Source organism: Setaria italica, chromosome VIII (genome assembly GCF_000263155.2).
Source record: "Setaria italica strain Yugu1 chromosome VIII, Setaria_italica_v2.0, whole genome shotgun sequence".
Taxonomy (NCBI): Eukaryota; Viridiplantae; Streptophyta; class Magnoliopsida; order Poales; family Poaceae; genus Setaria; species Setaria italica.
Window position 1 is genome coordinate 2584511 of NC_028457.1, and position 72089 is coordinate 2656599.

Genomic DNA, 72089 nt, shown 5'->3' on the forward strand with positions numbered 1-72089 from the left:
TTCGTTTCCGCTTTGACCCCTGCAGTTGACATGCGGGTCCCACCTAGGATAAAAAACGGGGCACAAAAAATCGCGGAACCACAATAATTTCCCTAGCTACGCATGCAATCGCTCCTGTTCATCTCAATCACGTCCCGTCGAGACCCTTCCCTTCTAGTTCCCTTCCGCTCTCAACTCCACTCGCACAACTCTCCACTCGCAGGTGGGAAGTGACATCAATTCGCTGAATCCTGTGCTAACGATGTCTGGGGGCAAGCTCCGCGACCACAACTCCAGCAGGGCAAGCTCGCGACGAGTTTGGGCGCTTCACACGGTCTCCACCAGCCTCGGGGCCGTCGTTGACCTGCCGCCACTCATCCACCCCGACGCCTTTACCAACACGACGCTCATCGACCACCGAAGGCCCATCACACCGACGATCTTCCAGTTTGGGCCCATCAAAAACCCGCTTCGTGATAAACGCTGACAGCACGCCGCCCCCATGGTTCCAGATGTGCCGCTGGGCTTTGAAGGAGTACCCATCCCTGATGTGTTCTACAAAGTGGTGAGTGCCTCCCTCTGGTACACAACATTGGGGCTTTCTGCAGCTTCGGTTCAAATGAGAAATGATTAACGATGATGTTATCTGTGCAAAATAGCTCTTTCAATCTGCAATTCTGGTTCTGCCGCTGCGTTCTTATTTGCATGTAATCCCTTTTTTTTCTCCAACCAATCCTTTTAACCTATATGAATGATTAAACTTCGATTCATCGGAATCGCAGATTCATAAATCTTAGAGGTATAGAGGTATCATCACATTGTCCAGGAGCCACTTCATCTAAATCATTTTCTGGAACAATGGAGAACAACTACAGTGAATTAAATCCTGCCAGAAAACACTTGATGTCCACTAGTAGAGAATTGGCTTTCCATACGCCCCCTTTTGTCCCGGTTTAAAGTTAGCCCGGGACAAAAGGTTCACCAACCGGGACTAAAAATCGGTCACTGGAGGGGGGCTCACCAACCGGGACCTTTTATCTCGGTTGCAAAGGCTAGTGGAAAAAAAAGACTCTGAGAGGCCTTTTATCCCGGTTTGAAACACCAACCGGGATAAAAGACCCCCCTTTTATCCCGGTTGGTAACACCAACCGGGATAAAAGGGTCCCCCAACGAGGTGACTGGAAGGTGGCTGGAAGGGGATTAAATCCTCGAACCCTTTTATCCCGGTTGGAAACACCAACCGGGATAAAAGACCGGGATAAAAGGGTCCCCACGAGTTAATACAAAAGGATAGCATCCCCTACATAGTCATATGTGGTGTGTAGGTGGGATGGCAAGGAAGCTACGCGCGAGGCTGGAGGTTGTGGGTTCGAATCCCACGAACCGCGCACGCGCATATCCCACGAACTTGCGGCGTGCGCGTGTGGGGGGGCCTCCTGGGAGCTCGGGAATTGTTTTTTTTTTTGCAGCGCCTGGGTGACCCCTTTTATCCCGGTTGGTATTACCAACCGGGATAAAAGGGGGTCTTTTGTCCCGGTTGAGTGACCCGGGATAAAAGACCCCCCCTTTTGTCCCGGTTGGTTTATCCCGGATGCATTTTCGGGATATTTGCACCCTACCAACCGGGACTAAAGCCCAATTCTCTACTAGTGGTTGTATAGAGGTATAAAAATGCACCTTCCACACCATGCAAGGGATCATCTAGTTTCCATATCCATGATCGATCATCCTCATCACCATGTGTATGCATATTATCAGGATGGACAGTCATTTCTAATGTTGATTGGATGCTCTCACCTGCAGTTAAAACAAGACAACATAACGTGTGTAGAGGACAACCATGTCCTTTAGGACCCTACTACTCGTGAAAGCGACATACCAGTTAACGAATCACAGCGACATACCAGTCAACGAATCACGACATAAGCCTGGGATCAACCTCGATGCTTCATCATCTATTTGTTTCACGCATGCAGCTGTATGAGCCCATAGCAGCACAAACAATCGACGCAACAACAAATAGAACAAATCAATTGCGCACAAAACGTACCAGGAGTACCAAAAACAATCTTGGCACGCAGATCCATCTTGAGGCGACACTTTTCCTTACGGCTTGCCAATATCAACAGTGATGACCGTACATATTTCCTCTCCTGTTTTAGCTTATCCTTCTCCTTCTCACGATCTTTGCACGACATGACGCGGGAAGTGACTGATTATAAACACGAAACATGTTTACCTTAAAAACACTATAAAACATAATTGCCTGCCAGGAAACATGGCCACGTTTCCTGCCAGGAATCAAGGTCACTATTTTGATGAAAATGATTCATTGAACCCACGTTCTACGGTTGCACTTATATTGTGTGCATATGTATCATTCCGATGAAGCCTTGCACTTATATTGTGTGCATATGTATCATTCCGATGAAGCCAATCGTCTTCCACGTCTTCATCACCATGGTTACCTTCAAGTATACCTGAAATAAAATAAAAAGAAGCACACCCAGATGTTGTAATACACAATCCAACTACAGAAAGACAAATGATCTTAAAAAGAAGTTCAACCCTTTACACAACCTGGATCAGAAGTTGGGTTTGAAAATTTGGAAGGAGAAGTGACTAAGGAGTTATTGAAGGGAACAGCAGGACAACCTGCAAATATGAAATTTCAAGATGTAATGAAGTTTGTTTAAAATGAAGATTGCAATACATAACAAGTCTTGAAAATACGGGACCTGGTTCAATAGTTGGCATGAAACTTGTATTGGGGGTTGGATTTGCCAAACCGGAAACAGCACTGATCGAGGGACTCTAGAACACAACAAATGGTTGATTGATCAACGTTTCAGTGAACCTGGAAGGAGCCGCGTAATGAGTTGGCACACAATCTGAAAAGGGGGTTTGGTTTGCCAATCCTGAAACAGACGTGATTGATGGGCTTTGGAAGGAATCATTTGGTTGATTCATCAAAGATTGAGCACCTCTGTAAGGACTTCCGTTTGCTAATTCAAAAACATCTGCACAACCTGCAATTATTAAAATTCCAAAATCCAAACAAGTATGTAAGAACTGCATATGCGAACCTTGATGTGGAAGATTTTGATGAGCAGTTTCAGCTGCTGATACTTTCGCTGCTTTTTCCTCCGTGCATAATTTTCCCTCCGCTTTCGATTGAATTCAGCTCTCACATCAGCTGTCAACAAAATACAGAACCCTGATCAGGACTTGGCACACAACCTTGATCAGACATTGCATAAAAAGTATTGAAAATACAAAACCTGAAACATCTGAATTTTTACGTGCGTAATTCTGCCTCCGCTTTGCATTGTTCTCAGCTCTCCATTTAACTTCCGCCTCAGATATAGCATCACTGCCTGCATCTTAAATGAAACAAACAAGCACCACGACAGAAACAAACAAGCTCAACCACATAAACATAATGACAAAAGTGAATGAAGCTTCATCTTATTACCATTATTGTTCGAATCGTCAAATCGCCTCTTACTGCCGCGAGATACACATCGAGATTTGCTGTTAGTAACATTATGCAATGGAATTCGATCGCTCATTGAACAAGTCTTCCAAGAAGAAGTGGGTTAGAGCATGTTTCAGAAGAATGCAAAGCAGAGGCCTGGTAATATAAACCTGACGTCCGGACGACCTGACCACTTGACGTGCCAACGTGCAGCCAACGTAGACCTGACCACCTCTTGGCTTCTTGGACGCCAGGATATATACTGTCAACGATGCTAAAAAAAGGAAACGCGCTTTGAGGAAACAATTCCAAAAATAAACGGCAAATTCAAAAATACGTGATTAAGGGGATATCGAAAGAAACAATTGATTGATCGCTGGCAGCAAATTCAAATAATCGTGATCGAGCGGATCAGCAGAATTATTAGTTTCCAAAGAAACCAACAAGCGTTTACTGGAGGGCACGCATGATTTGCGGGCGGGATTGAGGTGGGTATGCGCGAGTGGGTAAAAAAATGGCGCGGTGACAAAAAAAAAGGGTGCAGGCGGGATTTATAACGGGCGGATGAACGAAATGGTCCCCCACCCCTCTCGTTCGTCCTCCTTTCCACGGCTGAATGGTGGGGCATAAGCGAGGGGGAGGTCTGCACAGTGGGACCTCCGTGAGGGGTACGTGGGTATTAGTTTTGGTGGGAAGCGACATCAATTTGTTCAACTCTTTATAGAATAGACTAGAAACGCTACGATGACTGACCTGATAAATGTTTTCAACATCTAATATGGAAGATACAGCAACGCAACTGAAGTTAACACCAACAGAACCAGCACATAAGGAACCAACATGACTTCGACGTTGGTTCTAAAGCTACAACTAAGAACTAGAGAACAATAGGTGTGAAGTGATGCATCATTGTCTAAAGCTTTTAAGGAATAGCAGATCTAGAATGAAGTGATGCATCATTATCATTCCATGAATTTTGATGGGGTTAACTCGTGTCCCTAATTATCAAGTTAAAAACATGTGCTTGTGAGATGGGATGGTGATAGAGCAACCTATTTCATCACTCAAACCAAACAAAAATGTTGTTGAGAAGGTGATGCATTAATCCATCCTCAAACCAGGGCACCAATAGTACAGGCACCAGATCAGCTTATATGTCGGCCTGTTCTCGACATCAGTGTGGTTAACTTTGTTTAGTGTTTACTGTTACATAGCTGGCAAAGTAAAACGGTAAAAACGACATATATTACACAGTATTTGAATAATGCTGCAAACTGTTGATCAACGGAGAAGTGATAGCACCATCCTATCCTTCGCGGTGGCTGCCAGGCAGACGGGCCATCCTTCTGAAAGGACATGAAAGCACCAAAGCAAAACTTGATTTCAAAACGAACTCAACAAATGGGGATTCTAAATAAGATAAGAGTATCTGAATATCTTAACCTGCACATAAAGACATCACATTTTTTTAATGACGGACTAAATACAAACTATCATGCTTAATCGTTTAGGGAACAATTTGGTAAACTCAAGTGGGTCACTCAACGCATAGGCACAAGTCCACTTGAATTTATATAACTACTAACCTAAAACCTGGGAAATTCCCAAAACAAGCATCACATTCAGGAAATGAAGCACCCGATTCAGGTTTCAAGGAGACTAATTGTCACTTTTTCTGCAATAAATTACCAAACACATGGAAAAAGAGCTTGTAGAATAAAGACTATATCCCTAATTGCTCGACTCTTCAGCTTATAAACATCAAAGTTAATTTAGTCTTTATTTTCACTAAAACCATCGACCCCAAGAGAAGCTGAGCTGCAACAATTTACTACTGTGATGATAAAATATTAACTGTACACCCTAAATTTTCCCCTAAAGAAAACAACATTAGTGAAATCCACCCTTGAAACATAACATTAAGTTTACCCCCAGCTATCCATAAAACCAAGCGAAATCCACAGAGATCAGATGTCGCCAGATAAATCATTAGCACTTTTAGATGAAGTTACTAATAGGTAAAGTCACATCAGAACATTTCAAACTCAACTAGTAACATTTTTTATAGAAGTCAGGTGTAACAAATTACCTTTGAACTCTATGCATCGACCCATTCATACTTGCTAATTATCACTAAGTTCTCAGTACCTTCAGATCCATAGTTAATTATATAAATTATAAAGAAAAAAACTGCCTAATCTTAGCACTAAAAAACTCAGCATCTCCAAATCTCATATTAAGTATACAACCATCAAAATATTAAAAATGTACACCCCATGTTTTTAAGAAGGGGAACAACACTCAAGGAGAAATGCTATAAAAAACACTCAAAGGAGAACTTGTCCAAGAGAATAACCTTTTTTTCTGAATGTAAAGTCTAAAGCACCCCGCACTTGAGAATTTCAAGAAATTTCTTCTATAATGTGGGAGATGAAAATATGCACCGTCAACAGAAAGCATTGGACTCTATTTTGACATGTGTTAAGACTCAAAAGTAACCAACTTATAGTTCATGGGATTTAACATTGCTTCACTAATGTTCTGGTATGGATGATATAAAATACAGGTACCACATAATCCTAGAGGTAAACTAGTATGCCAATAGAATTTCCTATAACAAATAAGAATCCTTTTACCATAGACATGATATCAGCTTATTATTGCATATTATTGAAGTAATCCATGCAGTGAAATTCAATTTACTCCCCTCTTTGATCTTTTATTAAATAAAAATTCTATCACAAGACAACTACATCAGATTATTCCTACTGATGATTGCCATTTGCAAGAAAGCTAAGCCCCTGTTTTTGATGAGGGGTTAAACCAGAGATCAGAAACTATGGGAGTAAAAAGTCAACGGTGCTATATATTTAAGAACGGATGTATTATACAAGTCTTACAACCTAGAAGTAAACAGAAGTACGAATACAGAACAGTAACATACCATACAGATACTGCACGATAGAGAACCAGCTTGAAGCATGAGTTCATAGATTGTCAGATTGAACTGTCAGTTTTTAGGTTTTTACCTTACAGTTGCTTCCTTTTCTTTGATCCTCTTCTGTCAGACTTTTCAGCACGTCTTCTCTTCTTTGTCTTATCAGACCTCTCAGAATCAATTAGAGAACTGCTCCGTCTTTTCTTACAGCATCTTTTGTAACTGTCCGAGTTGTTCTCCCTTATCCTTTTCTTCCAATCTTCTGGAGCACAACAAGAAATTGAGAGTGCCATTAACCTACAACAAAGAAAATTTCAGTACTTGTTGTAAAATACAGTAAGGTTTGAAGCTCAAAGCAGATATAGATATACATACTCATCTTTAATGTCGAACTTTTTTCGAATTAGGGTATCAACCACTTTCAGAAGATAATCAAGTGTATATTTTGGCACCATCAACTCCATGTCATTGTTGTTGCAACTGAACCATTGATCATTATCAATCCAAGAATATTCTGGCCCATGTGTATTATAATTTCTAATTAATGTGAATGCTTGATGGTTGTTAGGGTGGTATACAATGTTCCTTCGCCATCCACTAACAATAACATCCCTGAACAGAGGGGTGAAATAAAGATCTCCCAGCCATCCATATTGCATACTGCGTCTATCAACTTCAGTTCTAAAGCGCTTTTGTTCTATAGGGGACCATCCATCATGTTTTCTTTTAATCAAGTATACCAAGCTAACACGATTCAGAGAAGGTACAAGTGATAAGTGTGTTGCAAGAGCAAAGAATGTATCTGCTGTAAGGTCCTCCACGATTAATGTTGAAATATGCAATGCATACTTGGAACATTCTAGAAGATTTTAGAAATCACAAGAGACTTTGACATGCATAAGGATAAGATCATGACAAAGTATGAAGATTCTAGAAGACTTTGAAGATGTCAAGAGTTTAGAGTTGCCATGCTTCATGGCAACTTATGAATACCCTAGAACAAGATATTTATATGGTAGGATAAGGATGAGAGAAAGTTCTAGAGTTAGATATTTGTAAAGAAAAGTGTGGAAGTTGCCACAAGGCAACACCACAAGAACCATGAGCACCTATAAATAGATGTGCTCCCCTCCCTCTGTCACACCCGATTTTAAGGACAAAATCGAGTGCATTAAATACATGTGCGCCAGGATCAAGTTACACACATGTATGACAATAGTGAATAGCAAAGACAGTGCTAAATCGAATAAAGAGAGTTTTAACCATTATTACATGACCGAAAGTCTCACGTAAACCACAAAGTCTAATTATTACGCAGCGGAACTCCAAAGATGACGACGACTCCACAGGCAGCTGACTGAAGAAACGTACGCCTAGAACTCCTCGAAGTCGTGTAGATACTCCTCTTCCCAATTAACTTGGTCTGAACAGCGGTTTTGCAAGGGTGAGTACACTTATGGTTGGTACTCAACAAGTCGTGGGGAATAGTGTAGTGTAAGGCTAATTCAAGGTATGGCTAAGGCATAATTAGCATTCGCTTTTAATTAAGTTGGTCAAGTTTTATTAGCAATTAACTACGTATAAGTTCATACCATCCGAAATTAAACATGAACATAAAGTAAGCAACAAATGCATGAAATGATAACAAGTTAAGTCCATCTTCCGATAATATTATCATGTGAGGGTCCAGGCCGCTCTTAACCGTGAGCACGGCTGATCGATCAGTTTAACACTCTGCAGAGGTGGCACATCTTTACCCACAAGTCGCGTAAAAGTTCATAAGAACTTTGGACCCAACCATGCGGTGTTTGCAAGGCACCATACCATACTTTCGAGGTGTGATTGCATAGGGACGCTACGAGGCCTTTACAAAGATTCATTAGTCAGTGGTAACCCGCTAAGGTTTCGGTGTCTGGCGTGCACCACCCATCCCAGGTAAAATGCAACGACTCAGTCCCCCCTCTTGCCTCATCACGAGTAAGGTCACCCCAGACTAAGGTTTCTAATTAATCAGCCAAGACCAGAGCCATTTAGTCTTGTGGTAGCACTGTTTTCCTGGGTGGTTCTCCATGTTCCGATTAACAAATAATGATCTTATCTTAATGAAAGGTATAACAGAAATAAAGCAAGATTAAGTATTGTGTGAAGTTAAACCACCATGTACCAAGTAAGCACTAAGCTTGAGCTACCCAACATAAAGTAAACCGAATGGTCAAGGCAAGGGTAAATCAATCTAGGCGAACCTTAATTGGGACCCATCAATTTAATCGTAACATGTGCATAGCATAATGTTGAGTACGAGAAAGTAAAGGTGTATAGGACAACAAGGTAGTGATCAAGGATACGACTTGCCTTCTTGGCCTTGCTCCTGCTGTTCGTACTCCTCGAAGGCTTGATCGGCAACTCCCTCGAACTGCGGGGCGTCTACACGCGTCACACGAGCACATACAAGCAAACATGGGCAAAAAGTAAGAAAACAGTACACCAAACATAGGTAAACAGAGAAAACAAGCTTGAAAAGATGATCTATGCTTTAAAACGAACACGTGGATATAAAGAATGCGAAAAAACGGAGTTAAGATGCAAAAGATATGATTAAAACAAGATCCAGGGACTTTTCTGTGAGAAAAACAAAACTTTTAGGGCCTATCCGCGAAAACCGAGGGCTTATACGTAATTATGCGTATAAACCGAGGGTCTGACGCGTAAAAACATCAAACCCGGACGGCGGGTTGATTTCTGGAAAGCTCAAAGGTTAAACCGAAAAATGCGAGGGCAGATCTGTAAATACTTTCAACGCGATCTGGACCGCGGGTTGATTTACGGAAAAGACAGGGGCTCAAGTGCAAAAGCGGCGCGGCGCGGCTCGGTTGACCGGTACACGATCTTGATTGACTCGCGTCCGGCCGTCGGATTAAGATCCGACGGTCGCGGTGATCCGCGACATCACGGCGGCGGCGGCGAGCGGCAGAGAGCGGCGGCGAGCGGCGGCAGTTCGCCGGAGCTACACGAAACGGCACTCCGGGGCACCGTTTGATGCGCGGGTTGCACCAGAAGAAAGAGGAGGGTGCGGCGAACTCATTTTGGGGGTTCTCGCCGACGGGAGCTCACCGGAGACGGCGAACGGCGGCGGGGAAGAGGCGGCGGCACTGGAGCTCGGGCGGCTAGGGTTTCGGGGTTGCGGGCGGTGGTGGAGGAGACCGGGAGGGGCAGCGGCTTATATAGGGTGCTAGAGATAGAGGCGGCGCGGATTTAAACTCCCCGAAGGAGTCGGAGCGGATGGAGTCCGGGGCGGAGAAGGCGCGCGGCGGTTGCGGAGTCCCGGCCAGATTCGGCCGGAGGAGGAAGAAGGCGGGTGGGGCCCACCCGTCAGCGGACGCGGGCGGAGGCAGGCCGGAGCGGTGTCGCGGGCCGGCGCGCTCGTGGGCCGCGAGGCGGGGGTGAGCGGCAGGCCGGGGCGGAGCAGTGGGCTGGCGCTTCGCGGGCCGCGGAGGAAGCGCGAGCGGGCGAGCTGCGGAGCAGGCCGAGCGGAGGTGGAGGCGGGGTGCTGGGCCGCGGGGAAAGAGCGACGGGCCGCGCGGGCGCAGAAGGAAAAGAGGAGAGGGAGCGGGCCGAAAGGAGAAGAAGAAAGGGAGGGAGAAGGAAGTTTCGGCCTAGGGAAAGAAGAAGAAGAAGAAAAAGAAAGAGAAAAGGAAAATGGTTTGGAATTTGAATTTAAATTTGAAAATTCAAAATTTGAATCAAACCCAAGCAATCAAAATAAATGCACCAGCATGAATGCACAAATAATTCCTATGGTGAATTAATTGAATTAAAGAAAATGAATTTAAATGCCTAGAATTTAAATAACACCCTAGTTTGAGCATATTTTAATTAGTTTGAATTATTGAAATTTTGGGTGTTACAAATCCTACCCCCCTTAAGAAGAATCTCGTCCTCAAGATTCGGAAGATCCTGCAAAGAGATGGGGAAATTCCTTCTGTAACTCGTCCTCTCTTTCCCAAGTTGCCTCGTCCTCTGTATGATGGCTCCACTGAACCTTGCACATTTTGATCGTCCGATTTCTTGTAACCCTTTCCAAAGCATCCAAAATCTTAATGGGGTATTCTGTGTAAGTGAGATCATCCTGAACATTCAATTCCTCCATTGGCAACTGTTCCTTGGGAACTCTGAGGCACTTCTTAAGCTGTGAGATATGGAACACATCGTGTACATCCGACAACTGGTTAGGCAACTCCAGTCGATAGGCTACTTGTCCTACTCGCTCAAGAATCTTGAACGGACCGATGAATCGAGGTGACAACTTCCCTTTGACCTTGAATCTGCGCATACCCCTGATGGGCGATACCTTGAGATACACATAATCACCTACCTCAAAGGTCAATTCTCTTCTCCTGGTGTCAGCATAACTCTTCTGTCGAGACTGAGCAGTCCTCAAGTTTTCTCGGATAATCTGGACCTGTCTTTCTGCCTCTTGTATAATTTCTGGCCCGAATAGCTGACTCTCTCCTGTTTCACTCCAATAAAGGGGTGTTCGGCACTTTCTACCATACAAAGCCTCAAATGGTGACATTTTGAGACTAGCTTGATAACTGTTATTGTAGGAGAATTCTGCATAAGGTAGACTCTTGTCCCAACTACCTCCATGCTTCAGTGCACATGCTCTTAACATATCCTCCAATATTTGATTTGTCCTCTCGGTCTGTCCATCTGTCTGAGGATGATAAGCAGAACTGAAATTCAACCTTGTGCCTAGAGATTCATGCAATTTCTGCCAGAAGCGTGACGTGAACTGAGTACCTCGGTCAGACACAATCTTCTTGGGCACACCATGTAAACACACAATCCTTGCTATATACAACTCTGCTAGCTTGGATCCGGTGTAAGTAGTCCTTACCGGTATGAAGTGAGCTACTTTGGTCAATCGATCAACGATGACCCATATAGAGTCATACCCATCTCGGGTGCGAGGCAAACCCACAATGAAATCTATCCCAATTTCTTCCCACTTCCATTCCGGCACCGTCAATGGCTGAAGTAACCCAGCTGGCCTCTGATGTTCAGCCTTGACCTTTTCACATATGTCGCAAATGGCTACATGTGCAGCTACATCTTTCTTCATTCCGGGCCACCAATACTTCTGCTTAAGATCTTGATACATCTTGGTACTTCCGGGGTGGATGGAATAAGCAGAATCGTGAGCTTCTTTCAAGATCGCCTCTCGAAGATTTCCCACATCAGGTACCCAAATCCTTCCTTTGACCCATAAGGTTCCCTGAGAGTCTTCCGTGAAGTCAGTGGCTCTTCCTTCCTTTACCATCTCCTTAGTTTCCTTGACCTTGGCATCCTCAAGCTGTCTTGCCCGTATCTCTTGCTCTAGTGTTGACTCCACTTCCATCGTTGCTCCCTCAGTATGCGCAACGACGCTCAAGTTGAGCCTCTCAAATTCTTTCATCAACTCGTCAGGTAGCTGGAATGCTAGGGCTAAGTTAGCATGACCCTTCCGACTCAAAGCGTCTGCAACCAGATTAGCCTTACCAGGATGATAGTGAATCTCCAGATCATAGTCATTGATAAGCTCTAACCATCGTCGCTGTCTCAGATTAAGGTCTTTCTGAGTGAAGATATACTTGAGACTCTTGTGATCAGTATAGATCTGACACTTAGTCCCCAGAATGTAGTGTCTCCAAATCTTCAAGGCATGAACCACTGCGGCTAACTCCAGATCATGAATCGGGTAATTCTGCTCATGTTTCCTCAATTGCCTAGAAGCATAGGCGATCACATGACCTTCCTGCATCAGAACACAACCTAAACCCTGTCGAGATGCATCACAATAGATGTCGAATCCTTTATGCAGATCTGGCATTACCAATACTGGAGCTGTGGTCAACCTCTTCTTCAGTTCCTCAAAACTTGCCTGACATGCCTCTGTCCATTTGAATTCCCTTCCTTTTTCTAGTAGCGTAGTGAGGGGCTTTACTATCTTGGAGAATCCTTCAATGAACCTGCGGTAATAGCCTGCAAGTCCGAGAAAACTCCTACTCTCAGTTACTGTCTGTGGCGGATTCCACTTCAAGACATCCCTAACCTTGCCTGGATCCACTGAAATTCCACCATCGGAGATGATATGACCAAGGAAAGAGACTTCCTTTATCCAGAACTCACACTTGCTGAATTTCGCATACAACTGATGTTCCCTCAATTTCTGAAGCACTAACCTCAAGTGTTCCTCATGTTCTTCCTCACTCTTGGAGTAAATCATGATATCATCAATGAACACCACAACGAACTTATCCAGGTACTCCATAAATACCTTATTCATCAGATACATGAAGTAAGCTGGAGCATTTGTCAGCCCGAACAACATTACCGTGTACTCGAAGAGACCATATCCGGAAGTAAAAGCGGTCTTGGGTATGTCGGACGGTCTGATCTTCATCTGATGATAACCCGATCGCAAATCGATCTTGGAGAATACCTTGGCTCCTCTCATCTGATCGAACAAATCCTCAATGCGAGGCAATGGGTACTTGTTCTTGACGGTCACCTCGTTCAGTGCTCTATAATCCACACACATCCTCTGAGTACCGTCCTTCTTTGGCACAAAGATAACCGGTGCTCCCCATGGTGATGAACTAGGCCGAATAAACTGTTTTGCTGATAATTCCTCTAGTTGTTGTTTCAATTCTTTTAATTGTTCAACCGACATTCTATAAGGACGTTTGGAGATAGGTGCAGTACCAGGTAAAAGATCAATAGCAAATTCAATGTCGCGGTCAGGTGGCATACCTGGTAAATCGTCGGGGAACACATCCGGGTAGTCACACACCACTTTGATATCTTCCAAGGATTTTCCAGCCAACTGATTAACTGCACAATCTGCTGCTGAGGGTATAGTAGCTACAAACTCCACTTTCTCTCCATCAGGACCTGTTAGCAGAACTGTCCTCTTGGCACACTGAATTGTTGCATCAAAAGCGGCTAACCATCTCATTCCCAGAATTACATCGATTCCACCGGACTCAAGGACGATAAGATTAGCCGGAAACTCTATACCCATTATTCTCAGTTTAACTTGTGGACAGATGTATTGAGCCTTCATTGACCCCCCAGGTGAACTCACTAGCATATGACGCCTCATGGTATGCATGGGTAAATTATGCTTTGCTACATAATGACTAGTGACAAAAGAATGCGATGCTCCAGAGTCAAATAAAACTGATGCGGGGGCAGAGTTGACAAAGAACATACCGAGCACTACATCTGGAGCCTCCTTAGCAGTCTCGGCTTCCATGTGGTTCACCTTGCCACGAACAAAGCTTTGCTGCCCCTGATTTCCTTGTGGGGTCTGGTTCCTATTCCTCGGTTGCTGCATCTGATTCTGCCGAGGAGCACTGCTGTTCTGCACGGGGGTAGCTGGCCCACCTCTCTTAGGACAAGAGCTGGCATAGTGACCAACCTCGCCACACTTGAAGCAAGTAGGACCCGCTGGAGCATTGGGCCTTGCTGGAGTGCCAATAGGGGTCATCTGGCGGTTCTGCGTAAAGCTTGGGTGTGGAGTCTGCATAGTCTGCATCCCTGGACGCTGGAACTGAGGGCTAGGGCGCTGGAATGACTGCTGAGCAGGGCGCGGGAATGACTGCTGCCCAAAATTCCCACTCGGGCCCCCTGCGCGGAACGGCGTCCCTTGCTGTGGAGCAAAGCGAGGGCGGGTGTTGCTTCCTGAAGACGACTGGGAATTGAATTTCCTCTTCATCTCCCCGAGCTCGTTCCTCTTGTGTTCCAGGCCAATTGCCTTGTCTAGCATCTTCTGGAAACTGGGGAAGGTGTGCGACATAAGCTGATATTGGAGTGGTCCAATCAACCCATCCAAGAACAGCTCCTGCTTCTGCTCATCATCAGCAACATCTTCGGGAGCATATCGGGACAACTGGACAAACTTGTCCCTATACTCTGCCACTGTCATGTTCCCCTGCTTGAGAGCAAGGAACTCCTTCTTCTTAAGCTTCATCAATCCGGAAGGAATATGATGACTTCTGAAGCTAGTCCTGAATTCATCCCAGGTGATGCCATTAGCATTGGCATGGGTGGTGGTGTAAGCATCCCACCAATCAGCAGCTGGCCCTTCCAGGCGTCCTGAAGCATACAGGACCTTCTCCCTGTCAGTACACTGGGCGATATTCAGCATCTTCTCCACTGTTTTCAGCCAATCATCAGCATCTAACGGATCCGGAGAATGTGAAAACGTCGGGGGCTTGTGGCTCATGAACTCCCTATGCCTGTCCCTTGGCGGCGGCTGCTGCTGGTTGTTGTTGTTGTTATTGTTCAGCTGAGCTTGTAAAGCTGCCACGGTGTTGGTCAGTCCGGCGAGAAGCTGAGTCTGAGCTGCTAGAAACTGCTCCCTCCCTGCAGGTGCTGGCTGGTTTGCTGCGGAGCGGTGTTGGAATTGCTGCTGTTGTCCCTGTGGCGAGGCACTGCGGGACGGTCAACTCCTGATCCGGACCTGGTGTTTACCATCTGAGCGTTAGAGACAATAGATTTAGATAGATGTGTGAAAGAATAACTGAGAAAGATAAAGCGACAAGATGTAAAAGAAAAACAGATTCTGTTAGCTCTATTTAATTAGGTGTGGCCGTCAGAAGAAGTGTCCATAAATTTTGAACAATTACCAAGTCGTAACTTATTAAATTTGTGAACCAACCCAACTGGAATCACCTCAATCGGACTTCTGGATCTCGAGTTACCAAATTAACAAGCTGACAGTGTTGGTCGACAGTTTCAGATTCTGATTGCTTTACTAATTCGTATACATCTCCCAGACGGTTACTCCAAAAATTCTGAAAAATTTACAGAAAATACTCCACGAAATTATGAAACTAACCCCACTGGTTTCATGTCATTTGGACTTCTGTAGTTCGAGATATAAATAAAACAGTACTGGCGTGTCAGTTAATATCGAGAGCAGAATTGATTGGCGCTTAGCTTGCATGATAGATAGATTTAGACAGATGGTAGATCATGATTAAGGAAGATTAAATACTGATTTAGAACAGAAATATAACCCAACTAAGCACTTTATTTATATTAAAACCAGTATCGTGTGGCAATTGCCCCACATACCGCACTCATTACAAAATCCAACTCAAACATTTAGCACAAAACCAATCATCTAAGCACACTTTAACTAACACACTCGAACGACGTCTAACGATTGCAAGAATTTAAACTAAAACACTCCTAATTTCCTAGAGGTCTTCTGCGGCGGCGCCGGGCGAGTCGTAGCGGGGACGCTTAGGCGACGGCGACGAAGCGGGATGAACAGCAAACTCCTGCGGCGGCGGTGCCCCCGTCGCGGCAGCCATATTCGCATCCCTCTCCCACCGGAGTTCCTGAACCTCCTGTTGAAGCTCCTGGATGTGGTTGTTTGCTTCATTCAATGCGGTGAGAGCTGCCGACGTGTACTTGCGGAGGAAGTCTGTAGCCATGTCAACCCCATCATTAGTAGCGATGAAGGTTCTTGCTTCCCCACTAGCTCGGTATGGAAGGAACCGATGATAAGTGTGCTGCAGTCGCGGCCGTTCCTTGTGGGAGACGACCTCAAGTGCCCTCCTGGCGGCCTCGGCAATGCCGGACTCCATGGTCCTCCTTATGGTCACATCATGGTGAATAGCCTTCACCTCCCATCCTCCTTCGTGCTCCTCACGAAGGACAACCTTCACCTCCCAAAAAGTGGGATAGCGAGGGTGGGTGAACCGGGAGCACTTGTAGAGTGGCCTCATGCCGTACCCCAAGCGGTGACAAGTCCACCTGAGTATGTCGGCCATGTGCACTCCTTGGCCATAATCTTCCTTCACCCATTTGATCCATGTCTCGGGCTCGGGATCTGCTTCGGGCTCATCATCCGTCAAGTCGACGACCGGTACGGGCGTCGGGGTTGGTGCAGGAGCGGGCGCCGGTGCTGGCGACGGTGCTGGTGACGGCGTGGTCTCCTGCTCCACGGTCACGGCGTCCTCGTCAGAGTCATCCCCCGGATGCTGGAAGATCTCTTCCTCTTCTTCCTCGTCCCAAGGCTCCATGGGGGCGTGCGATGGCGCGATGCCATGACGCGACGGACGGGTGCTCTTGCGTGCGGTCAACCGGGTGCGAGCCATCTAACATAAAGAAAGAAGAAATTTTTAGAATAAAATTTTGAACAAAGCTAGATAATAAAATAGCAATAAGGATGAGACAAATCAAGTTTAAGAATAATTAAGTAGATTTAAATTAAGAAAGGTAGGAATGGCTACTAGATTATTATAATCCTTAAATACGACCATTTTCTAACTAGGCTAACGTCCTACAGTCAACACGGCTCTGGTACCACTTTTGTCACACCCGATTTTAAGGACAAAATCGAGTGCATTAAATACATGTGTGCCAGGATCAAGTTACACACATGTATGACAATAGTGAATAGCAAAGACAGTGCTAAATCGAATAAAGAGAGTTTTAACCATTATTACATGACCGAAAGTCTCACATAAACCACAAAGTCTAATTATTACGCAGCGGAACTCCAAAGATGACGACGACTCCACAGGCAGCTGACTGAAGAAACATACGCCTAGAACTCCTCGAAGTCGTGTAGATACTCCTCTTCCCAATTAACTTCGTCTGAACAGCGGTTTTGCAAGGGTGAGTACACTTATGGTTGGTACTCAACAAGTCGTGGGGAATAGTGTAGTGTAAGGCTAATTCAAGGTATGGCTAAGGCATAATTAGCATTCGCTTTTAATTAAGTTGGTCAAGTTTTATTAGCTATTAACTATGTATAAGTTCATACCACCTGAAATTAAACATGAACATAAAGTAAGCAACAAATGCATGAAATGATAACAAGTTAAGTCCATCTTCCGATAATATTATCATGTGAGGGTCCAGGCCGCTCTTAACCGTGAGCACGGCTGATCGATCAGTTTAACACTCTGCAGAGGTGGCACATCTTTACCCACAAGTCGCGTAAAAGTTCATAAGAACTTTGGACCCAACCATGCGGTGTTTGCAAGGCACCATACCATACTTCCGAGGTGTGATTGCATAGGGACGCTACGAGGCCTTTACAAAGATTCATTAGTCAGTGGTAACCTGCTAAGGTTTCGGTGTCTGGCGTGCACCACCCATCCCAGGTAAAATGCAACGACTCAGTCCCCCCTCTTGCCTCATCACGAGTAAGGTCACCCCAGACTAAGGTTTCTAATTAATCAGCCAAGACCAGAGCCATTTAGTCTTGTGGTAGCACTGTTTTCCTAGGTGGTTCTCCATGTTCCGATTAACAAATAATGATCTTGTCTTAATGAAAGGTATAACAGAAATAAAGCAAGATTAAGTATTGTGTGAAGTTAAACCACCATGTACCAAGTAAGCACTAAGCTTGAGCTACCCAACATAAAGTAAACCAGTTGGTCAAGGCAAGGGTAAATCAATCTAGGCGAACCTTAATTGGGACCCATCAATTTAATCGTAACATGTGCATAGCATAATGTTGAGTACGAGAAAGTAAAGGTGTATAGGACAACAAGGTAGTGATCAAGGACACGACTTGCCTTCTTGGCCTTGCTCCTGCTGTTCGTACTCCTCGAAGGCTTGATCGGCAACTCCCTCGAACTGCGGGGCATCTACACGCGTCACACGAGCACATACAAGCAAACATGGGCAAAAAGTAAGAAAACAGTACACCAAACATAGGTAAATAGAGAAAACAAGCTTGAAAAGATGATCTATGCTTTAAAACGAACACGTGGATATAAAGAATGCGAAAAACGGAGTTAAGATGCAAAAGATATGATTAAAACAAGATCCAGGGACTTTTCTGTGAGAAAAACAAAACTTTTAGGGCCTATCCGCGAAAACCGAGGGTTTATACGTATATGCGTATAAACCGAGGGTCTGACGCGTAAAAACATCAAACCCGGACGGCGGGTTGATTTCTGGAAAGCTCAAAGGTTAAACCGAAAAATGCGAGGGCAGATCTGTAAATACTTTCAACGTGATCTGGACCGCGGGTTGATTTGCGGAAAAGATAGGGGCTCAAGTGCAAAAGCGGCGCGGCTCGGTTGACCGAGCGGAGGTGGAGGCGGGGTGCTGGGCCGCGGGGAAAGAGCGACGGGCTGCGCGGGCGCAGAAGGAAAAGAGGAGAGGGAGCGGGCCGAAAGGAGAAGAAGAAAGGGAGGGAGAAGGAAGTTTCGGCCCAGGGAAAGAAGAAGAAGAAGAAAAAGAAAGAGAAAAGGAAAATGGTTTGGAATTTGAATTTAAATTTGAAAATTCAAAATTTGAATCAAACCCAAGCAATCAAAATAAATGCACCAGCATGAATGCACAAATAATTCCTATGGTGAATTAATTGAATTAAAGAAAATGAATTTAAATGCCTAGAATTTAAATAACACCCTAGTTTGAGCATATTTTAATTAATTTGAATTATTGAAATTTTGGGTGTTACACCCTCTTAGTCATACCATGGCATAGAGTAGCATGTGAGTCATAAGTGAAGAGATGACAATGGTTCTATGTAGTGTAGTCGTATCATGGTAGGGTAGCCACATAAAGAGTGTAAGGGTGAGCGTTGTATCAAATTGTGAGTATGTGAATAAAAGATTTGGGTTCCCTTGTAGAGAGTTGGTCTCACATGTTGGTGTCGGTGTGAAGGTCTTCTTAGAGAGTGTGGGTATAAGGTCCATAGAAAAAGTGGTGTCACACCACTTTGGTGCCACTTCTAGGGAGTCGGTGTCAAGGTTCGGGCGCCAATTTCTCAACAGTTAAGCTCTCTAACATGTTTAGTAACTGTAGCAGATAAGGAGGGAGCTGGTTGTTCAACACAAAATGACACTCAAAAATCTAGTCAAACCTGTGCAATCCTTGTACAAATTTCTTGGGTTGAGGTACTTAGTAGGATTTTTAAAGTCTGAACCCTCCATATATGGACCAAAAACTTCAAGTTGAATGAACCAGCTCAAGACTTTCCTGATGCGAAAGCTCTAAGAAAACAACACAGCCAGCTAGCTAAAAGCACGCAACCTACATATGTGAGCTCCACTGAATGAGATCGATCAGACAACTCAACGAGTTTTAATAGTTCATTCTTATACTTTAGGAAAAAGCGAAGAAGTGTCTTGAACCTACAAATATTAGTTGCAATTATAGTCTTGTATTTTAATGTGTAAGTAAAAAATGGGCTTAAGGATGACTAACTCACCTCCTACAACCACCACGGAGCCTAGGCGTTAGGCATATGTGGGAATCTCTTTTTATTCCATATGATAATAAGGAATTTCATGGTTCTAACTCTTTTAGATGATAAACAAAATACTCATCGGAAACACTCCTCTACAACCTTTTCTCGACGACTTCCTTAAGAAACAACACATCTTTTGCTAAATCCACTTGTAATGATGGTGCTCCAAATAAATGTTTGACACAGATGCAGAGTTAAAGACAAATTGCAGTGAAGTTTTGTATGTGCTTCCAACATTTCAGATGTTTATTTAAAATAAATAAAGTTGCATGCTTAGATTTACCTGTGCTTTTTTTGCAACAGATAAAACAGACAAGTCATCTTCACAAAGATCAGAAGTATCCGCAGACCTTAGGTAGCCCATCGCCAAATTCTGTAAGGCACAGCATAGGAATGACTCATTTCAACACCATTTAAAGAGAAAAATATCAAGCTAGTAGTTAATCATGAAAATTTGCAAGTGCATTAAAAAACAGGTAATTAGATGAAAAACTTATCCAAAAAGGTTATGCAAACTTCCGCCACATCAACCATCAAAGCACAAAAAAGCATAAGTCCCAGGAACAGTCAAACAAAGAAACTCCGAAATAGACTGACTAAGTACATGGAATAAAACATGGTCAAGAAAGAAGAAATTCCACACAGCACGATGCACATGGAACGAATGGAACCGGATGCTACTCGAGTGCAATTTCCCTTATTTTTTATGCATGTTAGGATCTCTATCTTACTGCACGAGGCTTGCCACCCACCATCACCGTCATGGCCTGCCGCCCGTGTCCGTTGTAGCCGTCGCCCGGACAAGGAGAGGGACGAAACGGTGGCTCACGGGGAGGATTGAGGGCGTCGTTGTTGGGGAAGGAGGGGAGGGGCAGGAACAGGCTTCTCTCTCCCGCCGGATCCAGACTTCCCGCGCCTGGGAGAAGCGCGCTAGCTAATGCCGCCGCAGCATGTTGCCACCGCTCCTCAGCATGGCTGCACTGCCAGTCTAGAACGCCACAATGTGGAAGGATTCAAGGCAGCTTAGTGATCAGTTCATTAATCTACAGTGCACTGCATCGTTGACGAAAATATTTTAGGCATTCGGAGGCTTAGATATGCCTATGGCGGCTTACTGCTTCGACATGGTCAAATCCACGCAGCACGGCGCACATGGAAGGAATGGAACAGGATGCTACTCGAGTGCAGTTTTCTTATTTTTTTAATGCATGTTAGGATCTCTACTATCTTACTGCACGAGGCTTCTATATAATAAGGCCCCATCCTGTTCATGGACTCAGACCAACAATACACACTCTCCAGTCTCCACGTCCCTGCTAGCTTCATTCTCCCTCTCACACATCATCTACATACAGCAGCCACAAGCATGGCGCCCTACGTTGCCAACAAGAAGCCTCTTGTCACGGTGGCACTTATTCTGCTCGCTGTCCTAACCATTGCAAACTGCATCTGCTGCACGATCGCTGCACGGGATCTTCCAGGCAGCGGCTCTGTCGCAGAGGCTCCTATGATGGTGAGGTTTGAGAAATGGATGACGGAGCATGGCCGCACCTACAAGGATGCGGTCGAGAAAGCACGAAGGTTCGAGGCATTCACGGCGAATGCCGTTTTTGTTGACAGTTCCAATGCCGCAGGTGGCAAAAAGTATCACCTTGCTATCAATGGGTTTGCCGACATGACTCATGATGAGTTCTTGGCGAGGTACACCGGGTACAAGGCCACGCCCAGCTACGGGCATGAAGATGATGCCCGGTTTCCAGTACGGGAACGTTACACTGTCAGAGCCCCAGCAGGCGGAGGTTGACTGGAGGCAAAAAGGTGCAGTCATAGGTGTCAACAACCAAGAGGATTGCGGTGAGCGATCGTAATGAATTTCTATTTTGATCACACGTGGAACATCACACTGCATTACTCACAAATGATTTAATTTGCAGGTTGTTGCTGGGCGTTCTCCGCGGTGGCGGCCATCGAGGGCATCCACCAGATCAAGACCGGCGACCTGGTTTCGCTGTCGAAGCAGCAATTACTGGACTGCTCCACCAACGGGAACTACGGCTGCAACGGCGGCAATATGGACAATGTCTTCGAGTACACCATCAGCAACTGCGGCATCACCACCGAGGACGCCTACCCGTACACTGCCATCGAGGACATGTGCCAGTGGGTACAGCCGGCTGTCACGATCAGCGGCTACCAGGACGTGCCCCGCTACAACGAGGACGCACTCGCACTGGCTGTTGCCAACCAGCCCGTGTCCGTGGGCGTTGACGCAAACAACTTCCAGTTCTACGACGGTGGCGTGATGACCGTGGACAGCTGTCGCACGGACTTGAACCATGCAGTAACGACAGTGGGGTACGGCACAGCGGAGGATGGCAGCCTGTACTGGCTGATCAAGAACAGTTGGGGGGAGACCTGGGGAGAGGGAGGGTACCTGAGGCTTGAGAGTTTCCATCCAAGCCTCCTATCCAGTGGCGTGAAGTCTCAAAACAAAGAGCGCAATAATCTATATCCACGAAGGCATGCATAAATAAGACTATGGAATAATGCATGCACATATATAAATTGGTTTTAAGCAAAGTTTAAATTCAATAATTTATTTGTAATTTTCAAAAATTTCATTCTGTAGTCGATATACACGTGTAACATAGCTGTAGTTTGTATTTTCATGAATCGAAGTTCCTTATTTTCATGAATCAAAGTTTCATAATGCTATATTTTTACTTTATTTTGGGGAGGCAGCGAGGAGCATTAGTTATGACTTTATGAGGGCCGCCGCGAAGATACGTCCTGCGCTTTATCCTTTTCCGCCGCCATCCAACAAACCCTAGCCACCGTCCCGCCGCGCCGATCTGGACAGGGGAGACAAGGATGTCTGGCCACCGTAGCTCCACAATGATCTCGAATTCGGAGAAAGATGTACCCGGCCGACATCGTGGTTACAAACGATCGACCGGCAGTACATTCCGCGGGTTCGCCGGCCTCCCATCCCAGCTGAGTGATCCTGAACCGAGCCGGCGGCCGGAGGGACAACTTCACCGGCGACCGCACCACGTTGGCGACCTCCCACACTTCCACAGGCGACGAGGTCTCCGTCTCCTTGGATGTCGCCGAACCGCCGGGCACCTCCGTCACCCTCGACTGGCCGCAAGGGCAGCCCACGGAGTCGATCCTTGCCTACCCGACGGTCATCTCAGCGGATCGCAATGTTGTGCTATTCGGGATCTCTACCCTTGATGAGTGCACCGACTACTTCGTCTCTACCATGCCGGCAGCGACAACGACGAACCCTCCCGGCGGCCGTCACCACCGCCTCCTGCTACTACGACTGCATGTTCTGCACGTTCTCTACAGCGTGGAGAGGTTCTCAGCAGCAAGGAAAAGGAGAGCTCGTTGTCGTTCATCGTGGCTAAGCTTGAGGTAACGAAGACGGAGCCAGGTCAGCGTCAACCTGCTCCGGTCCGGGTCCGACGAGTGGGAGGTTTTACGGAATCTCCACGTCTCCGATGGCAGTGATGGCCAAAAACTGTTGGGGTGGTCGACGGATGCGGTCGTGCCCTACCGCCGGCGGTTCTTGATCTGGGTAGATTACTACCGAGGGATGATCATCGCCGCTGTGTCGCCGGAGTCGGACACGAAGATGCCGAACCTGAAGCTGCGGTATGTGCCGCTCCCAGTGTACACAGCTGCGAGGACGGTCCATGGCTTTGACGGCCGAGAAAACCCCGGAGTCTCACGTAGCTTGTGCGTCACCCGCTCCGGCGTCAAGTTCGACAGGCGTCGACAGCAAGCAGACCAGCGGCTACGGCGTTGGGTTGATGAGGACGTGGAGCAGCACTTTCAGAATCACAGTCTCTCTGGTCCCTGCGCGACCACGACTACACGTGGAGGAGACACTACCGGAAACAAGAAGTTTGCCGAGTGCCTGAGACACTCGGAAAAGAGTTCGCCGAGTGTAACACTCGGCGAACTTTCCCACGGCAAATGGTGGAGTTGCCGAGTGTCGAACATCGGGCACTCGGCAAATCATTTGCCGAGTGTCAAAAAGCACTCGGCAAACATTTTCGGAAAAAATAAAAAAAAACAGAAACAGCCGCCGCCGGCCGCCGGCCACGGCCACGGCCACCACCCGCCACCGGCCGCCACGCCCGCTGCCACCCACCTCGCCCGCTGCCGGATCCGCGCCAAATCCGGAGGGGAGAGAGCTGGGGGCCGCCAGATCCGCGCCGGAGGGGAAGAAGGGGGCGCGGATCCGGCCGGAGGGGAGGGAGCCGGGGAAGGAGAGGCCGGATCCGGAGGGGAAGAAGGGGGCGGCGGCGGGGGGAGAGAGGAAGAGGTGGGGGACGGGTGTGGGTAGTATGGCGGAGGAATGAAGCAGATCGAGGGGGCTGGGTGCGGTGCGGGGACTAAGTCCTTGGCGGTTGGGAAAAAAAAGTCGCCGAGTGTCCTAGGTGTGACACTCGGTGAAGGGTTGTTTGCCGAGTGTCTAACCTAGGACACTCGGCAAAGCTATTTTAAAAAAAAATTAAAAAATATCCAACAGTTTCAAAAAATTGTCAAAAATTTACATGAAATAATATATATTCTCTATTGACTATACAAAAAGTTTTGTAGTCAAAAATCAAAACTCGACCGTCATTTTGACTCCAAATCTTATGCAATCCTTCTCAACTTTACTATTATTCTTCTGAAATGCTTCGGTTTGTAAACATCGTACGTGACGAAATGTGCAAAACATTCTCAATTTTTTTCCACACCCTCCACGTATGATATCATCACATCATGACAAATTTCATGATTTTCAGACTTTGCTTGTTTTTTTTATAATTTAAAAATACCACTGCCACACGTTTGTGGTTGTGTTTCCTGAACAAGATGTTCGAAATTTCTTGTCATTTCATGGGTCAGGTCTCAAATTGGGCCGAATAACATGAATATCATTTCTCTACTCATTTTATTCTATAATTTGAATCACTTGCGGTTCAAATTTGAATTATACCAAAAATTTTCTTGAAATACAATTAATTAAATAAATATAGCAAACAAATTCAAAAATATACTAAACTTTAACATTGAGTACCACATGTTGTATTTGGGGAGTAGAAAAAATTTTAAGGTGGAAAGAGGAAAAAAATTATTTTTTTGCCGAGTGTTGAAAAAAACACTCGGCAAACCCCCCCTCTTTGCCGAGTGTTTTTTTTGACACTCGGCAAAGAGGGTGGTTTGCCGAGTATTTTTTATTGGACACTCGGCAAAGCCCCGATTTGCCGAGTGTTTTTTCTTTGCCGAGTGTTTTTGGCTTGGCACTCGGCAAAGAGCTTGTTTGCCGAGAGCTCGAAAAAAAACACTCGGCAAAAAAAATACACTCGGCAATTTTTAGCTTTCCCGTAGTGAGAGATGCGACGATGTACCCCGAGCAACTCTGGGCTGCCCTCGGTTCTTCCACCAGGCCAAAAAACCTTTGTGCGGGCGGCCAGAATATGTTTGTGCTCAGTGGCGGAGCCAGAAAACAAATATAGCTAGGGTGATTCTAAGAGAGAGACTAAATTAAATGAAAATTATACCAATTCAGACCACATGTACATTACTACGATCATTAAAAATATAGCATAAAATTAAAGCAGTAACAACACAACCTCAAATTTGAAGAACAAATGTGCAAATACGCTATACATTGTAAAATACAAAACATATTGTGGATCGTGTAAGACTGCTTTCGCGTAGCACTGCCGGCTCCTCCTCTATGTGCTTGCAGCTCGCGGAGTTGGCTGTCACTACTGCTATGTGCGCTTGCGTCGCGTCCGTTGCTCCTGCTTTGTGCGCTAGCGCTGGCGCATGCCGGCTGGGGTTGGTAGCGACGAGCGAGCACGATTGCACCATGGACGAGCGAATGGATGGGGAATTTGAAAATTGGAGACAACTGAGTGAGTCTGTAGTAAGTTTGTTGTTTTCACTCACCTATGGGCTACTGCCGTGCTGCTAGTTCAGCCCAACAAGCAGCAAAATCATCAAGCGAAAGTGCCGTGCAACATCATTTAATTTTCTCCTCGATGCTCGCTCGTCGTAGCTGACGCTCTTCTTGACAGAAAAAAAAAATTAGAGATAGGAGCGGACAGGGGCCAGCAACAGTAGCTGGGGCGGCCGCCGCACCCCACCTGAACGTAGCTCTGCCCCTGTTTATGCCAGTCGGTATCGCACCCGCCAGTAATTTTGAGCGAGCACAAATGCGCACTGTGCTGGTGGGTGGTCGACCGCTAGCACAGAAAGCATGTCTGCTGGCGGGCGATGTTAGCCACCCGCTAGCACAAATGCTTTCCATGCTGGCAGTGCAGTTACGTCACCCGCCAGAACAGATACTTTATGTGCTTGCAGGTCCTTATGCCACCCATCAGAAAAATATATTTTCAACCCACCATAAAAAATATTTTCCCATTTAATATATTATTTCACCGTGAATTATTTATTATTTCTATTTCCTGCTAGTTTTTGTCCGTCAAATTTAAATATGTATCTCCAACCATATCACAGAATAATAAATAATTCATATTATTTAAAACTTCATCGTACATAATAGATAATTCACATTATTAAAAATCCAATATTTGGAATAGAGTTGTTTTTTACTATGCTAATATTAAAACTACTACGCCCATCTACGAAGCTTTGTGCACCCATCTGCCATCAACACGCCATCTTTATCAAAGAATAATCCATCCTCATGACAAATCTCGCGTTGGATGAACCTTATCGTGTCCACACAAATATCATCGATTTGTTTGTCTCCAAGCGAGCTATACTTCATGGGAATAATAGGCATCTATCAGGCATACAATAACTGAAGATTAGGATGTATTACCATTATGAAGTTAGCATATGGTAATGTATAAGAGACTTACTTCTTGAGGGTTCATCCGGTACCTCCCATTGTTTCTCTTCAACTCGCACACGTAATATCCGCATAGCACAGAGCCGGGAGGTTGCCTGTGGCACTACAAACAAATAGAAAAATGATGAGTTGTTATTAATGATAAGCATACAATATATGAAAAAACCAAGTTATCTTGTACGTGCTTTGAGAATATCTCGTACAGTATATGAAAAATCAAGGACTGTTGCTTCTCCTAGCTTGGAAAAAATCATGATGCAAAATTCAATGATCTCTGCATTATATTAAAATAATTTACATCATAGACGACATTAAATAGCATGAAATATATTCAGTAATTAAAACTAGCTTACTCAAAACTGTAAAGAGCCATGATATAATCGTTGTCAGCCTTTTTCCTTATTACTTTTGCTATGTACACGGACACTTGACCATATACATATTTATTATTCAAGAATTCATGCATATCCATATAAATTTGTACATCAAACTTTTCCTATCACAATTTATACATATTTATTAGTCAAGAATTTATGTATATGCATAAAAATTTGTATACCAAACTTATCCTGTCACAATTTTTATATATATGTCATTCATGAAAATTGGAATCCATAAATATTTATACACCAAACTTTCGCTATCACATTTTCTTTTACAAATGAACTTGCACTCCAATAAATATATTTGCTAGATTTTTTTTAAAAAAATAAAGCCAACCGCTCGGGCTCGGGGAGAGGAATGGGCGTAGGACCCTCGGGGAGGACCGGTGGTGGCACGGTGCCCTCGGGGAGGTCCGGTGACGACGCGATGACCTAAGTGTCGACTAGGCACTCCCGGGCCCATCAGAAGACTTGTACGGGCCCACTCAGGGAAACGTACTCGTAACCTATCCGGACATGAAGACAACTACACAGGGCACGAATGCCTTAAGAATTTTCTCCTAAGGAAAGGCTTTGAAATAGGCAAAGACTATCCTACACTCTTCACTCACAAAAAGGATAATGATCTATTTGTATGCCAAATATATGATGATGACATAATATTGGGTTCTACTAACCAAGTGTGGTGTGATGAGTTTAGTAGGATCATGACAAAGAGATTTGAGATGTCCATGATGGGAGAGTTGAAGTTCTTTCTTGGTTTCCAAATCAAGCAACTCAAGGATGGCACCTTCATAAGTCAAACCAAGTACACTCAAGATATTCTCAAGAAGTTTGACATGGAGAATGCCAAGCCCATCAAGACCCCAATGCCATCTAATGGACATCTTGATCTAAATGAGGATAGTAAGAGTGTGGATCAAAAGGTATATCAATCTATGATTGGATCAAAAGGTATATCAATCTAAAAGGCCCAATATTATGCTTAGTGTGTGCATGTGTGCAATATTTCAAGCTAATCCAAAGGAATGTCATTTAATGGTTGTTAAGAGAATCTTAAGATATCTAGTACACACTCCTAACCTTGGCTTGTAGTATCTTAAAGGCTCCACTTTCAATCTACTTGGCTATTCCGATTCGAATTATGCCGGTTGCAAGGTAGATAGAAAGAGTACATCCGGAACTTGTCAATTCCTTGGTAGGACCTTGGTGTCTTGGAGTTCCAAGAAACAAAATTCAATTGCCCTATCCACCGTCGAGATTGAGTATGTTGCAGCCGGTGCATGTTGTGCTCAACCACTATAAATGAGGCTCACATTGAGAGACTTTGGTTGTGAGTTTAGCAAGATACCTTCCAAGTGTGACAATGAGAGTCCTATCAAGCTAGCTAACAACCCCATAAACCACTCTAGAACAAAACACATACACATAAGACACCATTTCCTAAGAGATCATGAAGCCAAAGGAGATATCGCTCTTAGCCATGTGAGCACTAAAATGCAACTAGCCGATATATTCATAAAGCCCCTTGATGAGCAAAGGTTTTGTACTTTGAGGAGTGAACTGAATATTTTGGATTCTCGTAACTTGGCTTGAGATCATGTGCATGTTTGAGTGATTTAGTGTAGATCCCTTTCAAAAGAAAATTCTTATTGAAAATTCGAGTGTGACTTTCTTTGAAAATATTTGGAGTTCTTGGTTCTTTCATGGATCATTGTTCTCATTGGTTGATTGTTGGCTGATCTCAAGTGATAGAACATCTCATGCTGCTCATATATATATATATATATATATATATATATATATATATATATATATATATATTACTGCCATATTTCCCTAAATCTATCCCGGATCGAATTCCACACAAATCTATTGGTTGTTAGCTAGGGGGAGCGGAGTCTCCGGAACTTTTTCCGGAAACTCCGGAAGTTGCGGAATCTTCGGAAATTATTTTTCGGAATCTTCGTATGGGTATTTACTTTTACCCCTAAGAAGCTACCGGTTCACCTCTCTCATTTACCACCACCGACTTCTCTCCCCTCCCCTCTATCCTCCCTCTCATCTTCTTTGGCGATTTGAGGTTTCTTCCACTCAAATCTCGTGAAATCATCAAGGAGAAGACTATGAAGGAAGGGAAATCACGTGAATGCAAGGCTTGAAGGCATTCTCCCCTCCTCCCAAAGGTATCCAAAGTTCACTTTGCCTGATCTCTCAATGTAGGTCGTTTCTAAGGATTCCTTCCAGATAGAAAGCCTCTCTAGACTGCATAGACCTCGGATCTACAATATCAACTTGTTCCCATGATGGATTTGTTTGGTATGCAATATTAGGGTTTGGTCTACGAGTTCCAAAAACTCCAAAAAATGTGTTACGGAATTTCCGCAACTTGCGGAATCTCCAAACATTTTTTTCGGAATTTTCGTAACTCACAGCCCAACCTCTTCTTGTTGAATACTCTTCAATTTGTTCATGATCTTTTTCCTCGTACCTGCCTCTCTCTCTGTGTGTTCAGATCATGAGGAAGAAGCCTGAGACATGTGCTCATGAGGTGCAAAGGAGGACCAAAGCTCAACATGATCCAAATCCAACCCCTCAACAATATGACAATGATGACATTGATGAAGAAGATGAAGTGGAAGAGGAAGAAGAAGAACAGTACAACGTTGTTCACAAGGACAAGGGCAAGGGAAAGGTTGAAGAGAGCTCACGGTTCAAACCCCATCCTCGCCGCAAGCCCCAAGCTCCATACATCTCTAGCAGTGGCCCCACCCATCACTCCAAACCAGCCAAGCTTGCCAAAGGCCTAGCACATGCAATCTGTCCTGAAACTCCAGAACGGCTAGTTGCCACCTTTCCTCTGGATCAAAGGGTCTTGAAAACTCAGGTTGTTCTCCGTGATCTAGCTCATGTCCATGGTTGCACTTAGAGCTGAGAGAGATAATGATCCCTATCTATATGTGAAGATAAAAGGGACTGATGAGCAATTTTGGAACAAGTTCCATAGAGATTGCTACTTGACCATGGTGCGGAGGCCGGAAAACAAGGCCCGAAATAAAGAGTTGAGAGCCTTAGCTTATATACTTTGAGAATGAAACGAATAACATCTGTTCGATTGAGTGATCAACACTAAGCAAATGCATTTTCTCGTATGCATATAGATTACAAGAACAAACTTGTATTGTTAAATAACTACCCTCAAGGAAATGAATACCATTGTTGTAAAACAAAGAGTATACTTAAACATTAGGGTTGACACATGGAACAAGAAAAATCCAATTAAAGAGATGTATCACCAAGCTCACATCATTAATGACATCCAAAAGGCACATGCATCTTTGTGCAGACAAAGCCAAATGGCTATAGCTAGAATCTTCATAACATAAATTTTGATGGTTTCAAAGATCTCCCTCTTTCCTTTGACATGGTTCTCACGTACATGTTGCCCATTGTAAACCTCAAACATCTTCGTTCCCACCATCAATCCTTACAGTCATAATCTTTGGTTCAGATCCGACCACAAGCCTACATATATAAGATGTTTGCAGTTTAGAAATGCAAAATTGCAATAAGAATTATAACATAGTTATAATTGATGAGCATTGAGCACATTAATGTCCCTATTAACATAAGACATAATGTTGGAATAAGTCTGTAGACCAGTTAATTTGGAACTAGTCCACTGTTAAACTAATATATTAAGTAGTATATATGGTTGCACTGCACGGGCTTGCAATACCTTAGAAAATACATGGATAATATAGATCGACTTCTAAAATTGAGAGTGATATTCGTTGTATATGTGTGGCCACCTCTAAACTTCACCACATAATTGAGAGTGATACCTAAATTAGCGTTTATGTGAAACGTCTGTGGGAAAATGTTAAAGAGAGACACTTTGGGTTAATGTTTTTTCTGTAATAGTAGAGGTGTTTTTATTATAAGCACATATTTAGCGCACAATCTTTTCATAATCATGAACATGGATAATTTAGAAGGCAGGGGTGGTTATTTAGAAACATATATTGGCATACTTTGGGTTAATTTTCATAGTGGCAAACCTAGGCAACATAGAATCATATAGATCCAATGGTTAATGTTTTCAATAAATATTAGAGTCAACCAAATTGGTGGTATGTTTTGCCTCTTTTATACTTTATAGGGTTTTCCCAGATTTCTATTGTCTCATGTTAGGGTTAACGTGGAAGCTCTAATAGGATCCTCATAGCCATAGTAAGATATAAATACATCTTTTAGATAGTACCGTAATAATATATAGGATGTCGATCATTGCCCCCAACCTAGAATAATTCTTTTGGGATGGAACTCTTAGGTAGTACTTTATGTCTGTAATAATTACATTCATTCTAATGGGAGAAAAATGTTACCTTGTATTATTCTCAGTACCAGTGAGAAACATGACTCCATCCTGTAACATATGCCCAATTATCTGAAAGTTCAGCGGGTGAACCATTTTCTCAAGCCTATATAAATAAAAAAACATTATTAATTGTGCATATGTATATGTATATATGCGCATGCATATATATGCATATAGTACTCCATTCGTCCACAAATATAAGGTATTACGGGCTTCGAATTTTGTCCATAAATGACAAATACTACCACCGATAAATACAAATGTAGGTCACTTTAGGAATATATTTGGTCAAACTTTTTTAACTATGACCATCAAGATATGAAAAGTTACATAGGACTTATGTTACCATGGTCATCATGGAAAATACTTTTATAATATATAATTTTCATTATGTTAAATTATATATTCTAACAAAGCAACAACAATTGCAAGCCAAAGTGTCACATTGGAGACCATGTTGCTGTCTTAAATGACGTATAGTTGGAATCAGATGTATAAAAGGCGTCACATATAGGAATTGATAGGTCCTTATATTAGAAGCACATTTGGCTCATAATGAGTACTAGTATTATTAGTAAAAACTATTTATGTAGAAAATTCAACACAAACTACAATTTGGGACAGAGGGAAGTACTAAATTTGACCAGTGTCCTGCTCTCATCCAGCAGCGATCCATGCGTAACTGGCATCTATACTTGCCCTCCCCGCTTTATGTCCAAATTCTGGCTTTGCCCACGGGTGAGTTACCTCGCTATGCAATTGTGGTCATAGATGGTGACAGTGAAATTAAGCAGGCCGGATCGGAGTATATATAATTACCTGTAGGTATTGGCATCCCATAAACAAAGAGACGACCGGTCGTCTAACAAGGTAACAAATTTTGGAAGCGTTGGGTGGCAAGCAACATGAAACATCTTACAACCCCTCACGACAAGAGTGTGAACTAGTTTCCTGTTCTGTGGATCCCATATCTAATTAAACAAAGAAAATAGCAAACAAAAGATGATCATTAGTCATAGCGTCCGATGCAGATGACAAGTAATTGATGCTCAATATTCTTCACTTGGGAGATGGATGCTATACTAACCTCTGCAGAATTAGTACCTACTGCATTATAGCCACAAGTAATGATGAAATACTTCCGATCAATATCAGCGGAAAGGAACTCAACTTTTCTCTGGTCAGACAATAATTTGGGTTGAGGATGTAGAGAATAATGAATATTCCAAATCTGCAATATTCATGTAACAAAGATCGTGTAACCAAATATGTATATATACTGCTAAATGAAGAAGAACTCAATAGTACCTCTGATATTATATATACACCACACACACACTAATCGCCAGGGCCGACAACCACGATTTGGGTAACGAAAAGGAAACAAACCAACCTTTATAAGCGGATTCTCTTCATCAGCGGAAACACTAGCAAATGTGTCTGGGTGCCTTATGTTAAACATGAGACAGGACACGGCGCTGTGCGTGTCATAAGTTTTAGTGCACTGCCAGTCCTTGCTCCAGTCCCAAAGCTTGATTTTGGTGTCATCACCATAAGAAGCCGTCAGCAGGAACGGCTTAGTTGGGTGAACAGCCAACTTGACAGACGAACCATCGTCAGCCTGGAATTCCTTGACCTTGCCTTTTGTAATGTAACTGTAGACATGGACCCATCCGTGATCGTCCCCGGTAACGAACCATTTCTCTTGAGCGATGAATTTGACCACGCGACAGTGGCGTGGCTGGTAAAGTCCGCCCTCGTCGTGTTTTATGACCTGCAATTCCATCACTTTTTCCTTCCGAGCAATGAGCAGAGACTAATCAGTTCGACCAGCTCAAATAATCTTATATAATCGTATATATGCTAGCTATATACAAATGTAAAATAAGTATTGATACCTGCGTCTCGTAGTTCCAGATGGAAACATACCCTTCTGGACATCGGACATGCTCAAAGTAACCCAAATGACCAACCAAAATCCTGTGATGATGTGGTGCATGCAATTAATTAAAGTGAATATCCACTACCAGATTTACGCGTAGAGCAACCTATTTCAAAAAGTAATAAAAGATTTACGTAGACTAATGTAAAAGGAGCGACCACACAAAAGGCTTATGTCTACTTACAATTTCTCGGTGGGATGAACATCTATGCATAAGACTTCTCCAAAGTCCGACGTTGCTGGTTCGAACTGACACGTAAAAGAGCCATAGGAAATTAACCGACCACACTCCACCTACGATAGCGCAATAATACAGTATATACTTCCCATGATATGGGCATATGGCACGTGTTCCTCGATCAAATTATGGCAGCTGGCTCACCTGACTTGTCATTACTGACTCGAAGGTTCCTGGTTCACAGACGACAGCGCTCAGCATGGCGCGGTGCACCTCGCCGTCAAAGTCACGCAATATGGACCAAAAATTGGGGGTTATGTCCACATGATCAGCAATGGATGAGTTCAAAGTTCTGAGGTTTGGCGCTGATTTCATGACTACCATCAGCACCTCAAATGTGGCTGGGTCCTGCGGCGACTGTCTCTGTGGCTCCTCCGATAATGTCGCAGCCAAAACCGTTGTGGAATGTGGCTCCAGGATAATTATAGGGTAAGACCATCCGCGGCCAGACCCCAAATAATCGCCCACCTTCTTGGAGCTTAATGTTGGATCAAAGTCCTCTTCGGAGTCTGTCTGTGGGTCAAGGTCATCAAAACTGCAAATTCTAACTGGCATCAGACGTCCTTCTGTAAGATCGCAAATCATAGGATTGTAATTAGTAGAGCCTTGAAATTATATTGTACATTATTGTACTAGCAAATTAAAATGTTACAATTATTGGTCTAGCAATTCAAATCCAAAATTTATATGATAGAATAGATATTCTGACAACCAGGGTCTATAGTAGTGGTGGTCTGCCTCATCCAGACGCCAACGTGCTTATCTGTCCTGTTGGTCAGGCTCAGCGGGCATACGTTGTGCTTGTCCGGAACCGATGGTGGGAAGCGGAGCTTCAGCGGGTAGACGTCCAGCAGCTTGCTAATCTTAGTGGACCCCAGGGACCATATCTGCAGGCAACGACCATTTAACATGTATTGGATTTCCTGGAATTATAAATGTGTTTGGAGAACTAGTTAGCTCACCTCAGGAGTTTCCACTCTGGATCTCTCGGGTCTTCTTATTATTCTCTCAAGCGGGGATGGTGCTGACATATCCATCGACAGAACCTGATCCATCAACAATCTCCACGTGTAAATTTCTTGCAACCATTTCTGTTTTTGGTTTATTGTAAAGATTGACAGTCCACTTCTATTTCTTTTCATGTGTTGTTCTCTAATTGCATTGAGTCAGAGCTGCTTGTCTCTCCGGGTCCATTGGATACACTTCCTCTGTAGGTAATATATGCAACTCAGCCCCCAAGGGTGAGGACAAAGGTGCCAATGGTTGCTTTCTGCAACACCATCCTCGCTGCAGCGAATATTCAGTGTGTCCAAGGGACCCGAAGACACAAGCAGCTCTGCCTCTGACTCGATGCAACTGGAGAAGCTCTACTTACTGCAGAGGTAAGGAACCAGATCTAATACTGTAATAAATAGCATTTAATCTGTCATTTGAGTGATACTATCTCCATTCCAAATTATAAGCCATTTTAGTTTTATTTTAAGTTAAACTTCTATATTTTTTACCAAATTATATAAATATGTCCAACATCAAACTACTTTCTTTGGATACACCATAAATTGTATCTTGATCGTGCATTTTTTATATAATATATTTTTCGATTAACTTGGCCAAAGTACAAGGTGTTTTTCTCCTTGACTTATGATAAAACTAAAACATCTTCAGATTTAGAACCCAGAAAATACAAGGTGTTATTCTCCTTGACCTAGAAAGAGAATGAAATAATTACTCCCTCCATGTTTTTCTTTGCAAGGTGTATTTCATTTTGTTATATGTTAATGTTTCGACCAAGGATTACTATATTAGTATATCATTTATATAATGTGACAATATAATCATAAAAATATATTTGTGAATACGAATCTAATGATATCAACTTTGTATCATAAAACAAAAGTTATGCACTAGAAGAGTTATTATTGATCACGTACTTGCCCTAGCAAAACAAAATAAGCCTCGAATGGAGTAATATAATAATGTCCTTATCTCCTATGGATCAACTGGTGCTTGAAGATTGTTGCAACATTTTTAAGGGAGTACCCGGAGTAGAACTTATGGAATCAATTAGGATTTCGCACTGCTACTGGGAAATTGGAGAAGTAGAACCAAGGTATTTCTGTCATCTCTAGAGATCATCCGCCATTGATTGCTCATGTATATAAACAGCTACATATCATCGATACAGGAAAGGCTATAGGTTTGTAGTTACTCTAATACTTGAATTCAAGCAAGATTCATTTAATTGGCCTAACATCCTACAAACACACTTGCACGAACACCACACAGGCCAACCCCATTTTCACATTGAATCTCAGCTTAGTCGGTCTGGCGGGCTCAACCTACATTGAGGCTCTAGGGTTAGTTCAAAGTTGGCTCGCAGCACGTTTGCACCGGGTGGTTTACACCGGATCAGCTGGGTGGTGCACTAAGTTGGTCGCCGTGTGGTTTGTTCAAAACCGGGTTAGATGGTTTGACTCGACCCAGTCGGTTTTCACTGTCTCTCCAGACCAACTAATAACTTAGTCAAAATTTGAAATGCCACGTGACTTTGGTTGAACCTGGCTTGGCCGTAGAAATACATTGCTTATTTCCTACTTTGAGCTCCTCATAGAGATGTGCTTAATTCATCCAACTTGGTTCAGCCAGTTTCCACCTTTAATGGCTAGTTTGCGAGGGCTCGGGCATAAATACCATTTCACCACCTCCCTCGTAGCTCCCTTGGCCATTTTGATCGAACCTGAGACAAAGCCTCCTCTATCATTTACTTTTCCTCTCCGACTCCACTTTAGAGCATATCTTTGACTAAGATTTGTGTGGATCTTGTGAGAGACCTTGAGAGAAAGCTTATAAGCATCTTTTTCATCTTTGAGCTTTGAAGTCATCGGACAAGCATCACCTTGTGTTTTTTTACTCTTGGATTTTTTGAACTCCTAGACAGCTAGGTTGTTGAAATAATGGGTCTAGCCCATAGTAATTTTAGAATTCCAAATAAATCTCAAAGGTCCATGTGGGCAAGAGGTGGAGTGGTGCAATAGTCTTTAGTCCCACATTGCTAGTGGAGGGGAGGGATGACCAACTTAAATATGTAAGTTGTCTCCACTCCTCCAAGCTATGTGTGTGAGGAGAGAAGGAGAGCTCCACTCGCGGTCGCCATGCCTCGCCTCGTCGGGCGGGGCGAAGGGCGCGGGCGCGTGGTACCTGCGTGAATGGTCCGCCGAAATCCAGCCCCTCGCCTTGCGGGGGCACGGCTTCGTTTTGCTGTTTTATTTTTTGGTTACTTGGTCCTTAAGTCAGCGAGATATATGGAATCCTAATCGGTTTAGATCACAATCGTGACGTGAGAATCGTGGGCTCTCCTATATATGCGACCTACCGGCCTCTACCAAAAATAGAGCTAGCGTTTTTGCATCCTCTCGCTGCTGCGCTGCCACCGTAGTCTACTCCATCCCGATTGTCGGCGTGCACCGGCGATTGGGAGAGCAGGTCTCCGGAACCGTCGTCTTCAGCGATCCTGCACCAGGAGAGGGCGAATAAGGTTTTTGGGAAGCGCTCTGTGCGACTGCTCGATCGCTTCCTTCGCTTCGTCAAGTTCTTCATCGACTCCTTCACCACGGCTCGTCTACCTCTTCGTCACTCGGGCGTTACCCGCCGTCGCGAACAACGTCAGGCTGCTGATCGTCGTCGCCTGCTATACCCGGTAGTTGTCCAGGAGCCGATCTTCATCAAGAAAGAAACGTACGATCTCTTATCTCAAACTATGTCTTCCATACTAGCTATTATGATCTGTTGCAATCTGATAGCACTGGGTAGTATGGTAGAATATGTGTTTCTATTTGCAATGATAGACTTGTCTAGATCTTGCGTAGACATGTCTAGTTTAATCTGCTATATGTTCATCATATTCATGATTTATTTCTGGATTAAATTAAAACTAAAAGTGCTTATATATCCAACATAGGTGTCACCGTTGAGCACCCAACTTGTATGAGTAGCCCAAGCAAGTTTATTTGTATTGGCCATCCTTGCCGAGGATTTCATAGTAAGTAGCTCAATCTTGATCTTTGTGGTCGATTGAGAGAGGAAATGGTTGAAAGCAACCGGGCACTTTGTGGGATCCTCAGTAGAGACGTAGGCCCCTTTGTAGGACTGAAGTTGGATCTAAATCTTCTGTCTCATTTATGTTCTTGTGTTCTTCACGCTCATATTCTTGTGCTTGGTTACTTTCGGGTTCATAAGTCCGATCTACTTGTTGAGCGTGTTTTTTTAATTGTAGGTGACACACGAATCTACTAGCTGCACTCCCATGAGGTTAAGGTAACCAATAGATCTTACTTTTATTGACTAAATTTGGGTTGTTTTTGAAATCAAATTTTCAGGCTCGTCTGAACCAATTTAAAGAGCCTGGACTAGCTAGGTGTACTAAGACCGGCTGAGCTGGTTTTGTATTATCTGTTACATTTTGTGTTTGAATTTTTAGAACGCCCGGCATAGCTACAGGGTATGCTGGTTGGGCCACGGTATATCTGCAGGTTTGGGCCTAAGAGTACAGCCCATATGTGTTAAAAAAGAATCGGCAAAAACCCTACGTGTAGCAATCCTCGCGGCCTGCAATGTTTCAATTGCTCGCGTAGGTTCCGCGCCTCCGCCCATCTACCGCCCGTCCGCCGCCACCCAGCTGTCCATCCTGCTTTGCTGCAGTGCTGCGCCCGTGCCAGGCAGCCCAGCCGATAGGCAAGGAAAGAGAGAGCTGATAGGCGATAGAAAAGGCAATTATCTACTCTATCTATGCTAATTCATTTTCATTAAGGAATTGACTTAGTATTGCTGATTTAACGGGAACTGGCTGCAGCTGTTGCAAAAGAGAAAGCAACCCAGATTGAACAGATTGCTGAAACAACAGAGAACTAATTTTTTGTCCAACCTTCTTTAATCCTGGATAAAATTGGACCGTGATTAAAGAGACTTTAGTCCCGGGTCAAATATCAATCGAGACTAAAGGCCCCCGGTCAAAAATCAGCCACCCGTGGGAGACCCTTTAGTCCGGATGAAAAAATCAGCCACCCGTGAAGCACCTTTCGAGGACTTTAGTCCCGAGTGGTAACACCAACCGGGACTAAAAGGACTAAAGGCGGGACTAAAGGGTCCCCACAGGTGGCTGAAAAAGGGCTAAAGCCCTCAGACCCTTTAGTCTCGGTTTGTATTACCAACCGGGACTAAAGGGGTGAGGGCTGTGCCTTGCATGGCGACCCCTTTAATCCCGACTCCCACTCCCAGGACTAAAGATCCCTTCGTCTCCATTACTTTATCTGGATTTTCGAGAGATTTGCTTCCTACCAACTGGGACTAAAGGCGAGTTTTGTACCTGTGAAACCTCAATGTAAGAACTTTATGCAATTTTCTTTAGAATCTTCAGTGTCATATTAGCCTCTCAAACTTAGCTTTGCACTTTTGGTACACAAAGCAGAGGCCTGGCTAACTTAAATGCTTTTGATTTTTATTACATGCGTTTGTATAGCCCACTTTGGATTTAAGACATTATTATGGATTACTTTAGATTGGATTGCATTGGTTCCACAGTATGTGGCAGTTTCCCACCATGGTGCTTCTCTATTACTTAATGTATTGGTGCATGTAATTTTTTTTGTTTGTAGAATTGTTGACTTGTAAAGAGGAACGGAGACACTGCACCTCTTTAAGAATTGGTATATTATTTTTGATAATATATCAAATTGTTTGCTGAATTATATATGGGTTGTACCATTTATGTTTCGATTGAACCGAATTGTATATGAAAAAATTGTCGTGGCATACCCTTTGATAAATCTTAGCTATGCCACTGTTATTAGCACCTTCTCTCTGTGCGATAGCTAGGGACCTTTCACTCGGCCGGCGTTAGAAGCAGTCGGCAGGGGAGGTGATGGGTAAGTAGTAAAGAAAAAGAAGGAATAAAAGAAAAAGGGAAGAGGGAATGGAGGAGGAAGAACAGGAAGGGGAAGGGATAAGATGTACCTGGCTCGTTGTTCGCTGCGTGCTTGTTGCGGTGCGTGGGCGCCCGTTAAGTGCCTCGAGTATATCCTGTGTCGTTGGTCTCATCTTTATGTCAGAATCCCTGCACTGCGTGGCTATGTCAACGCATACTCTTAGATTTTCCAGCCATGTGCCTCCCTCTGGCGTATCGAAAATAGTAGTACTCCACCTCTCAAGTACCTAAGAAATGGCAATCGCAAAAAAAACAAAGAAATGGCAATCATGAACTAGCGGTTATTCAAGAAATTAATGGAAAATTATTAATGTTTGTGCAAACAATACCCGTATTGAACTAGCACCAAAAAATGTTTCGTGCACACGCGTGGATATATAACGCAAGATTTGAGTAGCATTTCCACATTCGATCAAAATAAGGAGAAAACATTATGCCCGACAATAACAGTTTTGATTATTTTTATGTATCTGTTTTCAGTGCCGTCACTGCGTTTTCTGGGCCCGGGGCGAAACCAAAATGGAGGCCCCTATTAAACCATACATGTCGCGATAAATGCTACCCTAAACACTTAGTATATACGTCTAGAAATGACGATGTTCATTGGTGAAAACAGAGATATATACAAATATATCAAACAGTAGCATACATACTAATGGTTACTAATGAAATTTGCCAAATCAAAGGAAAAACAATGTTCAATGCTGTTAATCAATGTATTTGACCCCGGTGTTGGGGGGGGGGGGGGCGCGAAGAGGCACATGCGGTGGTGAACTGAGACAGCAGAAAGGGTAGAAACAGAAAATGATCGAGAGCGAGCAGAATGGGAGTTGAGTTTTGGGTGTCGCTTTTTTCAATAGTTTTGTAAATTCAGTTTGTGTATTATATATGCAATTAGTTTTTCAATAATTGTAAATAAAGGCATCCATATATAAATAGCAGTCGTAAATATTTACTATTATATAAAGGCAAGGTATGAATAAAATATAAGTGAGTGGGAAGTAAGAGGCATATATGAGAGATCGTTTGGAGTGTGTAAAGAAGTAGGGTGTTGGATTGTGGATATGAAGTAGGAATTTAGGGTCCTTTTGTTTCCATGGAGTTAAACTTTAGCCTTCCATTTTAGCCTCTATTTTAGCTTTTGGAGAGCTAAATAGGAGGGTTAAAAGTGGAGTGCTAAACTTTAGCCCCCATTAGCCCTTTAGCTCCTCCAAGGTGTGCTGAAGTGGTCTAGGGTGATCCTACCCTCCTCACTCATTTATTTCGCTACATTAATTAGGGGTAAAGGAATTTTTTTTATACCCATGGGCTAAACTTTAGCCCATGTATCCAAACAGCAAAAGGAGCTAAACTTTAGCTCTTTAATTGAGAATTAATCTTTAATCATTAGGTTAAAGTTTAGCCCTTAATTTGAGGGTCAGCCTTCAAATAAGTTTAGTTCCACGGAAACGAATAGGCTCTTAGATTCAAGAGGTCGGTTGAAGTTGCTGTGAGGAAGCGGAGGAGTTGGGAACGCGTCGGCACGTGGCTTTGGTCACAGCGACGTCGAGGCTTGCCGGCAGAAGATGGCAGCCGCGTGTCAGCGATGTCTGACGATGATCGGCCACGGCGCGTCGGCCAGAAGCGATTAAGTCAAACATGCATGCACACCAAACCGGCCATGCTCGACCGGCAAAAATTCCATTTTTTCATGCATAACAAACTACTCCATCCAATAACAAAGTTGTAGTCTCATCATAGGCCTACAAGTTTTCGTAAAACAGTTTGGTTCAAAAATCAAGCATTTGAGAGATTTGGAGCCTCAAAGTTATGCAAAAATAGGACCAACTCAATTTTTAAGGCTTCGGCTCTATTTCAATTTGGCCAACTATAGGTTCATTTTTTAAGGTCCAAATGTGATCCAAAATTAACATGATGTTTTGCATTTTTTTCAAATAAGTGTTATTTCGTTCTAATTTTATGCCCGTAGCAACACAAAGGTTACTACCTAGTATTAGTTGTAAGCATGGTTTGGGGGCGCTTGGATTTGGGGGCCTGGGGTTGCCCAGGCTGACTACACTGCAGAGCCAGCCCTGTTTTATTTTCCGATGTATTTAAGTATTATTGCTAACTCACTTAACATAAAGCTCATGTTAGTATCCGTACTAGCTTAGCTCGTATTACCAACTGGCGCATACAATCACGGAGAAATCTGTGCCCGGCCCCAATCATACTACGAGTCAACACAAATACTTTTCTGCATTTGCAATCTGAATTTTATCTTGTATCAGAATTTTTTTAAAAAAACTCACATGGTCATAGATGGAGATAAACTTCGTATGAAAATTACTGGTTTCAATGATATTTACAATTTTCAAATTGTATTTTTTATTTTATAATCTAAAATGCTCAAAAAATAGAGTAGAGTTTTAGACAATAAGAGTCAGATGGAATAATACTAACTATTGCTATCAATAATGAAGTATGTAGAGGTGAGATAGTAAGGAGGAATCACACGAAGGGTGAGGTTGTGGGTCTAATTAAGTACACAAGAAACATATGTGACTTGCGAACATGTCGGTGGGTCGGGGATAGCCCCCAGGTCTATAATCTTCTTTTTGCTATTTTGTGTTTGAATATCCGTGATGGCTTTTAATATAGGACGATATGGAGTCGTGCAACCTACATGTATATTCGTGTCATTTCCATATATATACTGCCAGCATGAAAAACAACAAGAAACGAGAGTTAAGAGCCGGATGAGGTGTGCGTTGTCCTGTACTAATGCAATTAGCTCGCCAATTTTTAAACATTTATCGGATAGTCGTCTATTCTTACATTCTCAATCAGAAGATCCTCCCTATTCCCTGTCAATATCTCTGTAATTATAATACCGAGATTATATATGTCTGATTTGGTTGTGATTAATCCTCCATCCAATTCTGGTGCCATATAACCCCTGCATGGAAAATTTTCTAGTCTGTAATTAAGCAACATGAGAGCAGAAGCAACATATATATAATTCATAACTGAGCCCTAAAAATTTTGTGATTAAAGATGCATAGTTAGCTTACGGTGTTCCAACCACTTTTGATCTTATATCCCGAGTTTGCTTTTCATCAAAGCACGTTGACAGACCAAAATCGGCAATCTTAGGCTCCATGTCATCGTCCAGCAGTATATTCGCAGGTTTCAGATCTAGATGAACAATGTTTTGCTGGTGAAGATAATCCAAACCCTCGCAAATTCCCTTAATTATTTGATAGCGTGTCTTCAATCCATCAAGTCCTCCGGGTGCATCTGCAAAGTGGATCGAGAGCATATTTATTTATTTTTACTTCTTACGGAAAGGGGGGTACATGTAATTGGAACACCTGGAGTCCGTACGAATTCACCCATCCGTAAAATGGAAGCTATGAACGGAATGAGTGTCTATACAAGATCGTGAACAATTTATATGATTCTAGAAGCTCGAAACAGGCACTCAGTGTGTGAAAAGGCATGGCAGGGTTTTCTTAGTTTTCACATAAATGAGATGCAACAAACATACCACTGATATACTTATGAAGGTCCCCATTTGGCAGAAACTCAAAGCAGAGCAGTCTTTCTCGATCGTCTGCCATGACCATCTTCCCAACGTGTTCCCAGACTTTCCCTTGTGTGTCAGAACAATATCCCAAGAATCGGACAATGTTTTTGTGCTTCGCCCTTGTCAGATTAAAAACCTCGTCACAGAACTTCTCATCCATAGTATGTGCTGACAGCTTTTTCACAGCGACCAACCCGTTCGCAAGTAATCCCTACAGTCACAAGCATCGCCTTGTCATCATGAATATGAGCGCGTTTTGTTCAAATGTGATAAAGACTGAGGTCAGCTATGTTGGGAGTACTGGTACCTTGTAAACAACTGCAAATCCACCTTCGCCAATTCTGTGATCTTCGGAGAAGTCACCTGTGATGGCTTTTAGAAGTGATAGTGGCAGGTCTGAAGGCCCTATGTTCTTATCAAGCAGCATTTGCTCCAAGAGATCGCGCTTCTTGGCTTCAGATTCCATTTGTAGTCACGAGCAACCGTGCCCTCTTTTTCTAAAATAATTATAACGGTGCCCTTCAGTAAAACAAGAACCAGAAATAATTACGTGACAGAACTATAATTGAAAAGGATTTGAAGTGGTAACACATTTCTTTTTTTAAAGGATTAACACATTTCTGCCATGAGCCCATGACACCTGGCACACAAGCCCGAAACAAAAATTTCCTATCGGATTCCTTTTTCCATCATCTATATCTAATGGTCCCTCTCAGCCCTATGTTCATTTTTTTAAATGGTCCCTCTCAGTTTCTCCCTTCACGAACCATGCCATTTTCCTCTCAGCCTCCACCGCGCCGCTCTCTAGAGCCGAGCTGGATGATGCGCACGGGCATGGTGATTTCATCGAGAGGGGACGCAACGGAGCAGGGAAGGAGAAAAGGAATATATCGGAAGAGATGTGAACGGGGATAGGATAAGTATCAGGGAAAACTAGCTAGCTGTGGGCCCGTGCGCGTGGGATCCGTATCGCATGTTGGCAAGCTCGCTGACGATCCGTCAGCTTCGCGTTCTTAATACAGCGTGGTTCTAGTAGATCGTGTGGCCGTGTGGGAACTTAACTTGACCTGCTCCAGGGCGGGCGGTCATAGATCTCTTCGGCGCACTAATTAATCATGGCGTCTTCATCTATATTGATGCTTCCATACCGCCCAAAGGGTCGGATCACCTTGAACTCGACTAACAAAATCAATTACTCATTCTGTCTTCATGTGGATCCTACGGATTTCAATCGTGTGCCTATTTGGCTATCTCATGACAACATCATCGCTGGGACGACACGTCTAATGAAGGTTGAATGTCAGAGTATGTGGCCAATGTAGTTGGCCATGACTGGGAGGTACGGTGGTATTGGCTCCAAAAGGAGGAGATAGTATTTTATATAACTTTTTATTCTTGAACGTTTAACTCGATCCCTCGGAGAGTCGAATCTAGATCTATTGTATGCTACTCAGAGTACAATTTTTTAACATGAGGCATCATGTTTTGATCAACTCATAAAATTTGAATTTAAAATTCAACTCATACACAAAGAAAAAAAAGAAAAAACTTATTAGGGGTAGATTGGACCAATTGAAATAGTTTAGAAACTAAATCAAGCCTAAATTTTACTTAGGGAATTAAGCGGATAAAGTGAATAGGTGAGGGATGCAAAATAGACTTTTTCCTTCATTTCAGGATTTAACAGACGCTATTCTTGTGATGGTTGGTGACGTTTCCGTTGACAACGGTCTGTGTATACGTAAGAACGAGTATAACGTGCACGTTGACAGCTGTCCGTGTATTCATAACCGATGCTCACATCTGCATGTTTTGAAAAAAAAATCGGAAAAGAAAACACGCATATCCATCCGATACTTACGCATCGATTGCGCAGCTACATAATGATGACTGAAGCTTCAGCTACTATGTGGGCCCGGGTGGCCTGATGAAAAGCGATCAAACCACTAACCTGGAAGATGGACCTTCAAGGCAGGAGAGAACGACGCGCCTCTCCCCTTAATTTGTCGTTGACGCAGTGGGCAGAGGTAGTATGAGCTTGAATTTATAGGCAGATGGTGCTCGTTGGCTAGTTAGAGATGCATATGTACCAAATCCAACTTGTTGAGGAGCTGATCTCTCCAACGTTACTGAAACCAGACGATTCCTTTGACTATACTAAAACTATTTCCACATGCAATAAGAGAATAGGTCTGGACTCTCTCCATATGCATATGCTTCGTACTCGGTCAACCTGCTAGCTTGGTTTGCGTGCAAAGTCAGACATTACGGTTTTCACTCTTTTCAATATAAATACGTTCATTTCTCATATTTTCTTTTATGTAAATCAACCCCATAACTAGCTAAACCTATGCATTTATTATCCTAACCTTAGTTTATCATATAACAGCGATTTTGGTCATGTAATCATCTTACTCCCTCCGTTCCAAATTATAAGTTATTTTAACTTTTTTAGGTTCATAGATATTATTATGCATAATATAGGATATATCTAGGTGCATAATAATATTTATGAGCCTAGAAAAGTCAAAATGACCTATAATTTGGAACGAAGTACTAATCACTAATCACTGCTTAGGCACGTAGTCAATCGCTACAACAGTTCGGTGTGAACCGGTTCCGTTAACTTTTCAAAAAAAAAATAGGTGGCCATTTTAGAGGATTTACTAAAACATTTCATGGGTTTTATAATTTTGACTCATTGCATCGCTAAGCAAGATGATTATGTCGCATAACTACCGTTAGATGGCACTAAACATGGCTAAGTCGAATTGGGAATGATTAGTGCACTGATACAATTAGTTAAGAGATTGATTTGCACCAATTAAAACATGAGGGATGAATGTCATACTTTCAACACACTTAAGAATGAAAAGTACACCTTTTCAATAAATACTTATATATGTTGAAAATTACACCAGTTGATTTATCTTCAAAGGTATTGACAGAACAATATGCTTTTTCTATTCTTTTGGAAATTATATATATATAATTCCGACTAAATAATAGCCAATGTTATGTTAGATATATTTTTCAGATATGAAAAAATTCTGGCCGTTGCGACCATGCATAGCCAAATTTTACATCATTCCCAGCTCATAATAAGCTAATCACAAATAAAAGGAAAAAATTACACAAGCGATAGGAAGGAATCAAAAGAAAGTCTATTATTACTTCTCCATACATTCTTGGTAAAGATATCCAAGGCAACAATCTCCAACGTCTTGCTTACCAAACCGGCCGTCTCTCTTCTATCATCACACTGTAGCATGGACAAAAATTGGGGCCAACACACTCCCATGGAAACAGCCTCAATAAAAAAGATAAATCATTTTTTCTAAAAACTAAATATTATGCGTACACCAAATTGCTGCCCACAATAATAGCTGCAACCCAACAAAAATCAAGTTCATATCATTTTTTGTTATGCATGTTAACCAATTCTGAGGTAGAAAGGTGGAGGGAAGAATCTCAACTAACAATTTTTCTACATTTGCCACTAGACGAAAGTGTCCAATAAAAAAGGAAAGGTCAATGCAGTACAAGGAAGTTGAATTATTTAATATCAAATAAGAAAGCCTTTATTTTTCCACCAGTGTCAAATAGATATTTTTCTCAATTATTGCGGACGTGTATGATTGCTGTTACCTGACAAAAGACCACAATACCCTCAACAGCTAGCCATCTTGCTCACGACAGAGGCAGCAAACTGCCCGTGCAGGCCGGCGAAGGAAGGAAGTGCAGGCGCCGGCCTAGTCTCCTGCCCACGCGCCGTGGAGAGCAGGTCGCCATCCTGCCTTTGCAGAGAAGAACGACTCGCCTCCGTCGTTGACGCAGTGGACATTTGAAGGAGCTCCAACTAAGAAAGTGCTCCTTTCCGTTCCAAATTAATATTCATTTTGGGTACATAGGTTTTATTATGCATCTAGATACATATTATATTTGGATGCATAATAAAAAGTTATGCATCTAGAAAAGCTAAAATGAATAATAATTTGGAATCGAATGAGTAGATTGGTATGGTACTGGGCCTATGGGCTCGACGGAGATGGACCGACACCATTGTTGCTGCGCAAACAGATTAAATTACACGTACGATTCAATAAAACGAAGGTGAGCTAAATATTAGTCGACTCCATGCATGAGCAAGAGTTTTTTTGGAGGGTGCAGAAGCAAGAGTTGACATACTTAAAGTAAACGATTCCATTCACATCACTCATGCTGGCGTGCATGTGATGGCCATCAATTGGGGCGGGCATACGCGACCTGGCCTTCCTATCATCATCAAAAGGGAAAATGTAGAAAAAGAAGATGAGTCGACCTTGACTTTGTGCATTGGACGCTTATGCACCGGGGGCCATGTTATATCACGTGTGCACCCACAAGATCGTGCGCCGTAACATTTTTTTCCCTCCTACTAACTAGGATATTTGTTTCTTTTTCATAGAGCATTCTCTCTGTACTATTGTTGACGCCCAAAAGTGGCAGCAATGCCGAGCAGGCTGGACCAACCGGTCAGACCGGTCTCTATGGGCGGTCTGACCGGTCTTGCCGCTATAGCTGGTCTGGCACGCGCCCGCCGGTATGATCGGTGGCCCCGACCGGTCACCCCGAGTCCGAGACGAATCTTGGAGTCCTGGTCGAATTGGAGTTGAAACGGGACTTCCTTGCGGGAAAAGACCTCCCACCCTATAAATATAAAGGCCTTGGCCGATTGAGGGCTATCACCCAATCGACAAACACTTTTCCCTATCTTTTTATCTCCAAACCCTAGCTATTCCAACCCCCTTGCTTTCCTCCTTTGTCTCGACGACGGTTGAGGACGTTCTGAGTGGCATGCCGATCTTAGAGCAACCCTAGGTTCGCCATCTCCAACGGGGTCCCTCCCGAGGTGCTGGATGTAGGTTTTCGCGGCACCCCTACGAGGACCAGCCTGACCGGACCCCCTGACGGGCCTGACTGGCCAGGTGTAGAGGCTCCGACAAGGAGACCTCCTGATCTACGCGTGAGCTAGCGCACTCGTGTGCTAACACATTTTGGCGACTCCACTGGGGAAGAAAGATCTGGTTTTTACAACCGTTCTGGAAAAACCTAGCAAGATGGGATCTACTGCGGAAATCGACAAAGACAACGTCATCATGGCTTCTGTGGAAGACCTCAATGAGGAGGAGCGGAAGAGACTTGCAGCGTTGCAAGAATACGTCAGAGGAAAGTTCCTAGCTGGCGTCAAAAGGATCGTCATGGCAAGGCCTCGCGAACGCAAGATTTTGAGATGCCAGCGATCAAGATGAACGACAACCATGTTGAGGAAGTAGGCAATGTAAGCAAATCATCCTCTAATTCCTCTGCAAATGATACGCTCGATTCAATCGTTAAATCTCAAAATGAGCTTTTTGCTGCTTTATGTGCGCGTATGGATAAATATGAGAAGGGTAAATCGGCTGAAATTGCTGATTATACCCTCCCTCAATTAGATTCACGTGGGGTAGCACACGCAAGTTTGTTGGCAAATTCAGGAGCTCCTAATGAAAATCCTATGTATGGCATGCCGGCTAAATTCTTTCAAGGGCAAACACCGCCTCCGGGCCAACCGTCAAAGCCGAACACGGCTGGGGCGGTCAGACCGGTCAGCGCTACCGGTTAGGCCAGTTAGGCCAGCCAGCTGACGGTTGTCCCTGAAATGCCAATACAACTCGCTGTTATACCGAGTTCGGTTTCTCCTAACCGTACTGTGGCATTGGACTGGTTGCACCTTCATCCAATGCGATCGCATACATGTCGCCCCCTATTCCTAATGTTAGTGTGTCTTCCAAGGGCATACCAAACGACGTGTATGACGATCTCTATCGCATTCAAAGTGGTAGTATACCTCACGTGAGCGATGTGAATACGACAGCTACAATGTAAAAGCAGTCCAACACATGGAACGAAAATCTCAAGTTTAGGGAAGAATTGCTTAAAACTTTGAGAAGTAAACTTCGTATTGATATTGGCAGTTCTAAGCTATATCAAAAACATTACGATGCTAGCTTTGATTATGTTCCTTTTCCCCCTGGTTGGCGTGTGCCTGATTTTGTCAAATTTAATGGGGAGGATAACCGTACTACATGGGAACATGTTAGTCAATATCTCACTCAGCTGGGTGAAGCTAGTACCTATAATGCTTTAAAAGTTCGATTGTTTTCTTTGTCTTTGATGGGTACGGCTTTTGCTTGGTTTTCTTCGTTGGCTCCTGGTTCTATTGATTCTTGGGATCAATTAGAACAAAAGTTTCATGATCATTTCTTTAATGGGAGTCTTCAACTAAAATTGACAGATTTGACATTGGTTAAGCAAAACAAAGACGAATCTGTTTTTTATTACATGAAACGATTCAAGGAAACTAAAAACTGTTGTTTCACTTTGTCACTTTCAGAGTTAGATTTGGCCGATCTAGCCTTTAAGGGTTTCAGATCATCTATTAGAGATAGGCTGGAAGGTCAAGAATTTATTAATGTTGCAATTGTGCATGTGAGAGCCATGGCACAAGAAGCTAGGTTAGCAAAAGAGAAGGATAGCTTTAAATCTCGTCGTTCAAACATGCATGCTATTGAATATGATTCCGATAGTTCGAGCGACGCTGATAATGAAGTATATGCTGCTGAATTTGTTTGGCCTTCTAAAGCTAAATCCTACTCTTGTGCATCCCTTAAGCCGGCCCATAAATGTCGGCAAGAAGAGGTTAAGTTTACTTTTGATGTTTCCAAATGTGATCGCATTTTTGATGAATTACTTAGACTTGGAACCTCAAATCTCATACTATTCCTCTACTTGAAGAGCTAAAGAGAAAAGAATATTGCAAGTTCCTTTTTCTCATGCCACTAATGATTGCAATGTGTTTCATCGATAGGTTCAATCGGCTATAAATGAAGGTTGTTTGACGTTTCATGAAATGCAAGTGGACAAGACATCGTTCCCTGTCAACACTATGGATCTGCAGCAGCCGAAGGTACTGGTTCGGCCGCATCAAGTCGAAGCTACTAAAGGCAAAAATGTGGTGATTAGGGAAGAGAATCCCGATTTGAGGGGAAAATAATTGACAAGGGAAGTGATGTACGAAAGGACTCCAGAGGGCACAGAATCATTTAAAATCACTGTAAAAGCTTCTGCACACAGGAGGCAAGGAGCATCTAGGGCATCTAGTCAAAAGCCATTCGAGTCTGCTGGACAGACCGAACCGGTCAGACCGGTGCAGGTGACCGGTCAGACCGATCAGCTCCAGAACCACCCTCGAATGTTGAAGCCAAAGTGTCCGGAGATTGGAACCTAGAAACTTAATGTGGCAAAAGATTAGGGGAGTAGTCCGAGAGAAAAGGTTACTTTTGACATGCTCTTTGATAAACATTCTAAGCAAAAGGCCGTACAAGTGATCGGCCATTAAAAAATAGAATGAGGTCGCCTACTCATCGAGGGAGGCAAGCTTCACCTCCTAGAGCAGTTATAATGCAGAAGGGTGATCAAGTTCAATCAAGACAGTACCCCTCCACATCTTCGGCTCCTCCAGTATCAAACCCTCCATGTTCGGTGTGGAATGACAATGGGGTAATGTGGGTGCCTTATCAATCCATGCAGCAGCCATCTTTTCATCCTGGATGGGAGAATCAAGGAAGTCGGCTTTAGACAAGATCTCGCACCCCGTGCAAGGCTGTTGGGCACCTCGCTCATCTGGTCAGGGTCCATAGACCCGACTAGTCAGACCGATTTACCCCAACCAGGCACCTAGGACACTTCCTCCGAAGCAAGTGTATCACCCTAAGAAGAAAGAGGAGGAAGTTCAGAAGATGGAAATAGACTCAAAGAAGGGTACAAAGAAGGGTATTGTCTAAATTGGGTCTATGAATGTTCCCATTGAGAGCAATGCCAAAGGACCGATTGACCTAGGCAATCCGGTTGAGACATCTTTTCAAAAGGCTCCTGCTACTAATGATCATGAAGCTAGTAGCAGTGGCTCCAGCTCCAAATACCTTTTGTCAAGGCGGTGCCCTCCTGGATTGACTCACACTCAAAGGAGAAAGTTGCAAAGGCTAAGGCTCCAAGAGGAAAGAGAACAGGAGCTAGAGAAACAAAGGGATGAGGCGTTCAACACATATAGACCCATAGTCCCTCAGAAGAGGGAGTGAAGAGTCAAGGCCGACGCCCCAGCTCCACTGGTTAGGCTAGCCGAGGGATCGGTCAGATCGGTCGAGGCACCAGTGCCAGTGTTTGGACCGGTCAAACCAGTTGAGGAGACGGTCAGACCGGTCGAGCCAGAGTCGCCGCCCGGTTTTACTTCTTCTATCCCTATGGCTTGTGACAATGAGTTGGCATCAGTCCATGAAGTAGAGCACGATGAACAGCTTGTTGATTACAGTTCTTCGCCTGAGCACATGAACCTTGAAATTAATGTGGTGCATATGTCGATGGATGGTTATGCTATACCAGAGGAGGAATTGCCTCACCTTGACTTCGGGCCTAAGGAGGTTGTGTTCAGAAGCCTAAAGCTACTGAAAATCATCTGAAAGTGTTGTACATGAGAGGTCACATCAATGGGAGGCCAATTTCTCGAATGCTAGTTGATGGAGGGGCGATTGTCAATTTAATGCCCTACTCTTTGTTCAAGAAATTAGGAGGTTCAAATGAGGAGCTGATCAAGACCAACATGACTGTTAGCGGAGTGGGAGGAGGCGAGCCTATGGGAGCTAAAGGCGTCGCCTCCATGGAGCTCACTGTTGGGATGAAGACGCTATGGGAGCTAAAGGTGTCGTCTCCATGGAGCTCACCGTTGGGAGCAAGATGCTTTCTTCATCGTTGAGACTCAAGGTAACTTTAGTTTAATCTTGGGTCATGATTGGATACATGCAAATTAGTGTGTCCCTTCTACTTTGCATCAATTCTTAATTCAATGGGTCAGCGACGAAGTGGAAATTGTGCATGGTGATACATCGGCTTGTGTTGTTGTAGCCAATAGTTCCATCATGAGCGTGCCTGATGATGTCAAGTGCTTGTCTAGTTTAGACCTTTCTGATTATGAGTTCATTAGTTGCACAAAGAATGGCTTTGTCCTTGCTGTACTAAAGCCGGTTGAGAATTGGCTAAACTATCTCTTGTGACTTAATGGATGTAAATATAAAGTGGTTGCAGCAGAGGCTAGAACACTATTGGGCGCAGAAGAACGATATGTGTGAGGCCATTGAGGATTTTGATGATATGAGTAAATTAGGATAAGGGTTTACGTCGGCCGATCCTTTATAGGAGGTGGACATTGGTGATGGTACTGTAACAAGGCCAATGTTTGTAAACAAAAATATTGAGCCTGCTTTTAAGGCCAATTTAATAAAGTTATTGAAAGAGAATGTCGATTGTTTTGCATGGAATTATACTAAAATGCCTGGTTTAAGCCGCGAGCTAGTTGAGCATCAGCTGCCCATTAAGCCTGGTTTTAGGCCTCATAAACAACCTGCTAGGCGATTTAATCCTATTATTTATGACCGAGTGAAAGAAGAAATTAATTGGTTGCTTGATGCTAAGTTTATTAGACCTTGTCGATATACTGATTGGGTTTCAAATATTGTGCCTATCGAGAAGAAGGGCATGGGTAAGCTCAGAGTATGCATTGATTTTAGAGATCTTAATAGAGTTTCCCCAAAAGATGAATATCCTATGCCTATAACCGATGTGCTAATTAATGTTGCGTCTGGACATAACATGATTAGCTTTCTTGATGGCAATGGGTACAATCAAATCTTTATGGCCGAAGAGGATATATCCAAAACAGCTTTTGTGTGTCCAGGATTTGTTAGTTTATTTGAGTGCGTCATTATGACTTTCGGTTTGAAGAATGCTGGTGCTACTTATCAACGGGCTATGAATTTGATTTTTCAAGACTTGCTTGGAGTAGTGCTAGAAGTTTATATTGATGATATTGTGGTTAAATCGGCTGGTCAGAATCCCATTTAGCTGATTTAAGGCTTGCATTCAAGAAAATGCATTGATACGGCTTAAAGATGAATCCGCTTAAATGTGCTTTTAGTGTGTCGGTTGGGAAATTCTTGAGCTTTGTAGTGCATGAGAAAGGTGTTGAGATTGACCCTAAAAAGATCGAATCCATTAGAAAACTATAAGCTCCTACTTGCAATAGAGACTTGCAAAAATTCTAGGGCAAGGTGAATTATTGAGGAGATTTATTTGCAACTTGTCCAGGAAGGTGAATGCTTTTACTCCTTTACTTCGGTTGAAGAACAAAGCTGATTTTACTTGGGGGCAAAACAGCAAGAAGCATTTGAGGAAATTAAAAATTATTTGTCTTCGCCGCCTGTGCTTCAGGCGCCAAAACATGGCATTCCTTTCTAATTATATGTGGCAGCTGAAGAAAGTGTCATTGGGTCTATTTTGACTCAAGGAACTGAAGGAAAGGAGCATATTGTCACTTATGTGAGTAGAAGATTATTGGATGCTGAGACAAGGTACACTTTTAATGAGAAGTTGTGCTTATCATTATATCATGCTTGCACCAATTTGAGGTATTATTTGTTATCAAATACTTGCATAGTAGCATGTCAAACCGAGATAATTAAATATATGTTGCAAAAACCTATTTTAAGTGATAGAATCGGCAAATAGGCTTATGCTCTCATTGAATATGATTTGGTTTGTGAACCATTGAAATCAATGAAAGGTCAAATTGTAGCCAATTTTATTGTTGAGCATAGAATTGACGAGCAACCTGATTTAAATGTTGGTAATATCACTATTACCCCTTGGAAATTGCACTTTGATAGATCGGTTTGCAAGAGCGGTTGCGGTGTTGGTGTGGTCCTTATTTCACCAAACGGAGCTGTTTTTGAATCTCTTAGCCGATTGGATCACAAGTGTACTAATCAAACCGAATATGAGGCTTTGCTATTCGGTTTGAAAATTTTACAAGAGATGGGGGTGAAACATGTTGAAGCATATGGAGATTATTTACTAGTGGTACAGGTACAACAGGTATCCAAGGTATGCCAATGTTTAGATGGGGTTTTAAATGCTTATCTTAACAAATGTTTAGACATCATATCTTACATAGATGAGTTTACTATTTACCATGTACCAAGGGAAGAGAATCCAAGGGCTAATGCTCTAGCACAACAAGTGTCTAGTTACAGCATTCAAAAAAGAAATTTTCATGAAAGAAAACTGACGTTTTACGAGGCCGAGGGTTATGTCCTGGAGGAACCGGTCCAACTGGCCTCCGAAACCGGTCTGACCGCCCAGACAGCCGGTCTGACCGGTATGTCTGATGAAGTTCCCACTTTAGCCATGGAGCGTTCCAAACTTGCTACGGATGAAGTGGATGACTAGAGAAAACCTCTAATTGGTTATTTACAGAATCCTCAGTGTTCAGTTGATAGAAAAGTCCGACGGTGGGCACTATTGGTTGATGGTGAATTGTATTGTCGGACAATCGATGGTTTACTTTTAAAATGCTTGGGTTCTGATCAGGCCAAAGTGGCCATGGCAGAGGTACATGAAGGAGTTTGTGGTATGCATCAATCGGCTCGCATGATGAAATGGCTTCTTAAGCGAGCTTGCTTTTACTGGCCTAATGTGATAGCTGATTGTTTTCGCTACTACAAAGGTTGTGAAGAGTGTCAAAGATTCGGGGATATTTAGTTGGTGCCTGCTTCATTGATGCACTCAATTATCAAACCGTGGCTGTTTAGAGGATGGGGATTGGATTTTGTTGGCAAGATTCATCCTTCTTCATCGAAGGGACATTGTTTTGTGATTGTGGCTACTGATTATTTCACCAAGTGGACTGAAGCAATTCCCCTTAAGAATATGACACATCGAGAGATGATTGAGTTCATTAAGGAGCATATTATACATAGATTTGGCATTCTGCAGACTTTGACTATGAATCAGGGGACATCATTCATATATAAGGAAGTGCGTGAGTTTGTTGAGTCTTATGGTATTAAATTGCTCAATTCATCTCGTTATTATGCTCAAGCTAATGGTCAAGCTAAGTCTAGCAACAAGTTTAAGATGGCATGAGGTATTATCAAGAAGAAGAAAGAGGACAATCCTAAAAGATGGCATGAGGTATTATCTGAGGCTTTATGGACTCAACGTATTTCTAGACATGGCGCCACTAAAGTTACTCCTTTTGAGCTTGGCTATGGTCAAGAAGCCGTTCTGCCCATTGAGGGTGGGTGCATATAGGTTGGCTAAGCAAAATGATCTTGATTTTGACACCTATCATGCTTTAATGATGGATAATATTGATGAAGTGATCGATAAGCAGATGGAGGCTTTGATTAAGATCAAAAAGGATAAAATTCGAGTAGCTAGAGCATACAATAAGAAGGTCAATGCCAAGACATTTCAGGTAGGAGATCTGGTTTGGAAGACGATTCTACCTATAGGAACCAAGAGCAATAAATTTGGGAAATGGTCTCCAAGCTACGAAGGGCCATATAAAATCATAAGTGTGCTTCGTGGGAATTCTTATATGGTAGAGACATTGCAAGGATTTCAGCTACCTAGAGCTTTGAATGGGAGGTACTTGAAAAAGTATCATCCAAGTGTTTGGCAAGACGCTTGAAGCAGTATGGCCGATATGTTGAGATATCGCCCTTAGAACAAATGGCAGATGGGATTCATTACCCTTAGGTCTGTTTTATTTCTTGGTACGCAAGCTTTACCAAGAAAAAGGGGGGCATGTGTTGACATCCAAAAGTGGCATCAGTGCCGACCAGGCTGGACCAGCCGGTCAGACCAGTCTCTATGGGCGATCTGACCGATCTGTCCGCTGTAGCCGGTCTGGCACACGCCCGCTGGTCTGACCGGTAGCCCCGACCAGTCACCTTGAGTCCGAGATGAATCTTGGAGTCCTGGTCGAATTGGAGTTGAAACGGGACTTCCTTGGGGAAAAGACCTACCACCCTATAAATATAAAGGGCCTGGCCGATTGAGGGCTATCACCCAATCGACAAACACTTTTACCTATCTTTTTATCTCCAACCCTAGATTTTCCAACCCCCTTGCTTTCCTCCTTCATCTCGACGGTGGTTGAGGACGTTCTGAGTGGCCTGTCGATCTCAGAGCAACCCTAGATTTGCCATCTCTGACAGGGTCCCTCCCGAGGTGGTGGACGTAGGTTTTCGCGGCGCCCCTGCGAGGACCGGCCTGACCGGACCCCCTGATCGGTCTGACCAGCAAGGTGCAGAGGCTCCGACGAGGAGACCTCCTGATCTACGCGCGAGCTAGCGCACTCGTGTGTTGGCTAGAAAAAGTGCCAACAACTATATTGGAACATTTTTGTACCGAAGCGATACGTGAAGTTGAAATAGAAGAGAAAATTGTTTCGTCTAAACTAGTCACAATGCCCGCGCGTGCACGCGCGTGATACTACACACCCAACCCACGATAATGAGTAAATTAGAAAAGCTAACAAATTTTGTTGAGGATGGCAAAATATTCATTCTGACCCAATTTAAAAGATAGTCTGTTTATAATTCCTTTCGCTTGTGAGTATTGCTCCTTCCACAGCTCAATTCATCGAAAGAAAAGGACAAACTCATGAATGCTTTACAATGGGAATCCAAGCAATTTGTAGAAAAGATATGTTGATCCACTCCAAGCCAAACAGGTCCTTGAATCTCTGTTTCATCGTCCTTGATGTCAATGAGTACATGTCCCAGTTGCAGATGTTGTAGATGTCTGAGTTTTTACACGCCACATTTTGCAGCAAGTACAGCAGAAATGTCTTCATGGCATAGTGTGTGAGACCCAAACGGGAAACTTGCCTATGCAGCTAGAGAACATGAACGATGGGCTCGAGCTGTAGCAAAAACCATAGCTGTCTTTCAGCCGTTGTTAAGCTGAAGCCAAGGCAATATTCGTACGGGTGTTCACGCGAACAAAATGATTTATCTTTGGGGGTGATTACTGTACAATCTCCTCTATCTGCCATAAAAACAACAAAAACATTCTTCTGTAACAGATATAAATGTATCACAAGTACTTCATGTCGAACCTGCTCCCTGTCTAAATACTTACTTCATAAGCCCAAAGCTTGCGTTAGCACATCATCAGTACATGAGCTACTAAATTATGATCAACAGTTCAACACCTGCTCATTTGAGCTGAATTGCAGGTTTTAACATATACAATTATTCGAAGTGGTAAATGCTACAAATCCACGACTATGCATGGTCTCTATATTCACCTTTTAGGAAGCTCATTTTTTTTTCGAGAATACGTAGGAGAGCTGCGCACTTTATATTAAGAAGAAAGTAACAAGGATATAACGCGGACCTACCGGGCACTCGCACATGGGTTTGCGGTGACAATGAGGATTACATTACATAAAAACTAAACAATGATAAAGACAACTAAGAAACAGGCCACCAAGCTAAATAGGCAGGGAGTGCTGCTGCCCCGAGCCCAGATGCAACTGCGGCCACTCCAATAATGCTAAATTCTTTGCACCTGCCGCACACCACAGGATGGCTTGCTGTTTGATATCTTCAGTTAGTTGTGCAGGAGTTGTCCTGGGGGCTCTAGAGAAAACTCTATCGTTTCGTTGCTTCCATACTCTCCAGGAGATCAAAAAGAATGCTGAATCGAAACCTTTTCTTTTTTATCTGGGCACAACTTTGCGCTTGGTCATCCAGCAGTCTGCCAGGGAAGTGCCATTTTGAGGCGTAGGGTTCTGAATCTGCAGCATGGAAGTCGTCACGCCGTGCCGAACCTCCTTCGTGTAAGGGCAATGAGCAAACAGGTGGTCTGGAGTTTCAGGCTCCTGATCACAGAACGTGCACTCAGCGTTTCCTTGGAGCCCATGGCGGTGCCTCCTCTCCGCCGTCCATAATCTTCCCTACAATGCTAGCCACATAAAGAACTTGACTTTCAGTGGCGCCTAAGAGTGCCATATAAGTTTGGCTGAAGCAAGCTTTGTTGCACCGAAGAAGAAGGCACGGTAGGCTGATTCCTGACGCGTCCCATTTCCATGAGACCCGGTCCTCTACCCCAGGCTGCAACTGAACATTGGCGATGGCATGCCAGAGGTGGACATACTGTGTGAGGGCTGGCACTAAAGCAAGCTTTTAGGAAGCTCATGAAATACATCTTGGGAGAACCAGAGAGAGCTCACATCAATGACAATCACCAGTGACAACTAAACGTACGTCTCTAAGAACAAATAGCCAAGAATTAGTGTCCATTCAACTATAATAAAAAACTATTTGTCCAACAGGATTCACACACACGTGCAGCATCCACACAGCAAAGGACATAACTGCACTGTTTATCCCAGTTTTCAACACATGTTTCCCTCATGAAGCTAGCCTAGTTTTTTGTTCTTGGAGTAAGATCAATTTGTGTTAATCATCAAGAAATAAAATTGGTTGATAACATAGCACTGAAACTAAAGAGATTGGGTGCAGAGGAAGTCAGACACCTTTTCACACTTGCTAGCATCATGCGGATTGCAGTAGTTTTTCTCCGGGTTCTTTCTTCTTCTTTCCTAAATTCTAAATCAGTCCCCTTTACAATGGTCAACAAGTCCAGATGAGGACATCACATACAGCTTGATCAAGCTGTATCATTCAGATAATGCAGTGGTTACCAATACATCTAATAGCAACAAGTTTGAAAGGTTAAGTCAAAGCCGGCTTCTCTTAAATAGTGCACCCATGACATTATTCCTGTCTACTGAAATCTAGACGAGAAATGCCATGCTACAGCCAGAAATTCTGAACCAACTAATTTGTCAGTTATCAAAAACTGAAAAACAGAGATATGCACAATATTTTTTGAAATGAAATGAATTAAATTTGGAAGGGTAGACCAAACCTACAAATTTGAGCATTTTAACCTCTTGCAAGATCAATCATACCGTATTAATAATATGAACATATGAGTCACAAAGGCACAACTTGGTGTACAATGAGGGATTACACAGAACTTAATCATCACAAAAGAAAAATATAGGGGCCAAAACAATGGTTCAGTCCAAACCTGGACTGGATGTGGTACAGGAACAAAACTAAGTATTTGTATTTGGTCACAAATAAAGGAATTATGGAGCTTACCATTGAGCAGTGGAGATTACAGGTTGCATGGCCGGGTCTGTGACAGAGGCATCACGGAGAAGAAAGCTTCGGTGGCAAGGGGAGCTTGATTGCTTAGCACTAAGCTCCAAACCAATCTGATCCTGCACAAAAACCACGTGGCAGTGATGCCTCATCCAGTGAGAACCTGAGCTAGAGATGGATGGCCGGACAAGGAGGAGTGGAGAAGAAAAGGCGGCTACCATCATGAGGCTCACCACCGGCCACCGCCATCGTCATTACCGCGGAGGGGGGTCGCTTCTTCAAAGGCTCAAAGCCATGCATCGGCTAGAGAAGCCGGCCATGTGGGCTTGATCGTGGTGGTGTGGGCCGCCGTCTCCACCGCATCAACCTCCTCCCTGTAGAGGAGGAGCTGATGCAGGCCACCGCCGGCGGCGCGTCCACGTACTTCAGCCACGCTGCCAGGCATGGGCCACTATTGTCTTGACATCCTAGATCCTTGAGGGCATTTCAACGAACACGCGATGGGCGTCTCGCATGTCAGCCTCGACGCTGGCATCAGGGGCAATGATGGCTCCATCCAGTGCGGGAACGTGCGGAAAAGGAGGTCGCTGTGCCGTGGACGACGAGCCCTTCAGGTCCGCCGCTGCCGGCAGTGCCAATCGTAAGGGCTCGTAGCTTGCATCCTTGCGCATCTGGCCGAGCCACAGTGCCACGCGCCGCCGATGATGCAAACCCCTGGCGTCGCCGCCACGCAAGGAGAGGCCGCGAACGGGGAAGGGCATCCGCCTCCTCCTGGGTCCATGGTCCGCCGCCATAGAGTATGGGGAGGAGAAGGTGTCGCCGACGGGGGGAAAGCAAGAGGGGAGGGGAGACCCGAGCGGATGGGGACGGCACGTGGGGTGAGGATGGAAGGGAACGCGTCATTTGAGGCCGAGGGCGAGGCGGAGCCGAGGTCGGCAATGGCAAAATTGGCAAGTTAGGCGGGGGCGGGACTTTTGCCAACCAAAGAGTTACGCGGCCGAAATTGACGGGCGTGATTAGAGGTGGGTAGTGGGTACCGAGGGCGGGTAAGGCCGAGCATGCCGTGAGAAAAAACAGGCGGAATCATTTTTTTATCATCTTGTATTTTTATCCTCCGACCATTGTCATACCTTTTCATCACCCTCCTAGCCTGGCAGGTGGGTCCTCTGTGAGGGGTACAATGATGTAACTCTCGGTGGGAATTGTTTTCAATTGTTTTGAATCCTAACAATATAATAAGATAGATAGATAAAGATGTTGTGAAAATGTTCCGGTGGTAGGAGGAAAAGGTTGTGGGCGGCCGGAGAACTCTCCGCCCGTTCGGCAGCGCTGAAAATCTTCGGCTGGGCTTTTTCTGGCTGGGCTTTTCAGCCCAGCCATTCGGTGCGCTGCTTGAAGCCGTTCGAGCGGCTGATGGCACCGACGCGAAGAGGCTCATTTGGCCTGCTATCACCTGGCTTATCCATTCGCCTCCCTCTCGCCGGTCGCTAGCTCTCGGCCCCGATCTGCCGACGTCGCTCCCGCCGCTCGCCCGCGCCTGCGCTCTCGCCCACTCTCCGCCGCCGTCGGTCCCCGATCTGACCCGCTGTCCGACATCGTCGCTCCCGCGCTGTCGCCCACTCTCAGCCATCGGCGCTCCCAGATCTTGCCCGCTCTCCGCCGTCGTCGCTGCCGCCGCTCCCACGCTCTCGACCGCTCTCCGCCGCCGGCGCTCCCGCCGCTCGCTCGCTCCCGCGCTGTCGCCTGCTCTCCAGCGCCGACGCTCGCAGATCTCGCCCGCTTCCTGCCGCCGTCGCTCCGTCCACTCGCCTGCCCCCTCGCGCTCGCCCGCTCTCCGCCCCCTCGACCACGCTCCGCCGCCGTCGCTCCCAACTCTCAGCCGCTCTCCGCCGCCGGCGGTCCCTCGTGCTTCGTCCGCGGCGACCACCTCCCTGCGGTGGGCAAGTGGCAGGAGGGCTATAATCACCGGAGTACGGGAGGACTCTTCCTCGCCGGCAGCGGGCTATTCCACCCAACCGCAGTGCCGCCGCACCAAGGGTCAACGCCGCCACCAGGGAGCAAAGTCGCCGGCCAGCACGGCAGCCGGGATCCGGGCTCTCCGCCGTCGCGTCCTTCCCTGTGCCCCCCCCCCCCGCACCCCCCCCCCCTCCGCCCCCCTACAAACTACAGGTGCAGGTGGTCACCCAGGTACGCGTGACGCTGTTGATCAAGCGCCATTACCATTACAAATTTTTATGAACTGCGCTGTCGAACTGCCTGTGATTATGAAGTTTGTGTTCTAATGCTTGCGTGTTCTGTGCATTAGCATTACAAATTTTAAGCTTGCTGTTGCTACTTGGGTGCACATGCTCCATTTTTGTACTTTGATGTTGAACTACTACAAATTTGCCATACATGTATGACCTCATAGCTGCGTTACCATGACACACAGACATACATGACATGTTTGATCATACTAGAGACCATGAGCATGTAATCTATGTTTACGTGGTTCTGTCCATGGTCATGATGGTATCACTTCTGTGCATTGTGCTTCCAGCATGTTCTTCAGCTTAAACTCCCAAACTTTTCTACAATATAGTGAACTAAAGTGATGTGCCTGTTTTTGGTTGTCTCACCTTTCCAGGCGAGTGCTACAAGCCTAGTAGCAGTACAAGCGCGACGAACTAGCAACGGTGCCCACACTGGCATCATCATCCATTTCGTCGTGCTCTCCCCCACCGGTCTGTCCGTACAATTTCCACCACAAACGGGCCAAGACATCTGCTAAGGCAAGTAACATATCCATTGATGCTGAGATTGTGTACTTGTATGCCTCCTCGTTATCCGTACTTCGGTGCAATATAATTGCAGCTGCTATGTACTCAGATGGCTTTAAACCGTGCCAACTGGGATGAGGGCACGACGAAAACTTTGCTGGACTTGTGCATTGCTGAGAAGAACCAATTCAATTGGAGCAACAGATGCCTCACTAAGTTGGGATGGAAGCACGTGTACCGCAGCTTCAACCAACAGACTGGGATGAATTTGGCCAGCAAGCAACTACAGAACAAGCTCAACGCCCTGCGGAGAGCATTCCTGAGCTGGAGGGCCTTGCAAACCCAATCTGGTTTAGGGCGCGACAAACAAACTGGTGGTGTTGATGCTGATCCTAGCTTTTGGGAGGATGAAGAAGCGGTATGTCCTATGACAGCCCCATAAGGTATTCCTCATCTTATTTGTAGCAACATATTTTTGTTACTGACATGTATTGTTGGTCATTGCAGGAAACCAGTGCTGGTGCTGCCCAGACGAGTTCCCAGCCAAGTTCTTTTAAGCCACCACCATTCCTCGATGAATTGTATGAGTTGTATGGCCATGAACCCCAAGACAGGGGCACCTTGCTAATGGCAGGAGGTATTTGTGAGGCGACACCTAGCGTGGGGACTGAGGGCAATGCACAGGACTTGTACCAGGACCCATGCCTGCTAGTAGTGCTCATAACTTGTCCAAATGGCCGTCCCGGGAAATCTCTGTTGACAGTCCTCCGAAAAAGAAAAGTGGCAGCTTGGAGGACTACGTCAGAGACATTTCTGAAACTGTGGCAAACAGGAGCTAGAAACGTGGTGATCGTGAACAAGAGGAAATGGACCGTGCAATGCAGCTTATAGAAGAAGATGGTCTACAGGAGGGGTCTCCGCTTTACTACCAGGCACTTTATTTATGTACTAGGAACCCGGGATATCGGAGGGCCTTCACGAAGATGAAAACGAAAGAGGGCCGACTGAATTGGATACAATTCAACTGGGACATGTTGAACAAGTAGAGTGATTGTGGCATGAATTTGTTTTATTGTAGTGATGTGTACTGATGGGTTGAAATAATAATGTTTGCTTATGTAACATGTCTTGTTCTATGAACATTGCATTGTAGTGCAAGTTAAATTTGTTTCAAGTTTAATGTCACCCATGATCAGTAGTTCATCAGTAATTTTTTTTAACTTGTATCAGAACACTTGCTTTATTAGTGATTTGGAATTTTGATGTCTGTTGTCTACGTCCTTTGACAGGAAGTTGGTTAGCTCATTGGAGGCCTTCAGCAGGCGAACTAGGAGGAGGATTGGTTTTATTCTGGTGCAACTGAAGTAAGGTGGAGAGGCAACTTCATTGGCGCTTGACAGGTTTGAAACAAATGCATCTGTAAAATGTGGTGCAACTAGAAATGTGTAGGGTGTGTTTGCTGATGCCCCTCTGCTTGTGCATGCACAGGTTCATTCAACTATGAGTAGTGCTGAGGAACCAAACAGTGACACCGGCAGTGAGTGCAGCTCTATCGTGTATGATTTGGCGAGTATAGCAGCAGCTGCAGCTGCATATGTGGAGGTGAACAGAAGGCAGCGTCCTATGGTGAACCCGCCAGTGGAGTTGCCACGCATGACCGGACGGCAATGGGTTGAGCTCAATCTGCAGGAAAGCTAGCGGTGCTTCGACAATTTTCGTATGTATCCCAACGCGTTCCTTCAGTTACATGACATCTTGGTTACCAATAATGGATTGCAAACGTCACAAGGGATAGAATCTGTTGAGGCTTTAGGTATGTTCGTGTGGACGTGTGCGACACCACAGGCTTGTCGTCAAATTAGAGATAGATTTGACCAGAGTTTGGACACAGTTAGTAGGAAGATGGCGCATGTGGAAAATGTAATGTTTTCATTTGCCTAGACAGTAATTGCTCCAAAGGATCCTGCGTACTCGAAGGTGAATCATAGGCTGAACCAATATGCACCGTTCTTTGATGGGTGTATAGGTGCTCTAGATGGAACACACGTTCCCATACAGGTCGGGCGTGAGTCCCGTTTGGATTTCATTAACCAAAAAGGGTGGACAAGCTTTAATGTATTAGCTATAGTGAATATGGACATGCGATTCACATACGTAGGAGCGGAGAGGGCAGGATCCTGTCATGACATGTCGGTGTTGCGGGAGTGTATGGAGACACCGAACTACGCGCATTCACCTGCAGGTATGGTACTTGCCTAATTACGCACATGACGCTGCAATTGCAAAAATTGGTGCACTAATGGTGAATATTTTTTATTATATGTAGAAAGATATTATTTGGTCGACTTGGGGTACGCCGTTCGCGAAGGCTATCTGGGGCCGTATCGATATACCAGGTACCATTTTGAGGAATTTAGCAGAAGAGCAGCAGACACTTTGGAGGAGAAATTCAACTTCCATCATTCCAGTCTTCGCAATGTTGTCGAACGAGCATTTGGCGTGGTCAAATCCAGGTGGCATATTCTGCGGCAAGTTCCATTATATTCTCGAGAGCGGCAAACGAAGATCTTTATTGCTTGCTTCGCACTCCATAATTATTTGCTGGACCTTGCCGATGCAAGTACTGCAAGTTCGAGCATGGCGTGAACTCCGGACTATGGGGTGTCCGCATGGGTGGCAGCAAATGCTACTCCTAATATGGCCAGTGTACGAGACTGGATTGCGGCAGGAATCTCTTTGATGTAAATGTACACGTATGCTGTGTATGTTTGTGTTGTAATGTATATGTAAGCAATTGTACTAGTTATTCTGTATATTCGTACCTTCAATTGTGTTGGTTAAGTTTGCGTGACAAAATTTGAATGTTGTAGATCCTTTTACCGTTACAAATTTAAATCAACGCATCAGTACGAAAACAGCCAAAAAAAACCCAAGCAGCAGCTACCAGCGGTGGCCACCCGCTGCTACCGCCGCTTCCAGCTGAAGCCAGCAGGGGCAGCCAGGCAGCTGCTGCTACCGCCGGAAGCAGCTGAAGCCAGCAGCGGCAGCAGAAGAGCAGCGCACCGAACGGGGTCACTGTTCCAGCTGTCGAAAGAAAATGAATGTTCTAGCGCCGTATAAACTTGGACGAAATGTTCTAACGACACAGACCTGCCCCCATACTCCAGAAGGTCCACGTACAAATCGAGCCCGGCCCAGGATCCAGATTAGCTTGAGTTAACAAAGCAGAGACGGGCCCAAGATCTATCTAAGCTTCTTGCACGGCGCGAATTTTTTTTAATTTTATATTTTTTCGTTTTGCAGAAATATATAGTCGGATGAAAAAATTGCAGAATTAGGCTATCGCCGCCGGCCCAGGTGGCGGAAGCTCGTTACCGCTGCCTCAGCCGGCGGTAAAGGCCCCCGCCAATGTTCATCAGCCAGCGTAATTGCTGGTGCGTGAGTCGAGGCGTTACCACCGCCTGAGCGTCGTCGTTCATTGTGGCTAAGCTTGAGGTAACGAAGGCGGAGCCAGGTCAGCGTCAACCTGCTCCGGTCCGGGTCCGACGAGTGGGGGAATCTCCACGTCTCCGATGGCAGTGACGGCCAAAATCTGTTGGGGTGGTCGACGGATGCGGTCGTGCCCTACCGCCGGCGGTTCTTGATCTGGGTAGATTACTACCGAGGGATGATCATCGCCGCCGTGTCGCCGGAGTCGGACACGAAGATGCCGAACCTGAAGCTGCGGTATGTGCCGCTCCCAGTGTACACAGCTGCGAGGACGGTCCATGGCTTTGACGGCCGAGAAAAACCCCGGAGTCTCACGTAGCTTGTGCGTCACCCGCTCCGGCGTCAAGTTTGACAGCGTCGACAGCAAGCAGACCAGCGGCTACGGCGTTGGGTTGATGAGGACGTGGAGCAGCACTTTCAGAATCACAGACTCTCTGGTCGCTTCGCGACCACGACTACACATGGAGGAGAGATGCGACGATGTACCCCGAGCAACTCTGGGCTGCTCTCCGTTCTTCCACTAGGCCAGAAAACCTTTGTGCTGTCGGCCGGAACATGTTTGTGCTCAGTGGCGGAGCCAGAAAAAAAATATAGCTGGGGTGACTTTAAGAGACTAAATTAAATGAAATTATACCAATTCACACCACATGTACATTACTACGATCATAAAAAATATAGCACAAAATTAAAGCAGTAATAACACAACCTCAAATTTGAAGAACAAATGTGCAAATACGCTATACATTGTAAAATACAAAACATATTGTGGATCGTGTAAAACTGCTTTCGCGTAGCACTGCCGGCTCCTCCTCTATGTGCTTGCAGCTCGCGGAGTTGGCTAGCCGTCACTACTGCTATGTGCGCTTGCGTCGCGTCCGTTGCTCCTGCTTTGTGCGCTAGCGCTGGCGCATGCCGGCTAGGGTTGGTAGCGACGAGCGAGCACGATTGCACCATGGACGAGCGAATGGATGGGGAATTTGAAAATTGGAGACAACTGAGTGAGTCTGTATAGTTGTTTTCACTCACCTATGGGCTACTGCCGTGCTGCTAGTTCAGCCCAACAAGCAGCAAAATCATCAAGCGAAAGTGCCGTGCAACATCATTTTCTCCTCGATGCTCGCTCGTCGTAGCTGACGCTCTTCTTGACAGAAAAAAAAATTTAGAGATAGGAGCGGACAGGGGCCAGCAACAGAAGGGTGGAGTGAGGTGAGCCCGCCAGCTAGCTGGGGCGGCCGCCCCAACCCGCCTGAACGTATCTCTGCCCCTGTTTGTGCTAGTGGGTATCGCACTCGCCAGCAATATTGAGCAAGCACAAATGCCCACTGTGCTGGTGAGTGGTCGACCGCTAGCACAGAAAGCATCCTGCTAGCGGGTGACGTTAGCCACACGTCAGCACAGATGCTTTCCGTGCTGGCAGTGCGGTTACGTCACCCTCTAGCACAGATGCTTTCTGTACTTGCAGGTGCTTATGCCACCCGTCAAGAAAATATATTTTCAGCCCACCATAAAAAAATTTCCCATTTAATATATTATTTCACCGTGAATTATTTATTATTTCTATTTCCTACCAGTTTTTGTCTGCCAAATTTAAATATGTATCACATAACAACAAACTTGAATAATAAATAATTCACATTATTTAAAACTTCATTGTACATAATAGATAATTCACATTATTAAAAATCCAACATTTGGAATAGAGTTGTTTTTTACTATGCTAATATTAAAACTACTACGACCATCTACGAAGCTTTGTGCACCCGTCCGCCATCAATACGCCATCTTTATCAAAGAATAATCCATCCTCATGACAAATCTCGCGTTGGATGTACTTCACCGTGTCAACACAAATGTCATCAATTTGTTTGTCTCCAAGCAAGCTATACTTTGTGGGAATGGTAGGCATCTGCAGGCATACAATAAATGAAGATTAGGATGTATTACCATTATGAAGTTAGCATATGGTAGTGTATAAGAGACTTACATCTTGATGGTTCATCCGGTACCTCCCATTGTTTCTCTTCAACTCGCACACGTAATATCCGCATAGCACAGAGCCGGGAGGTTGCCTGTGGCACTACAAACAAATAAAAAAATTTGTACACCAAACTTTTCCTATCACAATTTATACATATTTATCATTCAAGAATTTATGCATATCCATAAAAATTTGTACACCAAACTTTTCCTATCACAATTTATACATATTTATTAGTCAAGAATTTATGTATATCCATAAAAATTTGTACACCAAACTTGTCTTGTCACAATTTATATATATATATATCATTAATGAAAATTGGAATCCATAAAGATTTATACACCAAACTTTCGCTATCACATTTTCTTTTACAAATGAACTTGCACTCCAACAAATATAGTTGCTAGATTTTTTTTAAAAAAATAAGGCCAACCGCTCGGGCTCGGGGAGAGGAAGGGAGGCAGGACCCTCGGGGAGGACCGGTGGTGGCGCGGTGCCCTCAGGGAGGTCCGACGACGACGCGATGACCTAAGGGAGGACCGGCGGCGGCGTGGTGCCCACGGGGAGGACGTGGCGCGGCTCGAGTAGGATCGGCACTAGGGGAGGAGACACTGCACCGGTGGTTGGGGAGGAAGCGGCACGAGGAAGAGGTGTTGTTGGTATTTCTTAACGTTCATGAATAAATCCGCAAGCGCACAGACATATCGTTGTAGCACTTTACCCAGAAAGTATTCAGGGTATCGTATTTTTCTCAGGGAATAGAGGTTTAATGGTCTCCAGCTAGTCTGGCTTGGAGAGGGAGGAAGAAAGCATGGCCTAGAGAAGGAGGAAGAAAGCATGTCAACCACAACATAAACGGGATTGGCCATCTGGAAAACAAGGGATGACAAGTGAGAAATGGAATCAATACTCCGAAATCAAAAATAGATTTCTAGCAAGTTAGAGAAAAGCTCATAACTCAGCAAGTATTCATCCAAAAATTCTCAAATCTTACCAGATGGTTCTTTAGGTAATGTGTGACAATTTTGGTATTCAAAGGTGGAACTAAAACAGATTCCATCAAGGTAATCTACTCAGGTTTTTACCAGGTGGTATATGCTGGAATTTCAGCGACAGTATGGGAGTAAACTGAGCATAACTCTTAAACCATTGATCCAAAAACTCGGATATTTTACCAGAATGCTCTTTAGATGATTTCCCACAACTTTGGTATTCAGAGTTGTAGCTGAAATAAGGCCTAGGAAGGTGATAAACTATAATTCTCATAGAGGGGTTCATTCTGAAGGTGGTCGAGAAATTAAAACTCCAACAGGTGTGCAAACTGTGTTCTCAGACAAAAAGGGGTTACAGTTCTGGACATAACTTAAGCTTATCTTGGTCAATTTTACCAAATTTTACCAACGGCTTGTTTACAAAATTTGACACAACTTTCTCAACTTTCTTACATAAATTTTCTGGAGCAAGCCTAAGGAAACAACTCAAAAGATTCTATCAAGTTCGAATAGCAGAGTAAGATACACTAGTAGAGAACTGACTTTCCATACGCCCCCTTTTATCCCGGTTTAAAGTTGGCCCGGGACAAAAGGTTCACCAACCGGGACTAAAACTCGGTCACTGGTGGGGGGCTCACCAAGCGGAACCTTTTATCCCGGTTGCAAAGGCTAATGGGAAAAAAAGACTCTGAGAGGCCTTTTATCCCGGTTTGAAACACCAACCGGGATAAAAGACCCCCCCTTTTATCCCGGTTGGTGTTTCCAACTGGGATAAAAGGGTCCCCCACGAGTTAATACAAAAGGATAGTAACCCCTACATAGTCAGATGTGGTGTGTAGGTGGGATGGCAAGGAAGCTACGCGCGAGGCTGGAGGTTGTGGGTCGAATCCCACGAACCGCGCACGCGCATATTTCGCGTGAAAAATCGCCTGCCTGGGAGCTCGGGAATTTTTTTTTGAAGCGTCGGCGCTCTCGACCCTTTTATCCCGGTTGGTATTACCAACCGGGATAAAAGGAGGTCTTTTGTCCCAGTTGAGTGACCCGGGATAAAAGACCCCCCCTTTTGTCCCGGTTGGTTTATCCCGGATGCATTTTCGAGATATTTGCACCCTACCAACCGGGATTAAAGCTCAGTTCTCTACTAGTGATAGCTAGAAAATCCTTATCACGCATAAGACCTTTTAGATAAGGTACTCATGCAAGTTCGATCTTTCATCTCTTAAGTTACGATTTCTTTTAATTCATGATGCATGCACATCCTATTCGACCTCACAACCAAAAGTAATTGCCAAAAAGCTTTGGACTTACGTGGTTAGTGCCGGAGGTAAGGCAACATTTACGGCTCTCACTATAATAACTAGTCGAATGTTCTATTCGTTGTTACTTATGGAATCGCGGTTAGTGTACCTGCAGAAAATTTCCAACTTGAACCTTTCGTGCTAGCATGTCACAAAAGCGTCCACAATCATTACTTTCCACTATAGGAACAGCACCCATACGATTACCTCTGTACGGGCAACGTTCATACGCTTGAAAGCATATTAACATTTATCCAACCTGTTGACGCCGGATTTCGTCATCAGTAGAATCGGCACCAAAAGAGGGAAAAAGGCGAGGAAGTACGGATGGAAATTGGCCAAAAGGTGCTACAGTACGGAATCGGTCAGTAGTTTTTACTCCGCTTCTGGATGAATGCGCCAGGTTCCCAATCGGCAAACCTTTGCTGATAAGAGATCGGCCGATCCGGAAGGTGGACTAAAGTGGGCCTGTATGGGCTTGAGAAGATGGAAGGATAAGGTGGAGTTCAGCCCACGAAGCGTGGGGTAATTAGTTTAACACGGATCGTGCTTGTAGATATTTGTTTCCTGTTTGAATTAGAGATAGAGTTCTAGTCGGTTAAGAAGATTATTTGTACGGGGCTATAAATAGCTACCTTTGTAAATCTGTAATCACAACAATCAATCAATACAACAAGTTACTTTATTCTTCATACTTACTTTCGAGCAGGCGGCTTCGCCATCACTTTTCTTTCTCACGAGTTCGTGCGGATTGGCAGGGCTGCATCATCTTGATCTCCAGCCGATTCTGTAAGTTCCGTTTATCGAGTAATATCTAAGCTTTAACTTCCGGCGCATCGCTGTTGTTTCGTTTAGATTTATTCATCAGTTATCGATATTGACTAGATTCATAGGTTTTTACCTGTTTTCCTAGTTTTTATCACCAGTTATCCTGCTAGGAATCGGTAGTATCGGCCTTCATTGCTTTTCATTGTTAGATCCATTCGTTGCCGATTAGATCTTTTCCTAGTACTGTTTTCATAAGCCTTGTACCGATTGCTCTAGTATTTTTTCTGTCTACAAAGCTACAGGGATCGTGTTGTCTTATAACCGATTCTATCATCACGGTGAATCGGCCGGTCTGCCGATAAGCTCTCCCGATCGGAAACTTAGCCGATCATAGCTACTGAATTTGACACGTGTTCTTCCTTGCCAATCAACAGGTCAGATTGGCTGGCACGCCGCGCGAACCGCACCAGGGCATTCACCCGAACAGGAGTTAAGCAGATTCTCCCAGGTCGTGTGTCGGTCGCTGGGATTCGGTTGACCGATTTCTAGCGCCAACACACTTTTGGCACGCCCGGTGGGACCAATACAACCGCTGTCATGTCGAAAACTGCTGAAGTCTCCGAAGATAACGTCATCGAAGTGACGGAGGCAGATCTAAAGGACGACCAAAAAGAAGAACTGAATCAGTATCTGGAGCAAGTCCGTAAAACTTGCTTGAAATCCTTCAGTCGTTCCAGGAGCGGGGAAACTGTTAAAAAGTCTCCTTTCCCTACTCCCCGCCAGATCACAATTTCAGAAGATTCGGATAAAATGTCCGATATGATTCAACAATCTCTTCATCACGCCTTCATCAACCAATCCCCGGTACTTTCAAACATGGTGCACAATGCTGTTGTCAACTCCTTCGCCGGAGGTATACCACAGGGGTACCGGGGGCCTACGTATTTTCAGCCGATCCCACCAAATTAGGCTTATCAGGCTTCACAGCCGATCCAATCCTCTGTCGGAGGATCTGGTGCTTCCACGTCATCAACTCCTTTGGGATACGGCTCCATCCAGCCGTCCACTGCACCACTCCCTCCAGTCATCCCTTTACCCTGGGGGGCACCCTTAAACACGACCGGTTTGAATCAATCGGTCAGCCAAGGAAATTCTCCGTTCCAGATACCCTCCCAAACGGCCACTCGGCCGATTATACCACCATACCAGCCTATCGCTCCGGAGATCAACAAAACGTCAGAGCTCATGCTATATGATGAAACAAGTGGTGCCTACAAGCAGCCGTCCTTTACTACACCACCGGCGTATACTCAGATACCACCTTTTCATCAACCTCCTTTCATCCAGCCTCCGATTTATCAGCATGTGCTGATCCCGCCGCCAGCTATTCCCCAGCAACAACCAGATTGGGCGGCGCAAATCGCGGAGGTAATGCAAGAACAATTCGGCCTAAAGCCGAAGGTGCAAACGTATACCTACAGGACACCATACCCATCTACGTATGATTTGTTGCCGTTTCCCCATCGGTACAAAGTTCCCGATTTCACCAAATTTTCGGGGATGGATGATACTTCCACCGTAGAACATGTGAATAGATTCATCATCCAATGCGGGGAGGCAGCTACGCAAGATGCCCTGCGGGTACGGTTGTTCTCG

General features: G+C 44.4%; 1 protein-coding gene and 1 pseudogene across 3 annotated transcripts; one reads left to right on the forward strand and one right to left on the reverse strand.

The window, feature by feature from the left end:
* Positions 1 to 21034: 21034 nt before the first annotated feature.
* Positions 21035 to 22198, forward strand: LOC101757655 (annotated as a pseudogene).
* Positions 22199 to 30026: 7828 nt separating this feature from the next.
* Positions 30027 to 45109, reverse strand: LOC111258277 (probable serine/threonine-protein kinase pats1). Of its 3 annotated transcripts, none has more exons than XM_022829391.1 (16): positions 44998 to 45109; positions 43354 to 43543; positions 43008 to 43257; positions 42532 to 42757; positions 42296 to 42416; positions 39508 to 39705; positions 34461 to 34544; positions 34211 to 34385; positions 33643 to 34064; positions 33445 to 33509; positions 33217 to 33298; positions 32712 to 33113; positions 32406 to 32549; positions 32138 to 32289; positions 31326 to 31421; positions 30027 to 30462 (listed from the first exon to the last, which is right to left on the reverse strand). In XM_022829391.1, exons 2-16 carry the CDS (start codon positions 43510 to 43512, stop codon positions 30396 to 30398), a joined length of 2643 nt encoding a protein of 880 aa, XP_022685126.1. In that variant the 5' UTR covers positions 43513 to 43543; positions 44998 to 45109; the 3' UTR covers positions 30027 to 30395. The 3 variants fall into 3 exon arrangements, with proteins under 3 accessions (XP_022685126.1, XP_022685124.1, XP_022685125.1); XM_022829389.1 differs by having other exon boundaries at positions 33445 to 33554; XM_022829390.1 differs by having other exon boundaries at positions 33445 to 33554; positions 43354 to 43565; positions 44998 to 45090.
* Positions 45110 to 72089: the final 26980 nt, after the last annotated feature.

Coding starts and splice junctions, on each gene's coding strand:
- LOC111258277 (XM_022829389.1), bottom strand. CDS start 43,512: ATGGAATCTGAAGCCAAGAAGCGCGATCTCTTGGAGCAAATGCTGCTT. Junction 34,545..39,507: donor CGCAGCGAACAACGAGCCAG/GTACATCTTATC, acceptor TTGATGGATCAG/GTTCTGTCGATGGATATGTC. Junction 33,114..33,216: donor TCTGGAACTACGAGACGCAG/GTATCAATACTT, acceptor ATTGCTCGGAAG/GAAAAAGTGATGGAATTGCA.